Genomic DNA, 72,089 nt, shown 5'->3' on the forward strand with positions numbered 1-72,089 from the left:
TGGATGAAGTACGAGTTGAAGCACTCGCATAAGTTGTTCATGATCAAGTCGCACTTTGGGGTGGTGTCAAAGAAAGCCCTAGCCCAGGTACGGGGGTCAATCTTCTCCAAATAAGCATGGGCAGCTGGACTCAATTTCTTCAGCGCCTCCATTTCCCTTTGATACCCATAAAAATTATATGCAGCAGCTGCTTTCCACAACTTGTCTTTTAGCACCAATCCTTTGTGCCCATCACCCCTAAAGTTTGCATATAAGTGTCGGATACATATGCGATGTGGTGCACTTGGTAGGAGCTCCTCGAAGCTTGGTATCAACCCCTAGGCAAAGAACAACAGAAGACAAATTAAAAATAAATAAAGAGAGATTTGAGTCAATGAAAGTAAATGCACAAGTGAAAATGTATGAAAAGACAATATTTTAATATACCTTCTGTCTGTCAGAAATGAATGTCCACCCAGTACATCCATTTGGACCAAGGTCCCCCACTAGAGTCTCTAGAAACCAGGACCAACTATCCTTGGTTTCAGCTTCAACCACAGCCAGTGCAATCGGATAAATATTGTCGTTTGGATCTCTTCCCACAGTAGCCAACAATTGCCCCCCGAAATGTCCCTTAAGGAAGCAGCCGTCAACACCTATCACGGGCCTACAAGCCCTTTTAAAACCCTCCTTGCATGCTGCCAAAGACATATACAACCTTTGAAAAGTAGGTGGGACGTCTAACGTAGGCCTTTCAACTTTCATCAACAGTGTACTCCCTCTATTCATTTGTCTTACTGTTGCACAATAATCCCATAGCCGCTTGTACTGTTCCTTGTGCTTACCTTCTACCTGTTCTTTCGCCTTAACCCTGGCCCTGTACAGTTGTCTAGGAGTAACATCCACATTCCATTTCCTTTTTACATCATCAAAGAGAGCTACAATTGGATAGTTTGGCTGTGTCCTAAATTTGTGGGTCATTCTGTCTGCAATCCATCTAGACGTTACAATCGAAGACTTGTAACATCGTGTACACTGGTGTTTAGGGTTCAGTGACTTAAGCATAAAAGTTCTCTCACCCCTAACCAGTGAACCATAAACTCTCCAAGGACAACCCTTGGGCCTACTCTTACAAACTCCAATAACCCGATCCCCATCATTTTTTGTGAACACAACATCCTTACCCCTAAACAAATTGTATTCTCTCACAGCTTTCCTGAATTGAGCAGCAGATTCAAATGACATGCCAACATCCAAATGTGGGTCTTCCATGTCCACATTCTGAAACTGGGAAACCCTAGTAACACACTTAGGCCAACTACTCGCCTCATACTCCTCATCACTTTTAGGGGGAGTTACGAGGATATCACTTCTAGCTAAGTTAGAGGATACCTCATCCTCTTCCTCATCATCCAACATAGTAGCCGAACCACTTAAACCACCAACATCAGCTGCCTTTTCATGGCTACCCTCCCCATGACCACCATCCTCCTCATCAGTATCACCCTCATCATCAAAATGAGGACTATAATCATCATCACGTTTTGAACCACCAGCTTCTGGTTCATCAGCCCCATCCCATGCATCGTCATCGTCACTCATCAATGCATGCCAGTATGGATCATTTACAACCTTCAACCTCCTTTCCTCATTACCACTTTCCACAATATCTTCACCCTCACCCTCACCCTCATTTGCCCCTACTTCAGCACCAGCATCTGCAAAAGACACCGTGTACAGTAATACAAGTGTATGGCCTAATAAGACCTCGGCCATTCTGGAGACATCCTCATCAGATGTTAATAAAACCAACCCATCATCTAATTCTCTTCCGGGTATTCGATAGTACACCAGGTCACCTGGTTCGTATCCAAATTTTCCAGCTACTGTTTCGATCTCAAAAAAAGACAAACAATCTAGGTCATACGACTCTTCATACAACCCTATTTGCCCTCCAACATAGGTGCATTTGTATCGCCGATCAAACCGGCCCCCGTAATGAACCCTAAAAATGACATCGTTGTTTGCCATTGTTCAAGTGATAGGATTGATTGATACTGCACATAAAACATACAAACACTGAATTGAGTTTTAAATTTTAAATTTTATTTCGAAAACTTAGAAGTTTATAGGTCATAAACATTTTAACAAAGAGTTTCACGGTCACTTCTGAACAATGAAGTCAAATCAACTAATGCCATGCTATTTCACATCTGCACGTAGTGGGTTTTTTCTACTTTGTTGTATCTTTTTATCTCTATTTCAATTTGGATATTACTTACTTTTTTTAAACTATTCAGTCAAAGCTTACCAAATTTCCCATAATCTCAAATGACAACTAATAATGCTACTAAATACTTAAAGAGAAAAAAATTCCATTATTTTCCTAGTTCCAGATCTCATTTTCTACAAGTTTGGCATATTACTCTATATATGTGGCCAAATATTTTTATCTTTTTTTGTCTGATTTTAATTCAATAGTTCATTCAAAAATTTTAATTTCACATAATTGGGAAGCAGTTTTTATGGAAAACAATTTAAACAATTTAATTTAGTTATATTATACCATATACCGTGTTTGACCAAATACCGTGTTTGATAAGAGGCGAATTTCATAATGTATGTACTGAAGAAACCTTACACCCAACATTCGGGACCACTTCATGGATTGTGATTGTTTGATCTCTAAGGTTTCGTCCAGAATTGATTCCTGGTTGGTTAGGAAGCTCTCTTTTGCTTGAAGGTTACAACTTCTATCTTCAGTTTTATTTAGTCTGCAGAATTTCTGGACTCGGGTGTTTATTCTTCCTAAAAGGATTATCTACCTTTTAGAGCAGAAATTTAACAGATTTCTTTGGAGTGGTGGTGATGTTAAAGCTCATGCTAAGGTATCTTGGGAAAAGATTTGTGTTCCTAAGAAGGAAGGTGGCTTAGGGATTAGAAGAATTGACCTTTGGAATCAAGTTTCAATGTTAAATCACATTTGGAATCTTTTTGCCAAAGCTGGTTCTCTTTGGGTGGCATGGATTGAAGCTAATTGGCTGAAGGGTAGGAGTTTGTGGCAACTCTCTATTCCTAAGTCTTGTTCTTGGAGCTGGAAAAAGATTCTTCAGCTTAGGGATATTGCTAAGTCTTTCATCCGGTTTCAGGTTGGTGATGGGAGTAATATTTTCCTTTGGCATGATCATTGGCACCCTATTGGTTACTTGTGTGATCACTATGGTTTTAGGGTGATATATGATTCAGGTTTCCATACTAACATTAAGCTCTCCTCTATTATTCTTAATGGAGATTGGTTTTGGCAGGGGGTTAGATCAGAGGCTTTGGTGGATATTCAAAGCCAACTGCCAGGGATTAAAATTGGGGGTGTAGATACTCCTATTTGGTTATCAAAAAAGGGAACTTTTTCTTGTGCTGAAACTTGGGATAGGTTGAGGGTTAAGTTCCCGGAAGTCTCTTGGTGGAATTTGGTTTGGTTTTCTTTAGCCATTCCTCGGCATTCATTTATTTGTTGGTTGGCTTGTAGGGATGCTTTAGTCACTAAGCAGAAGATGGTTTGCTGGGGGTATACGGGTGATGTGAATTGTTTATTCTGTCATGGAGGGATGGAGGCTCGGGATCACCTTTTCTTTTCTTGTAGTTTCAGCAGGAGAGTGTGGAGGACAGTATTGGCTGAATGTTTATTTGATAATATTCCTGTTTTTTGGGAGGATGTTATTGAGTGGGGTATTGCTATGCTTAAGGGGAAAAATCTTAAGGCTTGCTTGGGGAAGTTATGCTTTGGGGCTGTGATTTATCATTTGTGGAGACATAGAAATGATCTTCTACATGGGAATACTCCCAAATCTGAAGAGGCTATTGTGGCTTGTATATTGTGGGAAGTTAGGTCTCGGATCTTGGCTAAAGGTAGATTTAAAAATCTATCAAACCAATTACCTCTTGTGCATAGATGGAATTTGCATTTAATGCTGCCTTAGTTGCTGGCTGCTGTTACTGTGGTGCTATTTCTGGATTTTTGGATCTTTCTGATGCTGAGAAGTGGAGGGATTATAGTCTTTGTTCCATTGTGTTGGTTTTTGAATACAGGTTCCAGCTGTTTTGATTACAGAGGAGTTGATTACAGAGGAGGGTTTGATCCCTTTTCTTGTTGGTCTGATTGGATTGAAGGGTAGCTGTGTTTCTGAGCTGGGGTTTTCTTTTGCAATTTAGAGCTCTATTTGATGGTGTTGCAGTCTCCAAATATGGAGTGCCGGATGTACTAGATGAAGTTCCCGGAGGTTTTCTGGTTTTGATATTTGATTCTGGTGTTTGTGGTTGCTGCAGTGTTTGTTTTCTGTTCTGTTGTTTTGGTTGTGTAGTAGCTTGTTGCTTTATTAGTTGTGTTTCGTTGAGGAGTAGTAGGCTGTGTTGTTTGGTATTTGGTATCCTAGCTAGGGGGTTTCTTTGTCCCTATGCAAGAGTGCTTCCAGTCTTCACTGGAGTGTTTGTTGGATGTTGAGATTGTGCTTTATAAAGTTTTTATTCATCGAAAAAAAAAAACCCTAAACAATTTCAAAACACACGCAACAAACAAATGGGGAACAAAGGGGACCACTTCAGGGGAAAATTGGTGAACTTTAACACACAAAGGGGAACAAAGTAACAAAGGGGACCACTTTCGAACAAAAAAAAAAAAAAAGAACCACTGACCGACAAAGGGCCGACCACTGTGGGACCACTTAGGGCAAAGAGGAAACCCTAAACAAATAAAACCAAATCCCAAGTAGCAAATCTATCGGGTACTACCAACAAATAACAACAAAAAGAAATCAACAATAACAAAGCAACAGGTCACTGATCAGAGACAATGAAAACAAACAAATTAAATAAAAAGTACTTACAATTCCGAAAATCTCCAACAAACAGAGTTACTTGTAGCAGATTGGTAGTTGTTATAGGCTGATTTTGATGTTCGAAGATTGCGTGAGGATTGAATGTTGTTCTAGGGTTTTCAGTGTTCAAAGTGAAGTGTGGTTTGAATCCGAAAATAGTGAAGTGTGCGGCGCAGATTAGGGTAGAATGAAACAAAATTCAAGGGCATTTGAGGTATTCCACGCTAAAAAGGGTATTCTCGCCTTTAATCGTACCGGAGGGCATTTTCGGAATAAAAATGGGGTAGACGGCACTTGACATGCACGTGAGCAGTTGACCGTCGGACATAACGGGTCTGACTGACGGAAGGGGGCAAACGGTGTCAAATTGGTAGTTGGATGCTCTATTTTGGTCGAAGGGGTAGTTCGTGGGGGCAAAATGACACTGGCCGGTAGTTCATGGGGGGAAAAGGTAATTACCCCAAAAACAAAAGAAATGGATAATCTGTTACAACTAGTTATAACATATTTAATTATATAATTATATGACAATAATTAATGTGTTAGTGTATATTAACTATGGTATATAATTATATAAAATCATGACATATGGTTAAGTTAATTAACATATTTAATAGTTAGGGGTAATTACCTTTTTCCCCCATGAACTACTGGCCTGTGTCATTTTGCCCCCACAAACTACCATTTCGACCAAAAAAAAGCATCAAACTACCATCGTTACATATTTTGCCATCTTTCGTCAGTCTAATTCATGCAAAGACTTAAATGCCCTAATTCAAATTCAAAAATGACCTAAATACCCTCATCTTAAACAAAAAGAAGAAGAAGAAGAAAAAAAAAAAAAAAAAAAAAAAAAAAAAAAAAAAAGAAAGAAAGAAAAAAGAAAAAAGAAAAAAAAGAAACTGAAGGAAAAGGGGGTGGCGGCAGCCTTGCCGCCACCCCCTGAGGTGGTCGGGTGGCCTGCGAGCCACCTTTGGGGTGGCTCGTGGCCCACCCCGGCCTAAGGGGTGGCCACTCGGCCACCCTAGGTCTTTTCTAGGGTGGCCGCGCGGCCACCCCAGAGGCCGTGGGTGGCCCGCGGGCCACCCCTAAAGGTGGCTCCGGCCACCTCTAGGTGGGCCGCGAGCCACCCGGCCACCTAAGGGGTGGCTACCGCCACCCGTTTTCCTTCAGTTTTTTTTTTAAATATATTAATTTTAATATTTTTTTATTAATTACTGTAGATGGCATTTTGGTCTTTAAATCAAAATTAACAGTAAAAAATAGCATATTCCATCCAAGTTAACGGGATTTCCTGACGGAAGGGGGCAAAGTATGTAAAGATGGTAGTTTGATGCTCTTTTTTGGTCGAAGTGGTAGTTCGTTGGGGCAAAATGACACAGGCCTGTAATTCATGGGGAGAAAAGGTAATTACCCCTAATAGTTACTATATAACTAGCTTAATTTGAAATGAAGGAGATAATTTTGCAAGTTGACTTCAGGATTGCTAGATCTGAAGCAAAAGATTTCATGATTACCAAATAGGTTACATGTAAATTTTTTTTGGCCATCGGAAGTCCTTGAAGAGTTTAAGTTCTACCTCCGAGATGTGCATAAGTTAAGTAAATTAAGCTTTTTTATTTTTCTGTTCAATAAATTGATTAACACCAATATTTAGTGATCTTGATACCTAGCATCTTGTGTAGAACACGCTCCCTCCTAGTAAAGGCCAACGGGTCTCCTAATGGCTTAAGGGAAGTTTGTCCCGCACCAAAAGAAGCAAAAGTCCCCACCTCCTACATCTATAAAAAAGACTTAGGCCTCATTTGGTTTGCGGAATGACTATTTCATTAGGAGAATGAATAACTATTCCTAAGAATAGAAGGTGGCGAAATGGAATGGCTATTCCTATTCTTTAGTTTGGTAAGAACTCATATATTTTAATTGGAATCCAATCAAAATTACTAAAAAAAAAAGCCCACATTTTTAAAAATAAAAATAAAAAGAAAATCAAATTATTTAAATAAATAAAAAAAAAACCCATGTGCAACCACCCCCGGCTCCATATATGGGCTGGCCGGCCAGCCAGTAAAAGGTTTGGCTTTTTTTTTGTTTTTCAGTTTTTTAAAAAAATATATATATAAAATAAATGGTTTTTTTCTAGAAAATATTGTCTTTACCCCAAGAAATAGCTATTCATCTCATTTTTTAGAGGAATAAGTATTCCTCTTCGTAAAGGAATAGGTATTCTAATGGGAATAACTATTCTAAATAATAGACTCCTACCAAACAAAAGAATGACTATTCCATAAGAACAGTCATTCCATTCCAGAGATCTATTCTATGAACCAAACGGGACCTTATCGTGCATATTGTTCAGAGTGTCTCTTGTTGGCTTAAGTTGACTAACGAGGCCAAGTAAAATAACAATTTATAAATATGTCATGGATCTTTTGTCGGCTCAAGCTGACTAATGATAAAGGAAAAAGAAAAAATTATCATCACAGTTTATGAGTTTTAAAGATAAGGAAATTTTATTTTACAGATATGTAAAGAATTATGAATTTTTTAAGTTCAAATCTTTATAATGGTTCGAGTACGACTAGGGGCTCGACTTGTTAATCTAGCCAAATTCAAACATCAAAACTCGGCTCGAGCTTGAGCCGTGTTCGAATTCTTGAGTTTTGTATTAGAGCCGAGTTCGACAGCCTCAAGCTTGGCTCAACTCGGCTCGAATACAAAATAAGGGTTTAGGAATAAACTTAACTCACCAGTTGGCGTATTCCAGTTGTCTAATTATGCTACATGAGCAGATGATGCGTAACCGGTGTAGGCACAAGTTGATGTTAAGAGATTGGCTAGTGGAGTACGGGTCTTATATGGTAGGCTATGATCCCCTTTCTGCGATACGCAAGCCCGAGCTCTTAATGACCAACTGGCCCACAAAGTATGAATCAACCCATGAAGAATATTCAAGTGACAAGATGAGAGTGACAATGAGCCCCACTCCAGCAAAGTGGAAACGTCGCAATGTATCCACAGTAAGGGATTTCCTGCCAATTCCTAGAGCGCACAATCCCTGCCTTAGTATGAAAATGAGGTGTGAGATATCAGCCCACATGTCCTATGTGGTTGACCAGTATGCAGAGCTAAAATGAAATGAGATACGGCTGCTAAAAGCCGAAGCACTTCAGGAGGGAACACATCGCCAGAGGGTAGCTTTTCTTCTAAGCATCGGGGAAGATTACGTACCAATGATCAAGGAGGAACAGGACCCGTCCGAGGACACTACTGAGGACAATGCCAACTGTAATGAGTAATTTTAGAATCCGACGTATAGTAGTTAGGTTTACTAGGTCACACACATGCACCGAATCGATAGGTTGGGTTGCACTTTTGGGTAGTAGCACTCTTTTGTTTTGAAGGGATTTCCAAAGTAAGAAAGAGAATTTAAATTTTTCTAATTCTAACTTCAAGAATTGTTTCTTACCTAAAGTTTATATATATATATATATAAAAATGAACGGACGTTCAATAGATTCAGCAAGGAACATTCAATTTTGGGAGGGTTGACATTGCAAAATATGGAAAAATAGTGACCTAAATTGACACTATTAAAAGTTTAAAAGTATGATTGCAAAAGTAATGAAAGATCAAATGTGATAAATGAAGTTTTCTCATAGTTTTAATTCAAAACTATTTTCTTACCATGCATTTAATTAATGTTTTTGTATTTATTATGGTAACCTTATAATGCTTTGTCCCTACGAGGATATTTGTTGACTTATAGTATACATTAACTTACAAAATTCATTTACTTTTGGTAATCCTTTCTCAAATAATCATGAAGTGGAAATTCCCATAGCTGCAAGACATATGTATATATACACTCAAGAATAGTTGCTTGATATCACAACCATGATGCTGAAAGCAATTTCTTTTCAACTTTAATAACATTATATGTGCAAACAACAATACAGTACAGATGCAATTTACATTCTACTTTTCTTCTTTTTGTACATAGCTTGCATCCTACTACTTTCCAAATGTCATTTTCACTCCAGAATGCCAAACTGAAAAAAAAAACAAATGAAAATTTCTGGAGCGTCACCAAATGCCACATTCCATACACAATTCATTTTAGCAAAAAACTAAATCTCATACATCGGCATCGAAGCTTATAATATAATTTGAACACTGCATTATAACATGCACTGGGAAGAGGCTCTATGTTGTTATTTCACTGAGACACTTTTCTGCTCCGGCTTCCAGAACCAGCAACACTCCTCGTGCTAATGGGTTCATTTGAACTATACATATCCCTGTGACCAAAGGAAGCATTTCCTCGGACACCAGGAGATGCAACTTGACGAGTAGCTCCTGGACTTGATTCACCCCCTTTAGGAGCCTCGGTCTCTAAAGTCTTGGCTTCATTGATCAGTGTTGCTAACTGCTTAAGCAAAAACAGGTCAGCTTGCACATACTTCAAATAGGAAATATCGATGCTAATGTAATAAGCAAATTGAAGAATGATCGATCTATCAGCATGATTCTTCATGGCCTTGTGCAAACACTTGGAGCATATGTTGAAGAAGCAAGTGGACAAGTTTTGATACAATGGATAATAAAAGGACACAACTAGACATAGGACTTGCATGGAGATAAAGATTGAAACTTTGAAATGGCTGAAGCTCAAAACAGTATGCCATATCAATTCTAATCTTATTGACATCGACAAAATATATATCAACAAAGCATCCTTCCTGTCTACAAAATGCATATATTTTTAGTTTTGTTCTATACCCGAATTTCATTTTCTTTTAAGCGGTCCTGGAGTGCATTTATGGCAGGACTTAAACTGCAATAGATTTCAAAGAGTGAGTGCAAACCAAAAGCCAAGCACAAACAATTGAAAAAGAGGTATGCAGTATTTCATTCTAACCAATATTCCATTAATTTGCACATGGAAGCCTGATAGGTTGAGGTGTGGTGTATGAAAGTAAGAGGATGTACTTTCCCATCCCTGTATTAGAATGAATAGCAAATGATTAGCAAGACCAAAATAAAAACATGAAGAAAGTAGAGGTTATAATAACTAGTTGCAGCATATGATTTGACCACCTCATATTTTGCAATATGGCTTGGTTATAAGCGGCCCGCTCCTCTTCATATATCACACGCTGCAAGTCCGCAAATGACATTAAAGGTGAATCAAGCTTAATAAGGGATGACGTTGTCAAAACATGAAGAGGAATTTCTTTCCTGATATACTCTGCACCACTGCAAGAAAACAAAAGCCATTCAACATTTAAGGTGCTTTTAACAACCCCAGATAGAACAAGACCTTAATTAACAGAAAGCAAATGAAAATTAAATAAAACACACTTTTTCTTAGAAGAGTTAAAAAACTTTAAAATAAAGTAGGAAGAAAGAAGAAGAAATTCAAGTAGTGTATTTTAAAAAGAAAAAAGGTAATTACAACAAAAACTTCTAAGCCCTAAATGATCCAAGTTCAACTTGTCATCTCAACTGCCCCTCAATGCATGATACACATTAAAATCTTGCAAGTTAGTAGGAATAATCCATGAAAACAAGAGAGGCATTTGTCTTACAAGTAGATGACAGGCAAAACTATTAATCAAGCATTAGCAACAAATAAAGACCAGCACCAAGCAGGAGAAACATTTTCCCTCGGGGAACACAAACAAACTAACAAAAGAAATATTAAAATCACAATGAGTTTTGACTTCCCATTCCTCTAGTAGCCCCTGGGTACCTGTAATAGTAATTGCAAAGAGCAACATAAAAATACTATCTAAGTACTTTGAAATCTAGGGTGTTTCAGCCATTTCATTTTATAAGTCAGCTAGTCTCTTTTTACTTCTGACTGCAGCAAACAGGGTGAGTAATTCAATTGTCTATATAATGTGATCGCATTCAATGGAGTTGATCCGTAATCTCTAATATTCATGCTTCTGAACAAAGAGACTTATTTGCACTCTAAATCTCTCCATCATTGGAACACTGTTTTTACAGCAAAAGTTCTTGTGTCACTTTCCATTGCAGCTGTTGGTTACATCAGCTAGTTTATGTCCTGATCTTTCTTTTTAATTTCTCGATAACATTATGAGGGAATGGATCAGCAGAAACCTAGGGTTCAGCTATAGGCTAAATCAAAGGATAACGCACCAGGATGCCTGATTCCCACCTTCTACACTTGATTTTCATAGAGGAAATTCAAGGCCTGAAACAGCTAAAATATAGGACCTCAATGGATTACGGCGTAATTGGTGAGGCTAAAACAGGTCTGAAAATTCAAATTCCACAGGTACCATGAGGAGAAAAATAGCACAATATAATGATGAATGGAAAAAATATACTTCTCATCTGACAGGGTTGAATATCAAAAGTCACATGGATGGATATTGTAACAGAATAAAACAATTTTCTACAAATTTAAAGGAAAATTCTGCCAGAATTAAATGGGCACCACTATCTTGCTTGTGATGATGGCAGATATAAACAATAGTACTCTCGATAAAATTTACCAATAGAAATAGGCACATAACAAATATCAGTGACACCCTCCGTAGAACCTTGCCTAATTTCCGTCGGTAATTTATAAAAACTGAAAAGGATACCAAGTGATCAAGTACATATTCATGTTACCTCATGTCCAAATTTGAACGGTGCATTGCTTCTTGCATACTTTCTGACATATCCATGGGGTCTATATCCACAATGATGTTGTCTGAGCTGTCAGTGTGGTTTCCTCCCGTCTTTTCCCTCCCTATATAGTTGGCATCCGCATTAGCAAAGAAAATGCCCAAGTCTGAGGATCTTCCACCACCCTAGTCAATCATAAATAATCACATGTAGCATTTAGTGACAATTATAAAAACTGTGAGGCACAAATACCACGCAGGGGTGATTGAGCTTTTTCAAACCAAGACCACCCATCTGGCTGGTCAGATAGTAAATGAAATCAGTCTAGTCAAAAAATTATTTTCCAATATATTTCAGTCAGTTTCCTCGACAGCATACAAGCATTTTGAGCTAAAAGAACTCAAATCAGAGAGTCCAATTAAAAGCGATCACATATTCTTATAATGAACAATACCAAGCGGGATAATAGGTTGCAAGGCTGCTTTAATCTCATGCAGTGGGACTTGAGTAACTGGACTAGGTGACAATGATCAAGAAAGGAGCCAAAAACTTCACCATTTCCACATTATCTCATATGCTCGCACTTAAAGTGAAAACTTCTCAAATATGAACTTGTATCATTTTTTGTCCTAGACAACAAGCACGTAAGTGGAACATAGTTTGGATAAAAAAGTAATCTCTAGTAGGGAAAAAAAAATCTTTTAGAATCATTTATGCTACAATTTATTTATAGGTGATAAGGAGGAAGGTGAATAGAGATAGTCGCTCTCATTAAAATCAGGTCCAATTGACCAAAAAGAGGAACAGGAACTTTCAGGCTAGATGCACTTTTCTTCCCTGCATGATTTAACCAAAATAGGTGATTGAGTACACATAATAATTTAGAAAGATAAAGTACACTATTTGATTTCAGTAATCCAAAAACCACATGAAGAAATTGTAACTCGATAATTTTCCAAAATTTACTCATGTGAACGTGTGCATGTCTGCCTTTTTAGGAACACATTCTTTATCTTCGTATGCAAAAAGTACCCCAGCTCTCTTGGCCATCAGGTAACCTTATAAATTGATGCAAAACTAAATATTGCCACTAAGCACCAGTTTTGGATAACTGAAGCCATGAGATCTGCATTAGGAATAACTGGATACATAGGCCACTAGGTTTCTGTGCAATGGCATAAAACCCAGCTTTAAACTTAAAATTAAGAGATTTAAACTTATGAGAGATTCAGGAAACTACAACTTATCTATACAATAGACAGCTGAAATAGTCACACAAAAAGAAAGAGAAATATTATGGGTACCAAGTCTTTTACTAAGAGATGGGTAACAAATTGATGTGGAGCTCATTCATTAGCGAGGATCAAAACAATTAATCAAGAGAAATGCTACGGGTACTAATGAATGAGCTCCACATTAGTTTGGTATCCATTTCTTGGTAAAAAATTTGGTACCCATGTCATTTCTCCAAAAAGAATCAAACTCTAACCAATAACCCCCTTTTTCTCCAAATGCTCATCTAATGCGGCACAATGTAAGCATGAAGCAAATCTAAAATCCTCCATCATCTTAAAAATATCTATTGTTTTTCCAAACTTCGTCATATTTAGAGATTCACCTGCCAGATAAAGAAATATTTCAAATTTCAAGCTTGATTAAAAGATATGTATACCTTATTAGCTCCAGCAGTTCTTGAATCTCCAGTGTCTTGTTCCGGGCTCTCCGCCCTTGCAGAGCCAGATCTTACTAATGCATTTTCTGAGGAACTTAAAGATGATTCAACATCTATAATAGAACTTCTATTTACAGGGGACAGAGATATAGGTCTTGACAAGTGACTCTGCTTCCCATCTGAGGACTGGAACGCAATGACTTGGATTCTCCCAACCTACAATTACCCCAAGTAAGAATGAAAAATGAGCAAATTTACAAGGCTACTTCCTGAATACCATGCATTCAACACGTACCTTGTTTACATCTTCACTAAAACAGGAAAATATTAACCCAATAAACCCAGAATCTAGAAGTTGATACATTGCCTGAGTCCGCACATCTGCAAAAATTAGGAAGCAGAACTAGTAATTAATTTCCAGTGACAAACCCTAACAATAGAATGTCTAACAAAAAGAAATTCCACATCTAACCTATAGGCACTGGAATAGATGAAACAGTCGAAAAAAAAAACATTTTTTTTTTTTGATAGGTAATAGCAATTTATTGAAAAGCGCTAAGGGGCGCAACCCTTATACACGGGAAGTATACAAGAGAGCCCTTAAGCGGGTCGAACAGAAAGTAAATTTAAGAAGTCTACAAAAGTAAAGACACTCAAACTACGATATGGCGCTATCCAAGAGTATAAAGTGTTAAGCAACCGCTTCCTTAGCTCCACCATAGGTGTCTCTACATCTTCAAACAAACGAGCATTCCGCTCCCTCCAAATACACCACAACAAGCAAAGAGGAGCTAACCGCCAAACCTCTTTCGCATGCCGACTCCCAATAGCCGCTCCCCAACTAATCAATAACTCCAACACCGAATGTGGCATAACAAAAAAAAAAAAAAAAAAAAAAAACTTTTATATGATGGGTGAATGCAATCTTCGTAAGCAAGGTGTGTTAGAGCCATAGATATTAGAGACAAATGGTGCCACTCATCCTTATATGATGGGTGAATGCAATCTTGACGGGTTAGTATGTGTTGAGTGTAGGCGTGATGGTTCACGTATAGCTCAACAAATAGTGCAGCAGAAAGATGGTTATTTGAAAAGTTGTATATCAAGGTGGTCTTCATTAAGAAACTTTGGGAGGCTAATGCTGCAAAGGAAAGAACAATTGGAGCACCTGCTCTCCACTAATACAAGCATATTGGATATCAGGTGCCTTATCTTTCAGCTTCTTCTTTTTTCATCACTACTTATAGCTGTTTCCTTTTGACTTATACAACCAACTAATGCTGGAATAACAAGTTTCTAGACTGATATTGTGCCAATACCTCTCTTCAACCGCATTCTAGGGTGAGGCTTAAATTAATATTTGTCTTAATATCTATATTAGTTTTTTTTCTTCTTTTAATTAGGTGTTTCTCTTATATACATATTGTGTACTTCGATTGTACATTTTCGCTTTTTAATAATACTTGTGATTACATTAAAAAAAAATATATATTTCTCTTAATATCTCTTTTCACTTTTTCTATCACACTGCATATGCTTCATGCCAGAGCTTTGCCTTCTTTGTAATATTCTAGTCATATCATATATATAAAAGCCAAGTTTCAACTTAGAGTTGGCCTAGAACTATGACATGCGGCATGAACCCATGTTTTTTAAACATTGAACCGGTTATTTAAGTAAAACTGAACCGGTTCATGTATTTCAAGTGAAATAAACAGTGCATCTAATATTCCTAATTAACTTTCTTATGTTGAATAGAAAATAAATAGAAACGTCAAATTTTTTGTTATTAAATTATCTCTGATTTCTACCTCTCTTCCTTTAAACATTGAACCGGTCATTTAAGTAAAAATGAACTGGTTCATGTATTTCAAGTGAAATAAATGGTGCATTTAATATTCCTAATTAACTCTCTTATGTTGAATAGAAAATGAATAAAAAGGTCAAATTTTGTTGTTATTAAATTATCTTTGATATCTACCTCTCTCTCTTCCTTTAAGTAAAAAAACCGATCCATGTATTTCAAGTAAAATAAACGATGCATTTAATATACCTAATTAACTCTCTTATGTTGAATATAAAATGAATAGAAACATGAAATTTTGTTATTAAATTCTCTCTAATTTCTACCTCTCTCTCTCTTTAAATAAAAAACATGTCCTTTAAGTATTGAACCGGTCTTCTAAATAAAATTGAACCGGTCTATTTAATACGTATTAAAACCCATATATACGTTACAATAAACGCATGTCTCTCTTTCTCTCTCTCTCCATTAACGCCTTAAAATTTAGAATCGTTTCAGTTTTTGTATATATATATATATATAAAAGCTAAGTTCTTCCTTAGAATCGCGGGTTATGAGCTAGTATTTTCTAATTCTTAAGTCTTTTAGTATTCTAAAAGTGTTCTCTTCTCCCTCTCGTCGGCGTGTGTCGACACATTTCTCTCATTTGTTTCCTCTAGGTCTTTCCTTTGGGGTTAGAGCTAGTGGAAGATGGGATACGTGAGCTGGTTTTACGTAGAATCTGAAGTGTTTGAGCTATCGGTGCTAGACGGGGGGTTAGTTTTGCGTTGGGTTGAAAGAAGACATGGGTTGTCCCACGTGTTGATGGTTGGAAAATTTAGTATTGCTTGGTTAAAAATAATCGATAGAGAAATTGGTTCGTTTGCCAGAGGACACAAAATTCGTCAATTCATCTAGTGAGGGAAACAGGGCTTTCATTGCTCAGAAAGGCTTTGACAGCGCATGCCGGTATTTGAAGGTGGCGGAGTACGTGGTGGGCGGTTGTTGTGGTCGCATTGTAGTCCCGGAGGGGTGAGAAGGGCGGGGATGGAAGATTTTTTCTGCTAAGTTGGGGAAGGTGGTGGTCCTCTTGGATTCCCCTCTCGACGTGAGCACTATTGTGCTTCCACGTCAACATCCTGGGGACTCAAGTGGCTCTACATCAACGTCAACGTCCACCAACGACGGTAGTGGTAGGGACTGATGGACCTCCCTCTTGTAACTTTTACTCAATCGAATAATCGAGATTCGCATCTTGATCCAAAATTGATAAATTCTTTGTCTCTCCGGCGTGGGAAGCCCTGTTTCCTAGTGTTTCCAAAAGGAGGCTTCCTAGACTTTGTTTGGATCACTTCCTTATCCTCCTTGACTGTGGCGACTTTCTAAGGAGTAGTAGGTCCTTCAAATTTGAAAACATGTGGCTAAAATCTGAAGGTTTTATGGACAAGGTGAAACAATGGTGGGACTCTTATATATTCAACAAAAAAAATGGTGGGACTCTTATCATTACCAAGGCTTGACGAGCTTTGTTTTAGCAAGTAAGCTTAGGCCTTGAAAATTGATTTAAATAAATGGAATGAGAAGGTGTGTGGCAATGTAAAACGGAAGAAGATTCTCTTAAAGAGTGATGATTTTTTGAGGTCCTTAAAGAAGAAAGGGCTTTACGCGTTGAGGAGAAAATGAAGAAGGTAGAAATTCTTAGCAAGTTAGAAAGATGTACTCTCATGGAGGTGATTTGGAGGCAAAAATCTAGGGGGTTGTGGTTACAGGAGGTTGACGAGTGTACTAAGTTTTTTCACACAATGGCTAGCTCCAACAAAAATAGGAATTCCATTGACTCTTTGTTGATTGATGGCACAATTTCTACAAACCGGTTGGAGATTAGCAAGCTGAGTGTCCGGTTTTATAAAAAGTTGTTCACCGAGCAATTCTGCTTGAGGCCTGTGGTGGACGCTCTTTTGCTTTGATTCTATTGATGCAGCTGAGGCTAGTTGGTTGGAGAAAAATTTTGAGGAAAGGGAGGTGTGGGAGGTTGTGAAAGCTATGAATGGTGACAAGGCGCCGGGCCTTAACGGTTACTCATGAAGGACTTTCGTGATTTCCATGCTAGTAGTAAGTTTGAGAGAATTCTTAATGCTACGTTCTTCGCCTTCATTTCGAAGATTCCAAAAGCTATCAACCCCAAGTATTTCTGCTCAATTAGTCTAGTGGGTAACATTTACAAGATTATTGCTAAGATTCTAGTGAAGATGCTTAAGATGGTGTCGGAGAAAATTATTTCTAAGTCACAAAATGCGTTCATCCAGATCCTAGATCCTATTCTTATTTCCAATGAATGCCTTGATAGTAGAATGAGATCTGGAGAACCAGGAGTTATTTGTAAAATGGACTTAGAAAAAGCTTATTATCATGTTAATTAGGATTTTTTGTTGTACATGCTAAGAAGGTGCAGGTTTGGGAGGAAATGGTGCTCATGAATAGCTGTATTTCCTCGGTGTGTTTCTCGGTTTTGGTGAACGGCTCTCCTACAGGCTTCTTTAGCAGTTCTCTTGGCTTGAGGCAAGGAGACCCTCTGTCTCTTTTGCTATTTGTCATAGTGATGGAGGCGTTGGGCATGATGATTTCAGCTGTAGTGAGTGGAGGTTTGCTGTCTAGCTTCTCTGTGGGGATAGTGACTGATATCTCTCATCTTTTATTTGTTAATGATACCTTTTTTTTGTGGGGCCGACCCAAATCATCTACACAATTTATGGAGTTTATTCTTATGTTTTGAAGTTGTGTCAAGTTTGAAAACAAACTTAGCCAAGTCGGAATTGGGTCCAGTGGGAAATATTGATATGTCACTGGCTTGGCTAGGATTCTGGGTTGTGGGGCTGCATCTCTACCCATGAAGTATCTTGGTCTTCGGTTGGGGGCCTCCTATAAGGCCAAGCATATATGGGACGAAGTTATTGAGAAGATAGAACACCAATTGGCTAGTTAGAAAATGTTGTATTTGTCTAAAGGTGGAAGGATTACCCATATCAAGAGCACCTTATCCAACTTACCTACGTACTTCATGTCCCTCTTTCCTCTCCCTACGAGTGTTGCAAACTGTATTGAGAAGCTTCAACGTGATTTCTTACTTGGTGGGCTTTCAAATATCACCTGTTGAGTTGGTCAAAGGTTTGTACGCCGATCCCTGATGGAGGGTTGGGGGTTAGGAACTTGCTAAGGTTCAATCATGCTCTCTTAGGTAAATAGCTTTGGCGCTATGGGCTTAAGAGAGAGTGGCTTGGTGGAGAGTGGTGGTGGGCTTTAAATTTGGAAGTCCATGGGAGAGTGGTGTTCTAATGAGCATGTTGGGGCGTATGGGGTGGGTTTATGAAAGAATATTAGGAGGATTAGGGAAAGTTTTGTAGTCATACCAGATTTATGGTGACAGATGGCTCCAAAGTTAGATTCTGGCATGATCTTTGGTGCGGGGATATGGCCCTTAAGGAAGCCTTTCAAGTTTTATTTGGTACTGCTTGCGCAAAGGATGCTTCTGTTGCAGATCACGTGGAATTTTCTGAAGGTAGTATTTAGTGGAACATGAGCTTTGTTAGAGCGGCTCATAATTGAGAGGTAGATACCTTTGTCTCGTTCTTCAAGGTGTTGTATTTACTAAGAATGAGACGGGAAGGGCAAGACAAGCTGTGGTAGGTCCCATCTAAAAGAAGGTTATTTGGTGTTAATTCCTTTTACAGTGTCATGGGTTGTAATGATGGTTTTCATTTCCCTTGAAAGAGTGTTTGGCAGATTAAGGTCCTGTTGAGGGTGGCCTTTTTTGTTTGGCCGATGGCCCTAGGAAAGATCCTTACCATGGACAATATCCAGAAGCAGTGTGTCATTGTGGTTGGTAGGTGTTATATGTGTAAAAGGGATGGGGAGTCTGTAGACCATCTTCTTCTTCATTGTGAAGTTGCTTGGACCATTTGAAATGTTCTCTTAAGTCATTTTGGGATGTCTTGGGTTATTCCTAGACGAGCAATCGACTTGAATGCTTGTTGGTGGACTGCCAGCAGCACTCGGAGTGTTGTTGTGTGAAAGATTGTGCATTCGTGCCATTTGTGGTATCAATGGAGGGAAATGAATGATAGAAGTTTTGAGGACCTTGTATCTTTGGACAACCGCTTTTCTTTTTCCTTTGATGATTAGTTATCATGATTTTTTTTTAATTTTTTTTGCTCCTACTAGTTAGGTAGCTTCTCTTATATACTTCATGTGTAGCTGGAGGCGCCTTATTTTTTATGAATAATAATAAGTTTTATAGAGAAAAGAGGAAAATCCTCGTACACGAGTATACAAGAAAACAAGAGCACCAAAGAACTAACTGCTATACAATGAGCACCAAGAACTAGGTATTGTTACAATCTAGAAAACAAATCAGATTTACCAAATTCCCTGAAAAGAAGGTAGGAACATGAGCAAGGGCCCAATCCAGGAGAGATCTCAGGAAGGAGGATTTAAGAAGCACACTGGACTCACTATCCTCAAAGATCCGACGGTTTATTTCTCTCCAAATGCTCCACATTAAGAGGGCTGGAAAAACTTTTCAGATAGCTTCTCTAGGATGTCCATGCCCAAGAAATTTTCTACAATGGAGCAGTTGAGGCACGTTACCAGGTGTGACCCAAAGGACCCCAAACTGACAAGCACTAGGTGCCAGATATCTACAGAGAATTCATAATGGAGGAGAAGATGATTAATAGTTTCCTCATCCTTCTTACAAAGGCAACATCGATTAATCAGCTGAAACCCCCACCTTCTGAGATTGTCCACCGTGAGGATTCTACCCAGAGCTGTGGCCCATAAGAAGAAAGCAATGGGCGGAGGGGCCTTCACCTTCCAAATGCTTTTCCAGGGGAATGAACCAGGCTCTTCAATGTTAGGAGAAGATAAAATAGTGTAGTAGCTTTTTACCGCAAAACCATGCCAGCTTGAAGGAGTCCACACCATGCTATCCGTAGCTCTTGAACGTGGGTTCATGGAGTATAAAAGAGTGAGAAAAGAATCTAGATATTCAATTTCCCAATCATGAACATCTCGCATGAAATTAAAATTCCAAAGGGTGTGCGGGCTGGAGCGATCCATGTACTCTGAAACCAAAGCCTCCTTGTTACGAGCTAAGGCAAAGAATTCAGGAAAAGAACACTTTAGAGCACTATCACCGCACCAATTATCATGCAAGAAATGGATGCGAAGGCCATCCCCAACTTTAAAGGAAATATAATTCAAAAAAGCTCCACAATTTTTCCTAATATACCTCTAGAGACTAACCCCATAAGAACCTCGTGCTTCCTCAGAGCACCACCCCCCTCTCTGGATCCCGTACTTCAAAGCAATCACCTGCTTCCATAAATAATCGTGTTCATTCCTGAACCTCCAAAGCCATTTACCGAGCAGAGCTTTGTTAAACAGAGCAAGGTTTTTGACGCCTAAGCCCCCTCTCACAATTGGGGAGCAAACAGTCTTCTAGTTTACCGAATGTAAATTGTGTTCCCCACCTAGACTGTCCCACAAAAAATCTCTTTGAAAACGCTCAAGTCTTTTAGCTATGCCAGCTAGTAGAGGGAAGAGAGAAAGAAAATAAGTGGGAATACTAGAAAGCGTACTCTTGATGAGAGTAAGGCGTCCTCCCTTGGACAAGTAAATCTTCTGCTAACTCGCCAACCTTTTTTTCATTTCTCAATTACCCTATCCCAAATGGCTAAAGATTTGAAGGGAGCACCAAGAGGAAGACCCAAGTAACGCAACGGAAGAGAAGAGATATTACAACCGAGGATGTTTGCCAGCCCCTCAATGAATGGGACCTCTCCCACTGCAACTAACTAGGGATTTTGAAGGTTAACCTTTAAACCCAAGATGGCCTCAAAGCACAGAAGACTGTGGTCCAAATTATGAATTTGATCCACGTCAACATCACACATAATAAGAGTATCATTTGCGAACAACAGATGTGAAATCTCTAAGGGGGAGTTGTTGCGATTGTCAACTCGGAAGCCAGAAAGAAAGCCCCCCTCCATTGCTCTAAAAAGCATCCTACTGAAGGCATCTATGACTAAAACAAAGAGAAGCGGAGATAAAGGATACCCTTGGCGAAGACCCCTTGAGCTACCGAAGAAGCCATGCGGACTGCCGTTGATCAGGATCAAGAAGCGAGCCGTGGAAATACATGCTAAAATCCACTTCCTCCATTTAGGGCCAAAGCCCATACGCCTCAGAATATAGAAAAGGAAGCCCCAATTAACATGATCAAAAGCTTTTTTCAGGTCAAGTTTGCATAAAACCCCAGGAATTCTTGATCTCAATCTGCTGTCCAGACATTCATTGGCTATAAGAACAGAGTCTAGAATCTAACGCCCCCCAATGAAAGCATTCTAACTGTTGGAAATAAGGTTTCTCACTATAGGCAGCAATCTATTTGCTAGAACTTTAGCCAGGATCTTGTAAACACTCCCTATCAGATTGATAGGTCCGAAGTCCCTTGCCTCCAATTGACCAAGCTTCTTTGGAATGAGGGAAATGAAAGTAGCATTAAGACTCTTCACAAACCTCTCATGCTCATGGAAATTATGAAAGAAATTCATAAGATCAGCCTTCACAATGGACCAACAAGAACGAAAGAAAGCAATGGTGAAGCCATCTGGACCTAGTGCTTTGTCTACCTCCATACTCAGCAAGGTTTAATAAATCTCCTCCTCTTGAAATGATCTCTCCAGCCAAACCGCTTCGGAAGAATCTAAACAAGGGAACGCCAAACCATCTAAAGAAGGACGCCAAGTAGCTGATTCAGTTAGGAGGCCCCTTATACTTTTAATGATATCTCGATTACTTACAAAAAAAAAAAAAAAAAAAAAAAAAAAAAAAAAAAAAAAAAAAAAAAAAAAAAAAAACCTATTCTAAAAGTGCAGTACTTCAATACACCTTAATACATTTTTTTGTTATATAAATGTGCATTAATAAAGGTTGTTAAAATAATGTCATGCATTTCATTAGAAATAGTTAATAAGTTGAAGAAATCTAAATTATACTAGAATACTAGGGCAAAGACATGAAAAAGTGATAGCCATAAAAAAGGGAAAAAATTTCCATGATTATGTGAAGCCCCTCTAGCCTGGTAGTTAAATATATGCAGAGGTATCAAGAGCACGCTAGATTCTAGGTTCTATCCTAGGTGGTGGTTCAACATGCCTATAATAGTCACAAGTACTCATCTAAGACAAAACCTAAGGTAATGCAAAAGCCAACTAGTGATCCATGTTTCACATTTGTCTCAAACCTATTTACACGTCTTAAAATATTTCTGAACCCTATGTCCCTTTTCTATTCTACTACTAAAGGAAATAAACCAAAACCAACGCAACTACTACCTATAGTCGGAAAGCCCGTTTCACCCTGTAGTTGGGAGTCATGTAAATAGCTTTCAAACACGATATACACTCTATGCACATTTTTATTCATTTTTCTGTCATTCAAATAGAACTTTTTGGGAACCCGCATAAGCTGAAAAACTACTCACATAAGCCTCAATTTGACGCTTTTGCGGAACACAGTTATTCATCTCATGCGGAATATCATTTCCCAAACCATATACTTTTGATGTTATTCCCAATGTGCCTGTATAAATGAAACCCTAACTGCCCATATCTTCTTCTATCTCTGCCAAAGCACCAAAAGAAGTGACCACATAGCCATTGCTTATCCACCATTTTCCACAACTGATCGAGCTATACCTGCAACGTTGACAGCAATCTGTCCATGTGAGTGCCTCTCCAACCACCATAATCTTTTAATATCTAAAAGGTTGAACCTTTGCTTGTCAAACATAAGAGTTCTTAAGCATATGATCCATTCTCTGATCTAAGTGTGTCTTTGCCTCATTTGGGTTGATGGACTCTCATAGCTGGCGTATAAGTTATTAGTGTTTGTTTTTTGTTGGTGCTTCAGTCGCCTCATTTGAGATTTTTGTTACCGTGATATACATGCCTTTTGGGACTGAGTTCTCTAAACTCTTAACTGTTGTTTTTCATCAAAGTTTGAGTTTGTTTTTATTGGTTTTTGTGCTATAATTTCTCTAAAAAAAACAACTTTGCCGTGGAACAAATGTTTTTGTTCCTGGAGTATAATACTACAGATAGCATCAATGAGGATTTTGAAAATGTTGAAAACAACAAAAACTTGGCATATTTCAAGGAATTGTTACTGTGCAAAATAAACTTAAAAAACAAAAAAGAATAATTCCCAAGTTATAGCAATGAAAACACTTCATCAAGCATAAATATATTGAACCTCTTCAGAATTATTGGATTAGTATCCTGACAGTTAGCTGCTTTATTGTATATCAGATCCAATTTGAGGTAATGTCTCCCCCCACCCCCTTCCCATCTTTTCCCTTCCTTTTGATAAAACATTCTCATTGAGTTTTGAAGACAATAAGTGTGTATTACCTAGCATTTAGTTATGAGTCCATCACTCTGTATCGAGGCTGCTTTAGCCAAACAAGTGTTTAAGATGCACCTAAGCAAATGGCTCTCAGATTTATTAATAGGTGCATGAGCTTCTTCGCCTTTTCTTTTTGGTTCAATGATGTGTTGATAATAGTTTTGATAATAGGGGCTGTAGAACGCTTCTATCTTTTCCTTAGTTACTTGCACTCAAGTTCATTGCTAGGCACATTTACTTCTTTGTTACATTTTAGGTTCATTAGTGGTTCTGTTCGCACCAATGTACAAACATATGGATTTGTACACTGATAGGTTTCTTGATGGCTGTTTGGGAATTTGACTAGTCATTATTGGATTGACTCCTTTAGATACAAGTCATCCACCAGTAACTGAAGATAAGAGACAAGACCAAGTCAAAGATTCTATGAGATAATCTTATCTCATAATCTCGAAGATAAAAGACAATTGTCATAACTTGTAATTTCGTTTTTTTATTCAATAACTTATTTGCTTTACCATTTATGTTTTATTGCTTTTGAGCAGTCAGAGTACTAGGACGAGAGGATTATTAACGACCTTGTGAAAAAGCTCTCCTAGTTAATTAGCCATGCAACATCTACCTTTTGATTGGGAAAACAACTGACGAGGAAAATTGAGGAACCAGTGATCTTGATGCAAGGGCTAGCATTTTAGAGGACCTCAGAAGTCCAACTATATTGTTTTAGTTATTTCTGTACAAAATCATCAAGAATAGAGATACGTGACTTAGCATTTTTTGCATATCTGCAAACTTAAGTGTTATGTAGCCACTCACCATGTAGGTTGCCAATATCCAATGTGGCCATGTGACCAATGTCCATCAATGTTTACAGATATTTCAATATTAATAATAGAAATAATTGCTCATAAGTATCTTTGGCATATAAACAATAGGAAAACAAATTCTCACAAATATCTTTGGCATATTTCATAGTTTTACAATTAAAATAAAAAAGAAAAATGAATGAACAAAAATAGGATGGAACAAAAGAAAACACAGGAAAAAAGAAGGCTATCATGTTAATGTAAGAAATTATGATGTCAAGACTAATAATGGGAAAAAATCTTGATGACATATTAGAATAAAGCACCGAAAGAATGAAAAAAATATATATATACATACATACATACATATATATATATATATATAAAGAACATACAGTAATAAAGCCCTAAAAGAAATTATCTTTATCAATTGGTAAAACAAAATTCAAACATCAAAAAAAATTTCACATCGGACGCAACAAGATTGAAACATCCTAAAGAAAATAAACTTAAGAATACAGTAGTAGATAGTCAACACTTACCAACATGGGAAGGAAGAACTGTAATATGAGGATGTGAATGATACCACCCAATTACTCTTGTCGTTCTTCCAGTCAATGTGGTCATTCTGTGTTCTAAAGTTAATTGCTCAACATCACATGAAATATGAAGGACACTTACTTAATTGAACCTATCTTCTAAAAAAGCTCTACATTCTTTAGCAAATCACATTTGTTTGATTGACAATGAAATTTTGATTTGCTAAAGAAAAAATGACCGAAGAACAGAAGCTAAGCTGAGTTGGGGAAATACAATGACAATTTCATTATATATCATTAATTTAATGTCATAATACCATTATCATTTTTCTGATAAATAATAATTTATTGAAAAGAAACTTAGCACAACCCTCGTACAAGAAATGTGCAAAGTATATATGTCCAAAATATCATTATCATGGCAAAAGCAACAGTAGTTTCATTGATCAAGATCAATTTTAAAAACCGCTGAGTATATATGTCAAGGCTAAGAAATAAATAATTCCAAGTAGGTAGATTAAGCACGTGAAGAAGAACTAAGGATATCTCAGCCTGAGCTGATGCAGCAGCCAATTGTTCAGGATTAGTCTCCACACGGTCCTTTCGCCGATCTGATCGAGTTTGAGGTGATGCTCCCCAAATTAGTGCAGTTACACTCCCATTCTTTGAGTACTGAAATTCCAAACATCAGAATTAACATCATCATAAACATAAAAACACAAAATGAAGCTAGACAAAGAAACAAAACAAATAAAAAGCAAAACATAGCTTAACAAAAACATTTTACAAGAAATAAATCTCTAACTTACAAGCGTCTCACTTCCTGCCAAATAAAAATTTCAAAGAACCAGATCCATCAACCAAGTGTCATACATTCTTCAATGGACAAAAGTCTCATATTTTAACACAGACACTGTACCGGACACAAAATTCAAAAGTAACACTTGATTGATGGAATTGCAGCGGGAAACCTGTGTCTGGCCTATTTCAAGAACCAAAATCAAATAGTTGGGGATCCATCCAAGTTATCAGGCCCAAGCACTGGGGAAGGTCCACTAACGATTTTCTCCAAACTTAATGCACCACAATGGAATGAATTGCACAATGTACACAAAACCTGGGGAAGGTCTAACAGGTGAGGCACGTAATCACTAGAGGCTGATATCTAGAATATTGAGATGAAACTGGTGGTGCAAGCCTAAGGCTGGCAAGACAAGATGGCACTACAGGATACCCAACAATGGAATGGATTGCACAATGTACACATAACCTAGGATCCCACCCCACTGGTCTAAAAGATATGTAAGTCCCAAAACATGCACATAATCAATGAGCTACAGGAATTTGGAATCTAAATATAGAATTGGAATTGAAAAATGTATTGGATCTCTTATTTGACTAACCTGAAGGCAAATCAGTATTCTATTTTATTCTCAATCACAGGTCCCAAGTGCTTCAAAAGTGGACAAAGCATGTTATGCATATCGCATAACTATAGAAAAGTGAGCCAAAACATCGTTAGTTAGCATGAAGCTGCATTCACCTTCCTTTATATATAATGTTTGTCCTCCTACTATGGAGAAAGATCTACATAGAGATTTTAGAAAAGATCCCACATTTCGTTAAAGGCTTCAGATAACATCTTAATCCTAAAAGCAATAGAAAATAACCAACCGAAAACCTTACTAGAAAAAAAAAAAAAAAAAAAAAAAAAAAAAAAAAAAAAAAAAAAAAAAATGTAGGTCAAAATTTTAAATTTTGGTTCTGCACATAATTTCTATTTACAGCCGAAGTTCCAAAAGCACAATTTTCATTTCCAGATTCATAAAATCAGCATGTAGTAAGAATAAACAAGAGAGAGAGCTAAGATTCAGAAAGGAAGCTTTATGGGAGAAAAGAAGAAAAGTATGCATGTATCTGGGGGGTGGGGGTGGAAGGAATTGGCAGAATTTTGAGCTAGACTTTGGAGAACCAAATAATCCAAATTTCTTTCCTCTCCATTTACAGTAATGTTCTCAAGTATAACAAAAATTGTTCTGTTCTTTGTTCTTGATGAAAAATAATTGCTGTTTTTCCGACTTAAAAATAACAAACCCACATTTCTCATTAAAATTCAGAAAACACCCATCTACAAGCAGTTCAAGTAGAACCATATAAATCAATATATTAAAGAACCCGAGTCATTGTTTTTAAAGAAGAGCAATTCCCAACGGTCCAATTTAACACTAAACCACAGAGAACAGAACACGACTAGAATTTCATAAAACCCATTTCAGAAAACAACCCAAATCCCACAAATACCCAACTATTTCAGCTCTAATTCCAGTACAACCCTCAAACCCACAAAGCAATCTTAACTCTCAACAGATTTAAAAAGAAAAAAATAAATAAATAAAAAAATAAAAAATAAAGAACATTACAAATTGGAAATGGGCAACAAAGAGTGAACCTCAATATCACCGAGAATAAGCCCCATGATCTCTTCGGTCTCTGTGGACAATGCATGCGTCAGACATGTTAACCACACATCTTCCGACATTTTCACACACGTTAGAGACATCCTCTCTCTCTCTCTCGAAAATTTTATCTGTCTCTTTCTCTTCCTCTCTCCCAATTTTCTCGGTCTAGAAAAGTTTGGAGGAAGGTTGAGATGGTAGAGATGGGAGGGATTTCATAAAAGCTTCGAGGTTTGAAGCACGCCTGCGTGGAGCTTTGGGGGCAATGGATCCCTGGGCCTTGAGTTTCTAATACGGTGCGGATGGTTGTAACTTAATTGCAATGGTTACTTCCTTCAGTCTAGTCGGTCAAATTCTCTACAGACGATACTTCGTAGAATCGCCGATGTTTACTGGCATGGTAATTTTATTTTTTTATTTTTTATTTTTTTTTACATATCCACACAAGAGGGGAAAGAGGGATTCGAACTAGTGACCTTCGCTTCCTGAGACGTGGTTCCCAGCCGATTAAACTACCCCTTGGAGACACTAACATGGTAATTGGACTGCCTACAGTTATAGGAATGTTACATATATTTAAATTTTTATAAATAAATTAAAGTCTTATTAATTGATATAAAGCTTATTCATTAAAGATGATTAAAATAATTAATAAAAAAAATGTTACTAATACTAATGAATAAACTTCATATCATCTTAGTAAGATTCATTTTATAAAAATTTAAATACATGTAACATTTTTCATACAGTAATACCCTTTTTTTGGGAAAAAGAAAAAAAAAGTATACATTTATCCCTCAAACTACCATTCAATTATCAATGTATCTTTCAAACTATCAATTGTGTCAATGTCTCTCTTCAAACTACCAAAATATGTCAATATCTCCCTAAGACAAACAAAAAGACAAAAATGACCGTAAATTTTTTTTAATAAGACAAATGTCTTTATAAACTCGGAAAAAAAAAATAAGTAAAAAATAAAAAGTAAAAAAAATAACTTTTTAAAAATAAAGGAAAAACGAACCCAAAAAATAAAAAATAAATAAAAATAAAAAAACGAAAAAATAAGTGAAAATTATTAAATAATAATAATAATAATAATAACAATTAATTAAATAACTAAAAATGTTTTTATTTTTATTTTTTTTGTTTTTAGTTTTTTTTTTCTATAATTTTTTGTTATTTAGATTTTTTTTTAATAATTGTTTTTTTTTTAATTTTAATAATTTTATAAAGGGTATTTTTGTCATTAGGGGAGACATCGACATTTTTCGTTAGTTTATGGGGGGGAGATTGAAACAATTGATAGTTTGGAGGAGACATTGACAATGAGGTGGTAATTTGAGGAGGTTATGTGTACTTTTCTCTAAAAATAATAATAATAATAATAATAATAATAACAATAATACAACAATTAAGTGAGAACAATACCTGAGAACACATGCATAAATTAAATACAAACTAATTTAATAAATCGTCAAGTATCTCTTAGCATGTGAGAAGTTCATGTTTTTTTAATAGCATTGATAATAACGCATGTGTTTCTCACGTGCTTTAGGAGCACATATGATTTTAATATATTGGTTTGTAGGAATTAACTACAAACCAGTTTATAATTAATTTATGTCATGAGAACACTGTGTACATGTGCTTACACAAGAGCACAAAATCAATGGACTCTCATGTTAGCAATAACCACTAACCGCTAATAATTGGAAACCGCATAATCGCCTAGGCTGGTTGAGGTTAGCGATTTTAGGGATAGATAAAAGTGGTTAATAACCGTTAACCGGTTTATAATATATAGGATTGCTAATATCACGTCATGCAACCACATCTACCTCGAGATCTTTCTTGCTTACATTCTAATGATGGCTTCCCGGTAAAAAAAAATATATATGTTTTAAAGGTGGAAACAATAAAAGTGGTAAGTTATTTCAAAAAAAAAAAAAAAAAAAAAAAGTGGTAAGTCCACGACTTAATGAGTATAATCTCACGTGAAACACAGTTTTTTAGTGAACCTAATCATTAAGGTTTCCTACCAAATGGAGCTCGGTCGACTAAACTGGGTACCTTGGTCAACCGATATAGGTCGATGACATGGCAATTGCACGTGGCGAAAACTAGGTCCCAAAGTTATGTGCCACATGTCTTGGTCGACCAAGGACACGTGGGGATTGATTGAGATGGCTGGCATTTGGATAACTCTGATGCTAATGAACAATAGACAATTGGCGAGTTTTTACCAGGCCAACACATAAATTGGCTCAGTCGACCGAGATATTAAGCTCGGTCGATCAAGAAAGGACATTTTATAAATAGACCGAGTTTTCAACCATTTTATCACACCAAAGTTCTCAAATCTCTCTCTAGTTTCAGTTTTAAGTGTTCTTGGGTGTGAGGAAGATGTTATTGAGTAGGAGAGCACTGCAGAAGTGGTTTCTTGGTCTAGAAGTTCAAAGTTATCATTTAGAGCGAAGTTTTTGAAGTATATTTCTTAAAACTCTAGCTTTTGTTCAGTTTAAATTTTGAGTAGTACCATTGTAATGCCCGTATAAAGTTTATGTGGGTTAAGTTATTAATGTGTTTTATAGTGCAGTTATAAAGTCCATATAGAAAATGCACAGTGGTTAATATTATTATAATGCTATAATAATACCCATATGAATTTAAACGTGAAAATGCTACATTGTCGCTATAATGCTTGTATAGCGTTATAATATTTACAACATATGGTTATTCCATATTTTATAAATATAATGTTAATATTGTGATAACCACAAAAGTGATTGTACCATTAAGTTGTGATAGGATAACCTTTTAAATGTTATTTTTGTAAAACTATATAAAAGCTCGACTATGTAGTCAATAGTTAGGTTTCTTCGGAAAGCCGGGGTGTTACATTACACATTTTTTATAACACAAATATTAATTGCTCCCTTGTTTTTGGGTTGAGCATTTTTAATTTAGTTTGGAGGAAATCTTTGTCCATTACAAATAACATCATAGAGAATTTTCAGGTATGTGAGATATATTATTTATTCAATTTATTTATTTTTTCTTTTTTAAAATGTAGTTATGATAATTTATCAGTGAGAAAGATCTTTTTTCATAATAGGATTCAAGATGTCTTTCTGCCCGTGCATAAGGTTGTAGGAATATATTCTCCATTCTTGAGATGAGCAATGACCATATCAGAGGTGCTCAAGAAGGTAAAAACCAATATGGGTGAAAAATTAATCATTTCAACCAAAGGATATGCAGCAAAATTATTTGATTATCCAAAGTTAGACTTTTGCAAGAAGCTGACTGACTTAATAGTTGACCTGGCCAATGAGTCCATTGGATCAATACATTTTTTAAGAAGTGGATCATCCCAATTCAAAAGATCATGCATATCATCAGAGACAATGATTACTGAGTTCATTGCCCTTACTAAAAGAACTTGGAGAGCAATCCTCAAAACGTTGAGCGCTAGCTCCTTCCATGTCCTTTCTGTTTAAAGCTTCAATTGCAGGAATTACTGTATGTTCTATAATTGCTTTATTTGGCAGCTAGCACCACCTCAAATCCCTACATATTAAATATAGAGGGAAAAAAAAAACAAATGAACGATGATTACTCACATTTCTCGAAAAAGGATTGTACATAATGAAATATAATTTCTTATTGCAACAAAAAATATATTAATAAGTCTGCTCTTTCTCAGTTCCAAACATCTTTTAGAATAGCTCCAAGAAGCTCATATGGAATTTTAACTAGGAGACCCATAAAAGGAAGAATAATAATGAAATTGCAACTATGAAGTTAAGTTCCAAGCGAAAACAAAAACAAAAAATGAAAAATTTATTTTGCAGACATGTAAGATAGAGGTTAAAGCATGTTCTTAAGCAGGATAAAAATAAAAATAACAGGAAACAGAATGGTGAGGCTGCATTGACAAACAAGTTAGATCCTTCCATAAATTTAGTTTAATCATTTTTCATCTTTACTTCTAATCGATGAATGAAGTTAATAACTTCATCCCAACACTTCGATAGTGTTCAATGCCACCAGGCACAACACTTTACATAATACACTAAGGAAACTCCATCCTAGACTCCGTAAATTTATTGCAACTATTAGCACCTTAGAAGTTGAGAGGAAAAAGAACTATGAAACTTGTAGCTATTACATTCGTCTTCTGCTTGCCACTTACTTTGTAATGTATTAATTAGACTTAGAGCTCCTGCACATTAGTACCTAAGATCTTCATACAGCAGCGCCTCAAATTAATGATCTAGGATAAGAAATAACATATCCTTAAGGCAACTTAATTCTTAGATTATAGAGTTATGCATGAAAAGACCTACACAGATAACCTAGTGGTGACTTCAAACTCACATGGCATCAATAAAATGCAAACCAATATTTTTTTTATAACAAATATTGCAAGGCGCTCATCATAAAATGCAAACTAATGTTTTTTTTATAACAAATCTTGCAAGGCATCAGAAAATGCAAAACAATATATTTTTTTTTTAATGATAAATCTTGCAAAATTGAAGTGAAACGAATTCTTATTATTGAGGAAGGAAAAGCAGCAAACTGGCTTTACAAAATTTTGCAACATGCACAAGATGATGACTTTTAAAGCATCCTCACTTAAATCCACAACTAAAAGAACAAAAAAAAATGAGGGAGGGAGTTAATGTAGGCAATTCCGTCAAAGCTTACAATGGTAATATTCTTCTTCATAAAATTAGTATAAGAAAAGAATAATGCAACTTTGTGAAAGAAATATATGTCTTTCTCTGTCAACTTTTTTTTTTTTTTTTTTTTCTTTTTGTCTTTCAACTTGTTATCGAAGCCAGGTTGTGGTTGGTTTTGGTTTCTTTGGGTTATTGTTGGTTTTGTGGCTGTTGTGTTGGCAGACTCACGATCAGTCTACACTAGTGACCACAAAAGACCCACGTTCGAGATTTTTGAGAGAGCAAGCATTTCAAGTGAGTCTATGCCACCAGCGTCACCAGCAAACCTTTGCCGATCAAAACTTCTCATCCTTGATTGGCACAGGTTGCACGAAAGGGTATTATATGTGGCTGAGGGGGCTAAGCGGTTCAATCTAAGTTCATCTCTGTCACATGCCTATGTGTAGGTGGTTTACGTGGCAAGCAATAGCAACAAGTACTTATGAGCTGCTGAATTGGTTAAGGGCTGCAGTTGTGGGCTGTTAGAGTGAGCTGTTATTCAGTTTAGTAGTTAGGTGGATTGTCTATAAATAGCCCAAAGCCTTTGTAAATGTTTATTGAAGAAGAATTGTTGTTTTAGTTCTTAGTTTAGTTTAGTTGATAATTGGGAGGCCAATATTCCTCGAATTAGATCAGTTTAGCTTGTAAACAAATCCTTTCTTCACCGTCAATGCAATTCAATGTTTCTGTTGAATTTCATTGTTGATTCTTTTACAAGTTTTATCAAGAAAATACCTTAGAAGTTACAGGTGTGTAACAAATTGGTATCAGAGCACTTTCTTTGGTGACGAAGATGTAAGAAATCAGTTACAATTTTCAAGATGATCGAAAAGCAAGATTCCAATACCAAGAAGACTGAATTTCATTATCAGCAAAGCAGGAAATTCTTTCCAAGAAGACCATTTTTGGGGTATTACCAAACCAGGCTTCAAAATCCAGAATTCAGGCAATACCCAAAACCCAGAATGGACGGATTCTACCTCCCAGAACCCAGGATGGAAGGATTTCACAGATATCAAGAATTCAAGCAGTACCCAAAACCCATAATGAATCGATTCCACCGCCTAGAACCCAGGATGGAAGAATTTCACCGTTATCAGTCCAAAATTGATACGAGTCATCAGCAGGGAGAATTCTTTCCAAGAAGACAATTTCTTGGAGAGTACCATGCTGACTTTCAACAACAGCATCATCTAGATACCAGAAATGGGAGATTTCAGTATCATCCTTCCAGACATGATGGCTGGCAGCAAGCTGCTCATCTCGGAGTTGCGAAGGATAAAGGTCCAATCCAGCAAGATGAATCTTTTATTGGCCGAGTTGATCAAAGGAAAAAGATTGGACCATTGTGTCAAGAGAAATCTATGGTTGGCAAAGTTGATCAAAGGTAGCAGTATGAATATTTTCATTCAAGAATGCTGCATCCTAAAGAGCTCAACAATATATTTCACAATTATGAAGATTTTTCTTCACAAAGGCAATCTGATGAAGAACACTGGAGAACGGAGGAATTGCGTGAGGATGGCCGTGAGAGCTACCAGCAGATGATTTGCGCCATTGACAATTGTCTTGCGATTTTGCACGATATGGCACAAGAAGAGGCAATCGAAATACCTAACTCACTTAAGATTTGTCAAGAAATCAAACAAGAGGAAGCAATTAAAGAGTTAGAGGTAGTTTCTCTAGAGATAAAGAGCCAAAAAACTCTTGTGGAGAAGCCACTTCCAGCTCGTGCGGAGCCGATTCAAATTTGGCGGGTGTTGGGTGTCGAAAATCAAGAAATCATGAAATCCAGAATGGCGAAATGTAACCAGCAAAATAAAGATATAAAGAACAACGAATTGTTAGAGCAAAATTTCGGGAAATTTTTTTCAAACAAGGAGGAACATTCTGGTATTGCAAAGAATGTGTTTGATATACAGGTCAAACAAAATTTGGAGGAGGGTGTCCTATTTCAGTGGTGCGGCAGGTGGTGTTTTGATCCAGGAAAGAAACCTTTCTTTCTTCAAGAAACCTTCTCCACTCTCATGTCCAAGAAGATCAAGTACATGGAGCTTGAGATGCTACAACTGGCTTCCGAGAATGCAAGGAACAAGGCTCTGAAGGTAATCGTGATGAGCAAGAGCAAGAAGGCCGGCATAGTGGTATTATCATTCCAATCCAGTTTGGAGCTACAAGAACGCCTTTATGTCAAAGTCATTGGGTCTGTACATGCCATTTGGGTTTTTGATCCAGGAGGAGAAAAGGCATTACGAGAAAGGGGAAGGGGACGAAGCATTCTAGTCCAATCTGGGTCTTTCCATGCGATGGTTGATCTTAGAAGTGTTGATTCCATAGCTTTAGGGAAGAGAGCTGGCATGGGAATCTTCAAGAAGATGGATTGGTGCGTGACAGATGTGTTGTACAGCTTGCTGGCAGTGTGTGCATGTGGAACATCATCAAGTGAACACATGAATGGCTTTTTGCATTGGAAATGGAAGAGGAGAGTTTCCAAGCCAAATAGTGCAATTATTGTCCTGAGTGTGGAAAAGTCAGATTTTTGTTTTGAAAGTTAAATTTGTGTCTTGATAACTGGACAAGTTAACCACTAGCAAGATTCACGGGCCTGTATAACCAAATTGGCTGATCTGTTGAATTACAGCAAATGGTTTTTTCTTTCTTTAAACAGCACTTTGTGGGCAAGGAGCCTTTGAAGAGGTGAGTACTGTCACATGCCTATGTGTAGGTGGTTTACGTGGCAAGTAATATCTACAAGTACTTATGGGCTGCTGAGTTGGTTAAAGGTCGCAGTTGTGGGCTGTTAGAGTGAGCTGTTATTTAGTTTAGTAGTTGGGTTGGATTATCTATAAATAGCCCAAAGCCTCTGTAAATGTTCATTGAAGAAGAATTGTTGTTTTAGTTCTTAGTTTAGTTTAGTTAATAATTAGGAGGCCAATCTTCCTCGAATTAGATCAGTTTAGCTTGTAAACAAATTATTTCTTCATCATCAATGCAATTCAGTGTTTTTGTTGAATTTCATTTTTAATTCTTTTACAAGTTTTATCAAGAAAATACCTTAGAAGTTACAGGTGTGTAACAATCTCCAAAGAAATTGTGACATTTTGATCAGGCGATGCATTTCTCCGACGGCTTTGGGGCAACGATGGTGGAAGAAATACAAAACAAAGTTGTTTAGGCATGGAGAAAGGACATGTCGTTTAGTTCAAACACAAACGACAGGTTGAGAACTTGAGATGGAGGCATGTGACGGTAAGTCTAACTAAACGACATGTCGTTTAGAGCAGGCAAAAAAAAAGAAAAAAAGGAGAAGAAGAAAAAGATGATGATGCTCTGTTTTTGATTACCTGATATGTGTTGCGTAGTGTAGTTTAAATATTTTTTATGAGCCCAGTTATGTAATGGAACATTTTCGGTTGGATGTTTGATATAAAAATGTCGAGATAAATCATACCTCAGAAATTTACAAGGAGTAGAGAGTCAGGTGACATCTCGTAGTGAAAATCCAACCCTCCAAATCACAATCGTTAAGTTAAACAGGCTCAATTATCTTGCTTGGTCACAATCTGCTCTTTTGTACAGTAAGAGTAGAGAGAAAATAAGATACTTGAAGTGGCAAAATTCAAGAACTAAGTAGACCCTACTTATGAAAAATGAGAAGCAGAAGATTCTACCATTTTGTTGTGGTTGTTGCATTCGGCCAGAGATTTAGTCAGGGATATTTGTTGCTCAGTACAACAAAAAAGTTTGGATGCAACGGCTCAAACTAGGGATGTAAACGAACCAAAGTTACCCGTGAGCTCGCTCGGGCTTGGCTCAATAAGGCTTGGCTTGTGCGCAATTCGGTTCTTAAATGAGCCATTCGTAGACATGAAACTATATTCGATTATTAAACGATACATACTCACAAACATACTTGTAAAAAGGCTCGGTTCGCTTATTAGCGCGGCTTGTATATATATATATATATATATATATATATATATATATATATATATATATATATATATATATATAATGCTATAACTATAAATTATAGTCATATAATGTCACATAATTTATAAATTTTAACTCATAAGTATATAATTCATAGTAATGTAAATTATAAAGATTAGGAATTAGTGGTAACTAGATAACTTCAACACAAAAGATTGATATTTCTTTTTTCAAGCCGAGTTGAACTTAATTTTTAAAACTTATCATGAGCTCGAGCTCGTGATAAAAAGCTCGGCTCAAACTTGAGCTCGTGATAAATTTAAATGAGCCAAGCTTGGACATGCACTACCCGACCGAGCTCGACTCATTGACATCCCTAGCTCAAACCTATTTCAAAATGGGGAATGCAGTACAAATCTACAAATTGAAACGTCGGATTCATGGAACAACTCAAGGAGAGTGGTATGTTGAAACCTATTTTCATCGGCTCCATGCACTGTACGTGGCAGGAACGACGGAGGGTTTCCAGTTCTTCTTGGTCGCCCTACTCGGGGTAGAGGACGTCATTTTCCGGTGGAAGGGTTACGAGTTTATTCCTGAAGCCCAAAGAATAAGACTATTCTTCAGCCTCTCAACTAAAAGTTGACTCCCGACTCAGGTAATCCTATGCCCACTTTAGACACATCAATACCAGCCTGCAATTAATGACATTGATCTTCAAATTAAGGAATCAGATCTCGTACTCAATATTCCATATCTACTTTTGTTTCTTATAACAATCTTTCATTACCCTATCTTATTTTTCTCTCGAAACAGTCATCTGTGTCCATTCCCTAAAATGTACAAGAAGCACTTGAAGACTCAAAAGTATAAGGAAGCAATGCAGGAAGAGATGAAAAGTACTCTATATAAAAATAACAGATGGGATATAGTTGAATTGCCTAGAGAAAAGAAGGTGGTAAGATGGAAATAGGTGTTTACGGTGAAACATAAAGTTGATGGTTCAGTCGAAAGATAAAAGGCCAGATTAGTTGCAAAAGGCTTCACACAGACTTTTGGGATAGACTCCAGTGGCAAAGATGAACTCTATCAAGGTCTTACTTTTGTTGGTAGTAAACTTAGATTGGTCACTTCAGCAGTTTGATGTAAAAAACTCATTTCATCATGGAGACCTAGGGGAAGAAGTATACATGGAGACTTCTCTTGGACTTCAAGATTCTTCGGTGAATCGCAAAGTCTGCAAACTGACAAAGGTATTGTATGGGTTAAAAAAATCTCCTAGGGCATGGTTTGAAAGATTTGCTTGGGCTAAGTAGAAGTGTAATTACAAGCAAAGCCAAGATGATCACACATTGTTCATTAAACAGTCTTTAAAAGGAAAGGTAACTGCTTTAATCATTTATGTGGATGGCATAATACTAACCGGGAATGGATATTGTACTACAGCAACAAAAGAAAGACTGTGTCCTTACTTAGTCTGTTTACTTTCGACCTTTTACTGAGCAGGGGTTTAACCCACTGAAAGACCGTTCCCTACTAATTGAGGAGACCCTTTCTTTCTTGCTCGGTCTGATGGCAATTGCATGTTGGAAGGCGGGATTGATGACTGTCGAGCTGATGAGTTACTATTAAGATGACTTTTCGATCCTAGATCCTTAGCCTTGTGTTACTGACCAAAGCAGAGAAGTTGGTTTGGCAATCCACAGAAGTAGAGCCTCAAGGTAGCTAGATCAAGACATGGGATACTCGTCCCTCAACGAAAATATGTACCTGATATACTCAACGAAACAAAGATGCTTGGATGCAAGGCAGTTGACAATTCAGTAGAGCAAAACAATAAGTTAGGGTAGAGTGATGAAAGTTCTACAGTGGATAAAGGCAGGTATTTATGATTAGCTGGCAAATTAATTATTTGTCATATGCTCGTCCAGATACTGACTATGTGATCAGTATAGTGAGCCAATTTATGAAACTCACCTCGGGAATCTCATATGGAAGCGATTTACCGAACTGTTGGAACAAGTGGCTCATATTCTCTTTGGCATAAAGAGTAATACAAGAATATCAATATAGTGGCCAGTTGGCAAAGCATTGTGATAGAACAATCTTACATTCCACTAATCTAAGTTTAGACAGCAAACATGGGCACACCTGGATGTGCTATGGAAATTGAATCATCTCAGGGAGTTGATTCTATTATTCACCATATTAAAAGGAATGAAAAGAAAAAAAAAAAAAAATCAGCCATCTTCGATGGGGACAAAAAGAAAATGTATTCATTAACAGCAATTAGGTAAAATAGTGAGACAACAGTACTCGTGAAAACTTAATACCAGGTCCTGCACATGGAACGTAGTGGTTCATTTTAGATGCTATGATTGATAAAATGGATTAATATTAGTTTATATTTAACAATTGATACTTCATTTGCATGATAATTATAATGTAATGTCTTCGTCATAATACCAAAATATAAGAGGAATCTAAATATCCTTGCTTTAGTGGGGATTTATAAAGATCAAGGCAACAAGACAATAAATTCATTGGAAGAACTGGAAAGCCTAAGCTCAGTCAAATTCTTTTAGTGCCAGGAAGAGGTGTGCAATTGAGGAAGTGCTTGATCAAAGAAAGTGCTCTGGCGCGCTGATAGCTCGGCACTTGGTGCCCTGCGTCTCTCACTGTCGCCAATGTAAGGTCTCCCTCAGATAATTCTGTGTACCCACCAACCTGTAACACAAGGGCAATATTGAAGAAATACAGGAGGTTAATTTTCATCGTTTTTGCACTTATTACTTCAAATTTTAAAAACTCTTAATGCCGGGTATTCAATTATAAAAAGTTTGCAATGTCACTGACTCACCCATATGTTAGAATTTTCTTTTAAATCATAACAGATAGCGTGAAAATTCCCAAAATACTCATTTTTTTTCTTAAAAAAATAAATTGAATATGCTCAATCACTTACCCACGGCCTAGAACCCACATCAAGCTTGGTCATCCATTCAAATTACCACTTCATTCTTAATGTCCTTCATAAACTACCAATTGTGTCAATATCGTCCATAAATTACTAAAAAAAAAGGGCAATGTCTCAGCAAAGAGAAAAAAGAAAAAAAAAAAAAAAAAAAGTACCGTTAAAAAATTTCAATAAGACAAAAATATCATTATAAATTTGAAAAAAATAAAACTAAAAATAAAAGAAAATTTAAAAAAACCAAGGGGTAGCTCGGTTTTTCATTTTTTTTTTCTCAATTACATTTTTTTAAATAGTTTTTTATTATTATTTTTTTTTTCTATATATAATTTTAAGATTTTCTTTAAAAAAAATTATGAAGGATATTTTTGGTATTGGGGGCGCATTTACATTTTTTAGTTGTTCATGGGGAACATAGACACAATTGGTAACTTAGGAAGGACATTGACCATATGTTGGTAGTTTGAGGGGGTATGTATACTTTTCCCAAAGAAAATATTTTTAATCATTTAAATAGGGAAATTTTGTAATTCTAAAATTTAACAATGGTAAATTTTACCCATTTATCATCTGATTTAACTTCAAACCGTAACGGTAGGGATAACATTGCAAATATTTTAGACTTGAATACAGTTGAGGCCCTGATTTGCACACAAGACTGTTAAAGAACCAGCATGAGTTGCAGAATATTGTTGAAATCTTTGACGAGCATGGTAAATGGTTATAAATTCATTTTACTTTTCATTATTATTAATTCATTTTAGCGATTTATTCATTTAACTCATTCTCCTTTTCTTTTTCCTTTTTCTTCTATTGTAATTATAGATGATTGCGAGCAGAAGTTGCACAGCTGCAAAAAGCCAGAAACCGGACCATGCTTGGATATGTTTAATATGTTTATGAACTTTTGAGTTTAAACTTTTTTACTATGTTTATGAACTTTTGATTGTTGGATTGTTTAAAAATAGTGGTTGAATTTTAGTAGACTTGCTCTTAATGCTATACATGTATGCTATTTTTAATTTTTTTACATATCTAATATTTCTGACCCTATGGTTTAAAAAGTTCACTGGAGGTCCTCGTGATATGCAATAATTACAAATCGATCCCTGGCGTCAAATTCTGTTAAAATTTTTAACAGATTCCGTCAAATGCCACGTCAGCGCCACGTGTCGCCAATAAGATGGCGACACGTGTCTATCGTAATAAAAAATATAAATTTATTAAAAAATAAATAAAAATACTTATTTTTTTATAAAAAAAATTCAAAAAAAAAAACAAAAAAAAAAAGAAGCTGAAGGGGTGGCCCAGCCACCCCTTTGGGGGTGGCCTGGCCGCCCCCAGCCACTGGGGGTGGCCGCGCGCCACCCCCAGTGGCTGCAGGGGGTGGCGCGCGGCCACCCCCAGTGGCCGGGGGTGGCGCGCGGCCACCCCCAAGGCCCAGGGGGTGGCCTTCGGGCCACCCCTAGATCTACTAAGGGTGGCCCGATGGCCACCCCCGGCCACTGGGGGTGGCCGCGCGCCACCCCAGGTGGCCTCTGGGGGTGGTGCGCGGCCACTCCCAGTGGCCGGGGGTGGCCATCGGGCCACCCTTAGAAGATCTAGGGGTGGCCCGAAGGCCACCCCCTGGGCCTTGGGGGTGGCCGCGCGCCACCCCCGGCCACTGGGGGTGGCCGCGCGCCACCCCCGGCGGCCTCTGGGGGTGGCGCGCGGCCACCCCCATGGGCTGTTGGTGGCCTGGCCACCCCTTTCCCATTTTTGTTTTTTTTTTTTTTTTTTTTTTTTTTTTTTGTTTTTTTTTTAAAAAAAAATAAGTATTTTTTATTTATTTTTTAATAAATTTATATTATTTTATTAAAATTAGACATGTCAGCGCCACGTGTCACCAATAAGATGACGACACGTGGCGCTGACGTGGCATTTGACGGAATCTGTTAAAAATTTTAACAGAATTTGACGCCAGGGATCGATTTGTAATTATTGCATATCACGAGGACCTCCAGTGAACTTTTTAAACCATAGGGAGTGAAAAATAATTATGGTATACCACAGGGACCTCCGGTGCAATTATCCCTTAAATAAAGCCCAAAAAATACCACCCGGTCTGGATAACCGGTTTCACCCGAGGTAACCAGGTAACCCCTAGTTAACCGGGGTACCCGGTTCCGGTTACTGAATTTCAATAACCGGGGACCCCAGAGCCTGTTCCCGATTTTGACCAATAACTAGGAACCAGGGACCCTGGAGCCTGTTTTCAGTTTTGACCAATAACCGGGAATCAGCTCCTAGTTTACACTCCTAGATAATTATAATGTAATGTCTTTGTCATAATACCAAAATATAAGAGGAATCTAAATATCCTTGCTTTAGTGGGGATTTATACAGATCAAGGCAACATGACAACAAATTCAATGGAAGATTTAGGGGCAGTGAGATCAGTTTTCGGATACTCAGATGGATTGTGGTGGATTGCACCACAGAAGGTTCCTTGAATCTAGAAATTTTCTCAAGGGGAAATTGTGGCTCGACAGAGTAGATAACATATATAAAGAACTAGGAGAATGATGCATACAAAATATATATATATATATATTATTAGGAAAAGGCATCACCAGGCATGCAAGAAATTAACAATAGGCCAAAGGCCTAAAAATGAACTAAGAAAAAAAAAAGAGATTCTTAAATAAGAAATTCATATTTTGAACAAAGTAAGGTCTTAAGGACTTGAACTTGATAAAATTCCAGTTCCTTCATTAACCAAACAAATTGTTCAAATGAACCAAGATCATCAAAGTTATCAGCAAATTGATAATAGGTCCTGTCAAAATCCTAATAAATCATATTTTCAAAGAGTTTCACGAAAAAAAAAAAAAAAAAATTGAGCTCAATTCAGCTGATACTTATAATGAGCTTATGTCAATTGAAATGTAAAGTCCAATGCCCTCTATCCAAATTCTACTCTCCTCTGTTCTTTAGTCCAATAATGTTTTATTATCCTAGTATGCAATAAAACATGCACTCACCAAATATAGCTGAGCAAGAAAAACAAAAGCAGACATGAGCCACGCAATGAATTTACCTCATTCATTATGTAGTTTCTCCTGATAAAATCCTGCTGTTAAAGTTGCATTAGTCGCAAGTACTCCAATCCGCAAATGAATCCCAACTTCAAGTGGCTTCAACTTTGCTTCCTTGAGCTCCCTGGCAACAGACTCACCCATGCATATGGAGGAAAGGAACAGAACATCCTTTAGAAACCTCATCATGCCATGAATGTGAAATGTTACAGGGCATTACTATGCAATGAGCTCCTGAATTCTCTAGGAAAACCTTTTTACTCCACAATTGGGGTAGGGTCTGAATCATGAGTACATTCCCTTTTACTCCTGAGGGAAGGAAAATAAGTCTCATGTGATAAAAGCTCCTTATATAACACAGAATCAGAGTGAAGTATAAAAGGAAGGGAACTTTCTCCATCTTTTGAACTCCACTTGACTAGCTTTCTCAAAAAATTCAGTGAAGAAACCACGGACACCCCTCCAATAATACCTAGGTAAAGAACCAGTAGAGTCACTGCTTCTTGAAGGTGTATTTGAAACAGGACCCTTCTTAGATGCAGGAAATTTACCACTTTCATCAGCATGTAAGAGAATCGATGATGAAGGAACAGCTAGAGCTGGACTAAACCTTGTCTCATAAAGGTTCCTGTTCATATCTACTTAACTCAAGATATGGGATGCATAATTCATCGTGTGGAAAGACATTGTGCCAAAAATCAATAACTGAAGACCAATATTATTTCTGTTCTGTTTTCTGAATTTTACTGTACCGAAAAACTTGTATTTTAGCTCATCACAACTAAAACCCGCATCTGAAAAGTAATCACCTATCTCAATTTCCAACTTTCACAACTAAAAACTCGTAAAAGTTCAGAACTTTTCAATTCCCAGCCATAAAAATGCCAACTTTCATCCGGGTTTTCAAAACAATAAACCCAAGAAACAAAAACCCACAACTAGAATATACCCCCCAAAGACACAACCTGGTCTAGCAATTAGCAAATCCATCGATTATCTCTCTCAGACTAGAAAGCAAAAGCCAGCAACGAAACCCAAAAAGTCTCTAGTTCTCCATAATTCAAGGAACGAAAAGAAAAGGAGAACCCAAGCTAAAGATCAAAATCTACAACGTATAAAGGTAGATGATAAAAGGCAAGCGAGTACAGTACGCAAATACAAACCTCCAGAGTTCGAGGATTTTCATGAGCATCAATCATTCACAAGATGGACCGGCACTCACAGCATGTGAGAGGAATCTCATGTTTTTTTATGGTGTCTCCTACCACATTTCACATTGTTTCATGGCTCTACCAAACTAATCTTAAAAAAAAAAAAAAAAGTTATTTACTAATAATACTATTAGTCATCGCTTTACTTAATAGATTATAAATTCGTCTTTTTTAGCTCCAATTCGCTCCCACTTATAATAGTCTAAAAATGTTGACATGACATTACTGTGTTTGCATTCACCTAGTTAAAATAATAAAAAAAAAATTGAGAAATTAAAAAAATAAAAATAAAAGAACTAAAATTGAGAAGGTCAACAGAGCCACCACTCCATCCCAAATGGGCCGCCACACCTTATAAAGGGATCTGCAAAACACTCTCAAATTGAAAGTGGCTCATACGACTATCTTTTATTAAAAGGGTGGCTTGTGCGGCCATCTCTAGCATAGGAGTTGCTCACTCACTCCTCCATTTATGAAGGTAGATTGTACCTCTCAATTTTTTATTTTTTTAAATTTTAAAGTTTGTAATAAAGTAAAAATTTACTTTTTTAACAAATGTGGCAACCATTATGACTAGGGGTGTAAACGAGCTGAGCTACTCGTGAGCTTACTCGAGATCGGCTCGAATAAACTCGACTCGTGCTCGAATCGATTATTAAATGAGCTACTCGTGAACACGAAAATCAAACTCGATTATTAAACGATGCAAACTCGTATAAACTCGGATCGACTCGACTAAAGCTCGTGAACCCGCTCGTATAAGGATCGACTCGTTTATTAAGGCTCGACTCGTGTGTGTATATATATATATATATATATATATATATATATATTAATGAATAATATACTATGTGTATTATGTAAGCATAAATTAAATAACAAATAACAATAGTTATTAATCAATATATATTAATTGGTCATATGTATATAAAATAGTAAAAGTGAATAATATCAATAATTAATTGTTAGTCATATGACTCATATAATATAATGACAATCCATATATTTAATCAAATTATTTATGTAATACAATAGGATTATAATTTATAAGACTATATGATCATATAATAATATAACATTGTACCATACTACCTTATGACATGTAAATATAAAATATGCAATCACTTTATTATATGTTATAAGTATTATCATTAAATATTTAATAATCATTACATACGGATTGTTAGATTATGTTAATATGTTAAATATACTATCATATGATAATACTTAGATTATATGATCATATAATATTAGTATTATTAGTAGGTAATTATGAATTATGATAAATTTGATAATTATGATTTATGATTTATAAATTTATAATGATCATACTTAATTACTTATTATAGATTCATAGATAATCACATAAATAAAGTGATATGATATGATTCATAATTCATAATTCATAATTCATAATCATAAATATATATATACTTATTACTAACATATATAATTATAGCTACATAGTGTCATATATGATACAGACTATAGTATACAAATTCATACTAATATAATGATTTAGTATTTAGATACTTAATTAGATACACTCATACACTTAATAAGTATGATTTATGATTTTAAGTATTTAATAATTATTAGTAATATTTAGATATAATGACTATGTATATAGATTACATACGTACGTTACAGTAAGTATGAATTCACATTATTCATATGATATAATGACACTTATGAAACTTAATCATAATATTCATATATAATAATAATGTGATTCATACAATCCCAAATTAAATTATTAGGATTGGAATTACTTATATATTAATTATAATCACAATTCACAAGTTATGAATTATCATTATAATTTAGATCATATGATTTAACATCGTGCTATATAATCGTTAGTCATTTGATATGATTTAATTAGTATTATCAATCGACTGTAAAGAAAGTATTATCATTATAAAAAATGAATAAAGAAATAAATAAAGTTAAAAATAGATAATCAGATGTATGGTGCTTCTAAAAATTATTAGTTAAACTAGATAAAGTGATATTTAATTAGCTATTTAAAATTGAGATTTAGTTAGCTATTCTATATAAAAATTTATATAAGACTTTGAAAATGCTCTTAGTCATTTAGACAAGTCCTACCTATTCATAATTTTATATTTAACTTAACTTAAGACTTAGTTTGTTAAGACTTTTTTTTTTTTTTTTTTTTTTAAAGGAGCTTTATATTAGGAAAATGATAAAAAAAAAAACCACTCAATTATGGACCATGCACATACCACCCCTTCAAACACTCCCCTTTATATTAATATCTCCTTTTTTTTTGACTTGTTTGACTCAAGGCCAGTCTTTCAACCAATATATATAAAAACAAGAAAATAATACACATCCGAACTCTTGATTTAAAGGAAAAGCATTTCTCCCATTTTTTTTTTTTTTTCTTGGATGGTAAAAAGCTTTGTCCTTTATTAAGTCAAATGGGTTGTTTTGGCTTTGACACAATCGTCCGCGAGTCAGGAAAAAACGTGAAGAAATGTTTTGAGCAGTGCGCCTATCACTTGCAATAATGACGCCTATTCGCCTAACGTAAACATTTCCCTCCAAAAAATATCAACCACTTTTATTTCAAATTTATCCTCAACAAATCTCGCCTCTTCTCTCTGCTGACTCTTCACATTTACCCTTCAAGAAAAATTTTTATCATGGTTAACACTGTCTCGTCTTTCCTTCAAGTTTAAGGTGCATCTTCTTCAACGTCCTTTACTTGATTTTTTTGCTTTCAAGTTTTAACGGTTTGACGAAATCACCTGAAAAACTAACAAAATCTCGGTATGAGTCATGAATTTCAGCCACAACAATCCACAACTTTGAAAAAGGACTTGCTCCAAACAGGGCTGACTCGATATATTGTGGGGCCTAAGGCGACAATGTTAGACGTGGCCTTTATATATATATATATATATATATATATATATATATATATATATATATATATATATTATTTATCTTGCTTTTAAGATTTCATATTTTAATGCTAGTAATAAATTTGTCTGCATATTTTTTTTAGATTCAATTATAACTTTTTTCTTATTCTTCCATGTTTAAAGCTTTTCATAAATAATGTATATTTCTAGCATATATTTATAATTAACAATATTATAAATAAAAAAGTGACATAAAAGAATAATAAACTAGAATCTGATTTATCAAAGACATTTTACTCTATAATAAAATAATGTAACATTTTAAACCTGCATAAGACATTTTTTTTAATAATTAGTAATTAATTTATACAGACAAAATAATAAACTGGCATTTTTTCGTAATTCCAAATGCCTAATATTAGATTATTAATATAATTTTTTGTTAAAAAAAAATGGAATACTATTTTATAAGTGAAGTCATTACAAAAAACAAAAAAAAAAAAGTGAAGTAGTTCCTTTTCGGCTTTTCTTTATTGTGTTTTTTTTTTTAAAAAAAAAAAAAAAAACTGAAGACATTAAAAAATGACCGAAAAACGAAAAAGAAAAAGAAAAAAGATGTGGCTGTGAATCAGCCACACCCTCTTCATCTTATCTTTGAATCCTGACAACACGTTTTCTTTGAAATGATTGTAGGCATTTAATGACTATCAAAAAAGATTAAGTTTTGTACAAAAGATCTAGCCCTGTTTGCCAACGCCCACTGCAGACATGAGTAGTGGGCGTTGGGTCCCATGCAGTACTTCGACTGCAAGCTTTGCAGTTTTTTCAACAGGGGACACGTGATTTTTTGCTTCTTTTGAGGGCAGCTGCAACAGGCAATGAGCATAATAATTGAAATTACCATTTTGCCCTCACTTCTTTCCAAAGAAAGTCAAGCTTTCCACTTCCATTTCAGTAAATTACAATTGACGCCTAAGCCACAATTTTCGCAGAGAAAATTCCACTTACAGTCGAAGTACTGCATGGGACCCAACGCCCACTACTCACGTCTGCAGTGGGCGTTGGCAAACAGGGCCCTAAAACAAAGGAACGAACTCTTAAAAAAAAGAAAAAGAAAAAAATAGCAGAGATAAGCCTCACTTTAACCGGGTACGAGATTGCCGAATGGAGTGGAGGAGTCAAGGAGAGAGGCCGGTTAGCTGGAGGTCAAGCGGGCTGCGCCTCCTAGCTCCTACTTCTTGGCTACCAGAGGAAACTTTTGGTAATTTGCTAAGAGAAATTGTTTTGTATTTTTTTTGAAACAAAGAAAAAGTGTTATTTGCTTCTTTTATTGATTCTTCTATACGGGAGTTATAGAGTCTCAAATGGAGAGATAATGCAATGTATCTGACGACCGCCTAGTGGAAGAGCCCGACCTGGCTCCAAAATCATTTCTTTCCAAGCTTTCAAGATTGAGAATGGTGCTTCTGGCTTTAGCTCCGTTTCATCTGGTTTGTTTTCTACTTTCCTGTCCTTTGCTTTTCTGGATTTTATGTATGAGATTTGTTGGTTGATTTTTTTTTTTTTTTTTTTTTTTTTATTTTTTTTTTAAGTCGGATTTGTTGGTTGATTGGTTCTGATTTTAGGGTTCTCAATCTACTTGTTTGTGCTAGGATTTTTTTCACTCTAGTCGAGCTCGAGCCGAGTACTTGAGCTCGGAATCGACAAAAATGATCGAGCTCGAGCTCGAGCTCGATCAGTAATTCTTTCTTAACGAGCCGATCTCGCACACCAAAATTAGGCTCGTGTCGAGCTCGAGCTCGAGCTCGAGCTTCACTGTTACATAAACGAGCCGATCCCGAACAGCCAATACTCGCTCAGGATCGGCTCGTTTACACCCCTAATTATGACATGGCACTAACCCTGGTTAAAGTCACATAAGCATTTTTAGACCATTTTGAATGGGAAAATGTAAAATAAAAAAATTTCAAAAAACTTAAAGAGTTGGAAGTTGATTTAGAAATCCATTGAGTAATTGCCGCAATTACTCTATAAGTAAATTTATATTTACCCCCCCCCCCCCAAAAAAAAAAGAGGTAATATTCTGAATTATCTTCAATTTAATTAAAAATATAGATCTTTCTGGTTTTCTCTAAAGTACACTTTAATTTATGTCAGATATCCGATAATAGAAAATTAAGATTATGCTTCATTTGAAAAAAAAAAAAAAAAATTTAATTAAAACAAATGCATATGGTAGAAGAAGCATATGTCCTCAAGAGGTGGCTCAATCGGTTAGGGACCACGCTTCTACTTAGTTTAAATCCCTCTTTTCCCTCTTGTGTGGAAATGTCAAAAAACTAAAAAATAAAAAAGCATATTTGATATTTTTTTTAGTAGAGGAAAGATTAGTAGAAATTTATAATAGCAAAATTATAGATATTTTAGGCATCCCACATCATTTTAATAGTATTATTAATATTTTTGTGATAAACAATAATAAATTAAACTAAAATACATGTCATATAAAATATATAAAAGATCTGAATAATTTTTTTAGAAAAATACGAGTCACAATCCTACTTTTTTCTGTTTTTCAAAAGAGTCCTTCAATTTTTTTCAATAATGGTCTGGAGTTTTAATCCCTTTTCAATTAGGTCCTTTTATCATCTACATCATGTGTCATGAAATTTGATACAGAAGTGTTGACACAATTAAAGCTGACAATTTTTTATATTAGTCGTGAACTCGACATGAATCCAATACAAAATTAGCGGGTTCGAGTCAATACTGAGTCAACCCACTTGACTTGTTTAATAAACTAGTCAATTTCGGGTCAACTTGCTTAACCCATAGGTGACCCATTTACGAAATCATTTTTTTTATAAAAAAAAATAGAAGATACCACTGAATTTTTCTTGCAAACAAGGATGAACTTTTTCAGCTGCTCAATTGTTGCGTCAAAGCCTGAGACTCAAGAAGGAATAATTATATGTTTTCGAGCTGAAGCTTAATGATATTGTATTGGGAAATTAATTTATTTTGCTTGAATCTTTTGGTTTCTCCCTGTACTCTTGATCACCATTTTTCTCATATCTGAATCGTATTTCTCGCTTATTACAAGAAAGCAAAACAATTTCGCTCCTTTGCACGATGGTTGTAGAATTGATCTGCATAAGCAACCACATTAGGATTATATCCAACAACGATTTTCCAACCAACTAGAGGAGTTGTGTGTGATGTGCTCCCCCCAAATCCAGTGGTATCTTCTATCAAAAGATATTCAATGCTAACCATTATCATATGATAAATTGAGCAACGCCTATAGTAGGTAACTAGAAGTTTATGCTCGCTTTAGTGTGAGTTAGTCGGTTTTCATTTTCTTGTTAAACAACATCACAAATAGAGAGAGAGAGAGTTACAATCCTTAGGTTGACCAATTTTAAGTTTATCAAATAATGGGTCAAACGGGTTGTGTTTGAGTAAACCCATACGACCTGTTTATTAAATGGTTTATGTGGATCAAATCGTGTCGGGTCACTCCTACACGACTTGTTTATGAAAGGGGTCAAATTGATTGTGTTGTGTCTAGGGGTGAGCATGGGGCGAGGGGGGGCGGGGATTGGTTTTTTTTGCCCCCGCCCCGTAGGCGTGCGGGTTCCCCAAAGGGAACCCGCGCCTCGCGGAAAATTCCTAGCAACCGTGCGGGGCGGGGATGAACGAGGCGAGGATCCCCGCGGGGATGAACAAGGCACATCACTTTCTTCAGAAGATTCACAACAAAATCCCCAGCAGCATTATAAATAACCCAAATCTCAATAACAAAGGCTACTCGAGCTGCAAATTTCCATGCTAGCAAGGCACTACCAGTACCAATATGATGTTTCAGAAAAGGCAAAATACAAAAATTTTAAATTCTCACAAAATGATTTGTCAATTGTCATTCACTAACAAATTGTCAAACCAATAAGCTAAATACAAGCTAAATACAAGAAGAGAAGAAGGAAAGAAGACAAGAGGTGACCGAGAGAAGTAGAGAATGTACTGTGGGCGTGGGGTGCGGGCTGTGCGGCGTTGTGGGCGATGGCCGGTGGGATTGGGCAGCTGGACGTGGGCGTCGTGGGCAGCTCCGCAGCTAGGCGCCGTTCACTGAAGACCGAAGAGAGAAATGAGAACTGGAGATTTAGGATTCATTCTAGGGTAACTTGTCTTTCTTTTCCCCTTTTCTTTTCTTTTCTTTTCTTTTCTTTTTTTTTTAAAAAATGGGCGGGGTGGGGCGGGGACCCGAGAAATTTTCAAGGGCTCCCCCGCAACCCGCCCTGCACCATGCAGGGGCCCAAAAAAAGGCCCCTAAACCCGCACCATGGGTGTGGGTTTTAGACTTCGCGGGGCAGGGCGGGGCGGGGATTTGCTCACCCCTAGTTGTGTCATCCGCTATTTTAAATTGGTTATGTCAATGTTGACCTTTAACAGGTTGGTGGGTCAAGCAAGTGGACACGAACCTGTAATACTCCGATCTTTAATTAGGGTCAAGTATGTTCTAATTATATCCTAAGGACGCAAATGTTGGTTATAAGTGGAAGAAAATGAGATTTTTTTACTTTACAGTTTTTTGCATTGATCAAACGATCAAGGTGGGATTGAACGTTCAATGCTAAATAAACCTTAGTGAACGTTTGAATTAGGATCAAACGTTCGATGATAGCCTGCATGCAATAAAATTTCTTCACCTCGGCCCTTATGTGCGTGTATAGGAGGCCTTTTTAAGCATCTTTAAATCCCTTCCCACCCACTTGGACGCCCCCTTACCTTATAAACCCTAGAGATAGAGTAAGTTGGAGAGAGAGAGAGAGAGAGAGAGAGGTGGATTCTTGAAGTTTTACCTTCAAGAGAGGTAGCTCCTTACCTTAATGATAGATCTAATGATGAATTAGATATTTAATGATTATGGATGAACTTTAATGCGTATGGAAATAATATTCATGGAAAAATGATGGATTTACAACACTACCACAACAATTATACAACACCCCCTCACATGGGGGTGGAGTCCACTCTCATGTTCTCATGTGAGGGGGTGTTGTGTAATTGTTGTACCCGTGAAGTGTAGGAATCAAACTCCTTTGCTTAAAATGGGTTGCAACTAGTGACCAAACGTCCGATGCAATTATCAAACGATCGATGGCGATGTTTGATGCTCAGACAACATGCATATTTTGAACAATTTAGGGCTAGGACTTCCTTGAACTTAAGATTAGAGACTAAAATAAACCATATCACAGATTTTGAGGTTGGAGAGTACCAAAGAGATTACTTCGAGGATTTTTACAACCAATGTGATCGAGTATAACTTACATGAATACTTGTTATTTTAAATTCCTTTATATTATGATTATTTAATATTTTAAACGTGTATGCCTACAACTCATATAAAATACATTTTAGAGCAATGTGAACTATATTTTTGTGTAAGCAAGTGATCAACCAATAAGAATTTTCTATCTTTCTTCACAATCCATTGAGAAAGGGATGAAAGTATTTTTCACTACCATTGGAGATAAAATAATAATTAAAAAAAAAAAAGTAAAAATAGGTTGGAAAAATTCGGATATTTGACAAAATGACTCACAAAGGTTTTGCTTCCAAATGAGTCCATGAATGTTTTGTGTTTCTCTTACCTATGTAGCTTCGAACTAGCTTTCTAACATCCCTTCTTATGGATAAGAAGGCAGAAAGGAGAGCTACTGACATTGTTGGGTAAATATCAATGGGTTTCATTGGATTTGTGTCACTAGATTTTCTAGTAGTGGCTTCCTTCACAAGGCCCCATAGGATAAGCAGTGTTGCAATGAGGCTCATTCTGCTTCTTTTTATCACACCCAAAATTGCTCCAGCAATGGATAAGTAACACCCTGCAAGAACCTGATGCAATCGAAAGTGAGTAAGATTTTTTTTTTTTTTTTTTTTTGAGGGAAACACAATTAAATATTAATTAAATGATTAAATTTACTATTTTTAATAAGTTTAAGCTTTTGGAATAAGTTGTGAGTTAACATAATATTAGAGCAAAGGTTTTGAGTTCAAACTTGTCTTTGTCTTTTCTATAAACTTTAAGCTTTTAGGATAAGTGATGATATATAGGCTCCTATTAGATGGGTGAAGGCATAAAAAATAAAAAAATTATCAGAAGTGTCAAAAATTCTCAGGAAAAATTTCTCTCTTATATTTCGTTTGTTTCGACGTAAATTGTTTTCCGTCGTAAAATATTTTCAACGAAATTATTTTTCTTTAAAAAATGATTTTCTTGAAAATATTTTTTAGCGTTTGGCTCGTACGAAAAAATCACCAACAGCGTAAAACCGAATCCGGCGACGTCCGGCCGTCGTCTCCAAATTCCGGCTGTACTAGTAACTGGCCAGAATCTAGTCCGCCAAAATCCGGCGATTCCGATGGTGGTTGTCGAAATGAAGAGTTTAAATCTAGAAAACAATTTACGATTTTGAAAACCTTAAATCATTTTCTAAAAATTAAAGAGGCTTTTACAGTCAAACTGAAAATGATTTTCGTTGATCATTATTTGCAAAACTGGCAAGAATCTAGCCCATGCTGTTGAATTCCGGCCACCATCGCCAGAATCTCGTTATTTGTGATTTTTCGCCGTTAGTGAATTATTTTGTTGAAAATATTTTACGTTGAAACAAACGGAGGATAGTGCTTTTGTAATAATGAATGTACTTAATTCTTTTGGTTTCACTTTTTGATATATTATTTTGATAACTATGAAATTACGGGAAAAACTTCTTGCACAACAAGTTGTGCACAATCTATTGTTCATGGATGAGTTCCCATGAAATTATTGGTTTCATAGGGATTTACTTCTTATGACACCTTACTTCAAATTTTCATATTGCCAGTCAATAAAAACATACACACACACACAAACAAAAACAAACAAACATACAAACTTAAAACTTAAGTAATGCCATGTAGTAATAATTTTAGTTCTAAACTTGCTTGTTTACAGGAGCATATATATATATATATAAAAAAAAAAAAAAGAAAAAATTGTTATTTAATTACCTACTCTCGAGGAAAATGTTTGAATATACAACGTACTAACCTCTATGCGCTGAAGATCAGATGTTGCAGCAGGAGGTGTCGTCAGATTGGTGAAGTGATATAAGTTGAGCAAGTTGTTGTAGTTTGGGATGCTTCTATTCTTAAACAAAGCATTTGCAATGGCCCCTGGATACAGGAGAGCCTTCACCACAACTGTAGGAAACACTTCACTCGCAATCAATTGTGAGCATGTCACTTGTATGGGTGTTCTACATAAACCGCTTATACAAGGCACTCTGTAAATCAAACAAATATGTTAACGTACTGATATAGTTATTGTAATCAGCTCTTATATCGACCATTATTAACAAAAAAAAAAAAATTAAAGGTTGATTGATACTGTCACATTAATATAGAATGAGATAATGGTGTGATGAAAGTGTGATTTCTAGTATTACTCGTTCAACTTTTCTTCCTTCCGCGTGCATGAGAAGAAACTCGACCTCTACAATCATCTTTAGGTATGATAAGGGAAAGAAAATACAGTATTAATTTCAAAATTTGCACCCTCCATATAGTGAAGCAAATAAATAAATGAGCCATCGTATTTCTTTAAAGAATAACAATAATAATAATGGGGTATTTAATAGATATATACTAAAAGTTTTTTTCTTCTATGTATTCATCAAACAAATGTTAGAGCATCTCTAGCAATGATTTTCATTTTAGCTATTCAAAATACCATTTTTTCTATTTGAGCTACTAATTTTTTATTACAAATTTTGGTAGTTCACTCTTTACTTTTTTTAAATATTATTTTTTAACCATTTTCTTTTATTTTTTTCATTTCTCTCTCCGGTCCCCCCAACCCCAACCCATCTCCCCAATCCCAACAGAGCCGATGCCGAACAATTACTGGGAATCGCCGAGAACCTCCGGCACAACCCAGATCACAAGGAAGCTGGAGCACTCGAACTCCCTCACTCTCTTCCCCTCCACTGTCTCTTCCTTTCTATCTCTGTCTCTCTTCTCTTAAACCCCACATTCACACGCAATCACAGTCCTAAAGAATCCCAACAAAACCTCTTCTTCCAAAGCTTAAACCCCACCGCCATGGACTCCCTCCAAGCAACATACAGATGAATAGAAAAAAAAGTTAAAAGGACTATTCTACTGGAGAGAAAAAAAAAAGGCTAATAATAGTCAAATTTAACTATTTTGAAGGTTTTAATGACTCTGCTGGAGATGCTCTTAGATTGATCCAAATTGAAACAAAAGTTTTTCATGTCATTTTGTTTTTCATCCATGATTCTGATGATGAGTTAAAGATAATTGGAAAAGCAATGCAGTTTACCTGAAAAGTGGAATTTGAAAGATAATGACATGGAAATATATGCAAGAAGCAACAGAAGATATGATCCATGCCCATTTCCTTGAAGAAGCCATTGTAGGGAATTATTGAACATGGAATTTTCAGAGCACGACCTCAAGGGGAGAAGGCGGAGAATTAATGGATGGAAGTTGTTGGTACACAATTCCTTGATTTTCTCATCATAATTGTCACACATTTTGAATAAGTCTTCTCCTATTCTTACCATTTTTAGCAAGGTAATTTTTCTTTTTTGCTTTTTTCCAGTTTTAGTTTCGAGATATGATATGTTTACCATCTTTATACAACTCTTGTAAAATCAACTATTGAATATGTTGAACCTACGTGTAAAAAAAACAAATCCAATAATTAGTTTTTTTTTAAAAAAAAAAAAAAAAAAAGGTTGTACAAGAGTTTTCTATTACATTTTCCTTAATATATGCTCCCAATCTTATCAAAGGAAAAACGTTGCAATTCATATTTGGAAATTACTAGAAATATATAGTTTTTCCTACCAAAAAGATAACTAAAGGACAAAGGTTTCCTGTAATTAGGCTGCCTTAAACATATTGAAATTTGAGTAATTCTTTTTTTTTTTTTTTTTTTTTTTAAAAAAAAAAAAATGAAATTTCGCTTAAGTTTGAACTAACTTAAAAGAAAGGATTGCAATTCATAGTGAAGTAGATAATTACCGCAATCAATGCCGTACAAATAATCTTTTACTTGCAAAAATAAAAAAGTGAGGCAACCAGATCAGGATTCACATGGCCAGATAAGTTGTTGGGTAACTCAATTTTTATTTGGTCAGGTGGGTCTCATGACCATAAGTGATCTCTCACAATCACTTGCTTGAATTTTCTCAGATTCGAACAAATAATTGTACTTAGAGGATCCTTATCCAGGCAAACCGGCCCCTTTCTTTCTATTATTGGAAAAGAACAAATTGGCAGACTTTTTGAATTTGTTGCCTTGTAGCCAAAACTCCCCAACTATAGTTACAGAAAAATTTAGAAACCAAGACATGTGACAGTACGAAAAATGTATGTTCCAAAAACGAAAGAGAATTTCAGATCTTGAAGTATAAAATAAACAGAATTTGATGAAGCATATGACGAAAGTAAGATGAATAGATCCTATGTAATAAATAATAATTGTAGTTATTTTATCTCTTAGACTATCAACATTGTCATTTTGACCATTACTAATTCATTAATTAGAAACCTAGAAGAGTGCGTAAAAAAAATAAGAGATAAATGCAAAATTCGTCCACGTTGTTTTGGAGGTTTGACAAATAAGGCCACGACGTTTAAAAGATGATAAAACACTCTCTTAAAAATAAAAATAAAGTCCCTACCATTAAAAAAGTTGACGGAATTTATTAACGTGGCACATCAGCAATAATCGTAATGTGACACATGTTACTTACAATAAAAAAAATTAAAATAAATAATAATAATAGTAAAGCACAGACATCGATACTATTGTTTTTCATCTTCACCATAGTCATGCCACCACCGGAGCACCACCCCACCAATGGAGCCCAACCATGACAGTGATGACACTACCGACTACCCCTTGCCCAGACACCGAGAGAGAGAGAGAGAGAGAGAGAGAGAGAGAGAGATAGCGAAGGAGTTTAAAGATCCCATTTTGTATATTTCGTCAATTTGTCGGCTACCTAATCTGGTGGGTTGCGGAGGTACGAGAGAGATGGTTGGTTATAGATTAGAAGAGAAGCTTCAAAAACAAATCAATGAAAACAATGAACAATTGAAACGAAAAAAAAAGAAAGAAAAAAATCAATCGATTTCCGTTGTGAAGTGCAGATCAGTTATAGTGCACAATGTGCACTTGAACTTGTTATTGACCGTTTTTCGTGTCGCGTTTTTATTAGGCCTGACATGGTAATTAAACAAATTTTGTTAAGTTGTAGACAGAAATTAATTGACTCTAGGAAGTAAATTTTCATTTTCACCTACTATAGGGACCTTTAAATTATTTTTGATATCACAGGTAGTAATTTGTAAATTAAGTCAACTACAAGGAACCAATTTTGCATTTTTTCTTTTCTTTTTTTTAATAGATATATATTTTTTAATATAAGTAACACGTGTCACAATATGATCGGTGTTGATGTGGTACATTAACGAATTTTGCTAACAGTAGAGACCTTTTTTTTTTTTTTTTAATACTTACCTCAGGAGGGTTTTTAGAGTGCGTTTGACATTACGATTTCATAAACAAAAAATATGATTTTAAACCAAATCGTAGAAAAATAATATTTTGAAATTTCATTTATAAAAAATTACTATTTGAAAACACAAAAAATCTGTCTTTTCAAATTGCAGGCAAGTGGTATGTTTTTGAAAATACACAATTTAAAAGCTGAAATGCAATTTTAAGGGTCAAAACTGCGATTTTGTCAAACGCTTAAATATATTTTTAAAAATCACTATTTTAAAATTAAACTTTTTAAAATCGCAAACACAAACAGAACCTTAAACCCGAAAAAGCTTTTTCTCAAAATCCCAAACCAAATGAACCAATTTTGTATTTATATCCCTTATTGTTATTTACTCTTTATATCTTTCTAATGAATTACTGACGGTCAAAATGACAATTTAGGATGTATTTATAGATTAGATTTCTCTCTCTCTTGCGTCAATGGCACATCTCTCTTTCTATTTCTCCCGCAAAGCGTTAATGGTGAATGATCGATCACATCCCATCCATTTCAACCGATAATAATTAGTGATAATTACGAAAGCGTCAATGGAACACCCGGAATTATTCGATCTCAACCTTTTGTTCCTTAAATTATGTTTGAGGAGTTGATTTTGGTTGTTTCTTTTGGCTTCGTGGATTGAAAAACGAGTGAAATGGGAAGGGCGAATAAGAAATGAGGGCCGGGATTTTTTTTTTACTCCCTAGAAAAAATAATAATTTCCCCAACTTTTGTTGCGGGGGAGCGCCGGCCCTCCGTCCCCCGCCATTAGGACTCAACCAAAAGGCTATCACACAATATATCGAACATGTATTTATAAATTATAGGATTTTTATACTTGTTGAGACTATGGAGACATATATCCGCCTGTGAAATCGTGGATATAATTGAGATAACTAACCTTTATACAGATCTTGTCGAAGAAGAGATTGATATAGATCCATATGCTTGTTTAAGTATCTACTTTTGAAAATTTATTATAGGTATTCCACTGCTTATTACAAGGTAATTGTATGTAGTAGTGCCATGTGAAAAATGAGATATTTTCACTTACGACTTGTTAAAGTTGGGGTGTTACAACATCAAATCGCAAAGCATTTCATGACAATACAAAGATGCACGTTTATAACAAAAAAATATGCATGTTTGAAAATTATATTTTTATAGTTTCACGTAAGTTTATTCACTTTGATTATAAAAGTCGTCCACAAATTCTCCCTCAAAAGCTCTGAATTCTTCGGTTTGTGAAACATTATATATATCATTAGTCAGGTTTCTTAAGATGTAACCCTAATCTAATACTTAAACTTGAGTTTTTTTCTGCATCATGTCTAATACCATTAGAGCAGTACCTCAGTACTATTTGAACGACAGGCACCATTATGGCGATACCTGAACAGTGTTCAAACGGTCAACATTGTCTAAACGGTATTGACCATCGTTCGAACAGTATCATTTTAACAGCTCGAATAACGTTAGAACAATACATTGTTTATCATCTTTTACCTCTAAAAATTCACATTTTTACTTCCTATATAGGCTCCAGAGGCTCTAAAACCTTAAAAAGACTCACAATTTCCTTCGTTTAGCACCATTTAAGGTCTACAGTCGAGATCCTTTGATAATCTAGCCATAAATTTCCTACTTTTCATTCCTACCATTTTAATTTCTTTCATTAAAAAAGTCTACAAGACTGCCTTGATCTACACCGCAGAGCCTAAGGCTCGACCTTGGTCCCATTTAGTTAGGATAGAACATCTCATACCAAAAGGCTAGGGTTTTTTTTTTTTTTTTTTTTTTTTTTTTTTTTTTTTTTTTTTTTTTTTTTTAATTTTTGTGTGTGTGTGTGAAAAGGTTAGGGATGTTACCTCTTTGTTGCCCTGGACTCCAGAAATACCAAGAAAGCCTCTCCATTCCTTCTTCTCTTCTTCCTTCACTCTTCGGTGGCTCTAGATGACCAAATGATCTCTAGGGTTTGTTAATGTTGTTACCATGGACAATAATGATTAATAAAAAATCAAAAAAGAGAGAACAAGAGAAAATAGATATACAGATTTACGTGGTTCAGCAATGTGTCTATTTCCACCAGAGAATGCGGTTATATTTCACTATTTTTAACATTTATGGTTACAACATAACATAATTATATGAAAACCCTAATTGTATGGACGTATTTCGAAAAACCCTAAAATATGAGTCACTTTGCTTACGCTCCGCTCCAACAACTGGCCGACTATACTAGTATTTCAGTATTACTCTCTATGCCTGAGAGAATATGAGTCACTTGTTCCAACAGTTAAGATGGCTTATATAAATCTTCTCATTTTTGCAACTTTTGAACTTATTTAAATCGTATGTAGTCCGTTATCGTTAGAACGATGTTTACGCCATTCGAATGATAGGGTTTTTCAATAATCTATCATGTGTTGCTTCGTACCATACCGTTCAAACGGTTACTTTATATGGGCCGGACGATAGTTTTTCTTTTGCAACCCACGTGGCTCCCAACCTAACCATTCGAATGCTATTGTCTATTGTTCGAACAGTAGGCTTTTGTTAAACCCCATGTGGCATGTTGTTCAAACGGTATTTCCCCACCATTTGAATGATCCTAGGCGGATTTTCACCAAGTGTTTCTTGGGCTGTTATCCTAATCTACATCTCAACTAATGTCTCTTATTTAAGTCTTAACCCTTGTTAAGTGTTCTTATCCAAGTTTATAATGAGATATTATATAAAGGCTAGGGTTGTGTGGCGTGTTTCGAAGTGAGTAGTTGAAAGCAATTTAATAAGACAGAAAAGAAGAGAAGGGGTCAAGTTTGGAGCTTGAATCGTGGGAATTTTATTTTATTTTTTTTCTTTGTTCTTTTCTTTCTTTCTTTTTTTTGTTTTTTTTTTTTTTGGGGGGGGGGGGGGGTGCGGGGTTTAAATTGAATGCTAATTTCTTAAGTCTTGGAGGCCTTAGCTACCTCGAATTAGCAAAGAAAGCTACCTTATATATTAATTTGATAGCTTTGTAATTAGTTTTGCTTAATTGTAATCCGTTTCTTTAATCAAAATCCAACATCCATTTACCCATTCTGCAAATCTTTTATCATACATTTCCATTCCATCTTTCCTTTTATATTCAATCATATATCGAGAATTGTTTTTAAAAAAAAAAAACCAAAATACTTAAGAGATATATATATATATATATATATATTTTCTATACATTTTTTATACATCTCATTTTTAAGGAAAATAACTCTTATTCAACAGTTGCACAACTGTTCTGCACCAATCACTCTTCCATTTTTAAATCTTCTTTTAAATTTATGAGATCCACATTGGGCCCTATAAAGTTAATAGTTAATTTGAAATTTGGTTGCAAATAAACAGATGTACAAAAAATATATATATAAGAAATATTAGTGTATAATTTCTCGTGTACACGTTAAGGCAATTTCATTTTGAGCATGTACCCCTCTTTTTTGTTTGTAGTATTAATTTTCTACGGCAATTTTGGAGAGAAAAAATGAAATAAAATAATGAAAAATAGAGGACTTTTTTGCTTTCAATTCAACAAAACATAGCTAGTGTTTTTAGAAAAAAAAAAAGGGTTAAAAATATGATTGCGCAAAGAACACCTATTTCTCGGTCTCAAAAATTCAGAACATTATCTCTAATAGGTTTTTAGTTATTTTGATGAGGCAATTTGATGAAAACACACAAATATTACTCTTATCAGCCGCATTATAACTAAAAAAATTTGATGAGTGAACAGTACTCACCAATAATAATAAGTACTGTTCACTCATCAAGTCATTAAAAAACTATAAAAATTTAGTCATTTTTCTCTCTTCGTTTTTTCATTTCTTTCTTTCTCATGCACAGTTCTGTTAGACTAAAATTGTAATTATTTTTATTTTTTAAACTACAATATTTCCATACTTTAGACATCTAGTGCTTTACAAATTTATTGTTCACATATTCCAACAAGTTTTGTGGAATTGAAGGGGCATATTTGGGTAGAATTTTATTTTTGATTGTTTTTTAAAAACATGTTTGGGTAGGTTTCTCTTTTTAAATTCAAATTCTACTCAAGTTTTATCAAACTTTTTACAATTTTGTATTGGGTTGTCTAAACCATTCAAAATAATTTTAAAAAATAAATTTTTTCGGTATTCACAATTTTAAATATAGTGAAAAATAATAAATATTAAAAATATGACATTTAAAAAAAATAAACATTCAAAAAAATTAAATAGAGAAAGAATAAATAAATCTTAAAAAAAAAATTATTTAAATGAAATAGTAAATAGTTAAATTGGTAATGCTATTGGGAGTACATTAAAAAAAAAAATGATTCAAAAGAATAGAGAAAAATAATTTTTAATTATTTTAGCTAATAAAATTTAATAAAACTATTAAAAATGCACTAACCTCTGTATAAATCAAATTAAGCTGTCATTGTAACGTTCTACTTTGAACATTTCGTCGGCCACGGAACTCCCCATTCCTATTTCCAAGGGTTGGCCACCTGACTTCAAAACTTATAAAACTTTAACGGCATTATATGATTGGTGCTTTTCTTTTCTTTTCTTTTTTATTTTTATTTTTTAATTTTTTGATGAATATGATTGGTGCTTTTCAGTAATAGTTTTCAAAGCTTGTTTTTTCAGAAAATCAAACAAAAATTATAAATAACTATTATCATGTGGTTTTTTTTTTTTTTCTTCTGAACTGGGAATATGAAATAAAAATATATAATATTTTGATATTCTATGAAAATATGTTGTTTCTAGAAAAAAAAAAAAAAAAAAAAAAGTGTTTTTATGTTGTTTTATATTTGGACATAAATTTTCTTTGATCCAGTTTGTAAAATTATAATGTGTCCCATAACAGTGATAAACACTTAATTTTTCAAGTAATATGTGTGAAGTGCATTTTTTTTAATAAAATTTTTAAAAAAACATGTGTTTTTCACATGCTTCCTCAACCCAATTTAAAATAAATTTATGTCCTTTCTATTTTATAAATATATAAATTAAAAACCATATTTGAAAACTCCACACTCTACAAGTGCTTTATTCACAAGGGGCCAACCTAATATGATATAAATTTCTTACAAATTGAATTCCAGAAGTTTTTATAATTCAATTAGGATGTAGGAGTTTCTACAATTTAGCCACTAAAAAGTGAAATGTGTTGTTTAAACATACGAAAAACACATTTTCTTATTACTGCTATAAAAAAAAAAATGGAAATAGGAAAAGGAAAAGGGTTTTCCCACTTGAACCATCCTTTATAATTATGAATCAGAATTATGATGATTTCGTAAAGTAAATGATAAAAGGAAACAATTTTTTTTTATAAAAAAGAAAAAAAAAAAAAAAAAAAAAAAAAGAAAAAAAGAAACGAAAGTACAGGGTCACATGTGAGTGAGATGAATAAAATAAAATGGGCTCATGTGGGTCACACATTTCAAAGCTAATAAAGATACCCCTTCCAATAATTCACCCCCACAATAATTGCAACTCTCACCAGGGACCACCAACGGCGTCGTATATATCGTCCCCCTGCCGTTCAAACATTTCTCCGTCTCCGATACTACTATGTGGAGCGACCTTCCCTTGGATCTCCTCGCCACCATCTTCTCCTACCTCTCCCCAGACTCCTTGGCTTGCGCCAGGTCGGCTTGCCGGCATTGGCATAAATCTGCCAAGGCTTATCTCTTCAGCACAACCTCTTCGGTGCCCCGGCCCGACCCACCATGGTTCGTCGCCATGTCGACGCGCAGCCACAGAGGAGTGTGCTGTTACACTCACAACCCAATTCTCAACAACTGGCATGCTCTCTCTCTCGACTTTCTTCCACACCCAGTTCGTCTTGTTAGTTCCATTGGAAGCCTTATTCTTCTAAGACCCACAAATTCTACGTTCCTCCAATTGTCCATTTGCAATCCATTTTCAAGGCAATTCAGGCACCTCCCTCTGTTAAACATCACACGGACTAACCCAGCCGTCGGCGTTCTTGTTCGGTTTCCTTACTTTATTGTATACGTCGCAGGTGGGATGTCCGACGCACCGCGTGGCGGCGGCGCAACATACGAACCCACGTTGGAAATATACGACTCGCGACATGACAGGTGGCGAATTGTCGGGTCCATGCCGGTGGAATTTGCCGTGAGGTTAACTGTCTGGACACCCAGTGAGAGCGTGTTCTCCAAGGGGGTCCTATATTGGATCACCTCTGCCCGGGCTTACACTGTAATGGGCTTTGACATTTGCACAAACACTTGGAGGGAACTGAATGTCCCGATGGCAGACCGGCTTGATTTCGCTACGCTAGTGCGGCGGAATGGGGTGCTGACGCTCGTCGGTGGCGCGTGCGGCGAGAACGCTTGTATATGGGAGCTGGGTGAGGGGGATAATTGGCGGCTGGCCGAGAAGATGCCGGTTGAATTTGAGATGAGACTTTCAGGTGGCAAAGGAAGTACTAAGTGTGTGGGAAGTGATGGAGCGATTTACTTGTATAGAGAGCTTGGTTCAGGAATGGTAGTTTGGAGGGAAGTTGTAGAAAAGGGTGTGTGGGAATGGTTTTGGGTTGATGGGTGCCGTTCCATTGGAGGAAAACAAGTGCATAGTTTCCCAATAAAAGGAGTGCTTCTTCACCCAACTCTTGCTCCCTCATGCATAAATTCTAACTAAAAAAATGGTGCTTTTTACTCTGCTTTTCCCTTACAAATTTTTGTTTTCTATGTAACTTTGCATTCAAATTGTTTCGGCTGTGTTTGTCTCTACAAGAGATGTGTGATCACCGGGAAGTTACGGCGACATAATTTATGCCAAAAGCAAAATATATTGACCAAAATGTTCTTACTCTGTTCAGGTTTGATTCAGCCAAACACACTTAACAAAATTGATGAAAATAGGCTTATTGGGTTTGCTGGTGTTACAAATATAATATTAATACACAGATAAAAAAAAAGTAAAATATAAATAAATAAATAAATGCTAGCCCTAATGCATCTCTCTATATGTGTTTTTATTATGTTCGTATCGATAAATAGACTGTGACCACCATACACGCCTGCAAAAAAAGGTTGGGAGTACGTGGAAGCACCATACCAAATCTTTGTAAGGATCACCATAGAAATATCCCTATAAGTGTTTCATTATGTCCAAACGCATTTGGTTACATCAGATTAAGCTTTTGTACTCACAGTTATGTCACAAACTATTCAAGAAAAAACACAACTTGTTGGCCGTGAGTACAAACACAATACATGTGTGTTACAACAAAGTCTCTTCACCCTCATGTCAGCTAGTTTTCAGTCCAATCGTTATCCTATTAATGCCTTTTTAGACCGTATCATACGTTCATTGGTCATAGACAACATTTTAAAGTAACAAACGTACAACTTCATGACAAAATCAAATGTCACATAGGGCATAAATAAGGTCATTAACAATTAATTACCTATAGCAAGGGTCGATTCACTCACCTCTTCTGTTGGTCGCATAAGCACATAGAGTATAAAATGCATGCTACATTGGAGTTCTCTTTCCAACTAACTCTATGTGATAGATAAAAAAAATTAGGAGACACAATGCTCTCTATTCGTTACCTAAGCGCCAGAGACGGATGCTCGTGTGAGTGAGCCAATCTAAGCTTGTCGACATTTTTTTTTTTTCTTTTTTGAATTCATTTGGGGCAAGCAATTAGGACTATGTCCCTAAAGACAATTACAATAGGCTGGCCATTACCTCTAATGGTTTGTCCATATCGCATCATCACTAATTCCTTCCGTTGAAGCGAAATAAACCATGCTTATTGTTTACCCTCTAATGAAATTCTAAATGTGAACTCCCATGAGGAAAAGCACAATAGAAACAAATAACATCAAATTGTACTAGTCATTTTGACCACAGAGTGCAAAAGTATGCTCTATTTCATTAAGAGAAATGATACATAGGGGACGTTCATCCGTCCCCTCTCCTCCTTTTAATGTTAAAAAAAGCAAATTCAAAACTAAAAGTACACTTTTCTTTGTTTTTGTTTTTCTTTTTGATTGAATTTGTTTTTTTTAATATTAAAAAGAGAAGAGGGGACGGATGAACGTCCCCTCCGTAGCATTTCTCTTTCATTAATAGTCTGAAGGTTTTGAATAAATGCTACTAGAAACCATTCCTCTTTGATCAATTTCATAAGACTTGAAGTTCGAACTAAATTTAAAAAAAATTGTGTCCATTATCTTATAATAAGGACAACCATTCCTTAGACAATTATCGATCCAAGATAATTAGATTGTATGCAACAATTGTTCCCTTAACAAAAAGGATACTTTTAAAAGATTATTGATGGCATTCAAAGAACCCATTTATAATAAAATCGTTAATAATAACGACTGGTATATTGGGTATCTTTCTATAGAAGATATCAGATTATCAATCTCAGCAGGTAGGCAACAAGTTTATTTCCTTAGCATTTCATATGTATCATATGTAATACAAATTGTCTACGTACACAGAATAGAAACAGGAATGCGTTAAGACAATTGTCCCAGAATTTTGTTCAATTTAGTGGCTTAGCTGATATGATATGCAACATTATTATTTGTAATATATATATATATATATATATATATATATATATATATATATATATATATATATATATATATATATATATATATATATAAAATATATTATAAAACCGGTTATTGGTTATCTGGTTATATATTAATCGCTTTTTTCAATCCCTAAAATTGCTAACCGCAACCGGCCTAGGCGGTTATCCAACGATTACTTGCGATTATTTGGTTAGCGGTTATTAACATTTAATAACCGTCTCACTTGTACACTCCTATTTGAGGATATGTTTGTTAATTATTTTGACCCAAAAAAAAAATGTTTTAATTCGAAAAAGATTTTGTCATAAATAATATAAAGTTGAATATTTTTTGTAAATCAATATTTTGGGAAGAGATATATTACATGTCATTTTACCATCCATCTATTGTGCATCTCTTTTACAAATTCGGTTGATTTGAAAAAAGAAATAAAGAATAAAAAAAAATTGTAAGAAAATGTACTGCAAATGATAAGCAAAATGATTTTTATTTTTTATTTTTATTTTTTTTTAACATTCACAATGGTTTATGTAAATTTATGCAAAATGGCTAACCAAAATTCATTTTTGTTAACTTAGCTAACCACCTTTCAAGACCTTAGTCCAACAACTTATCTAATCTCCTTCTCTATTTTCTCAATCCAAACTGAAAAGCTCTGTAAAAAAGTTATATTTTGTTTGATGAAATAAACTAGCAGTACATTATCTTTATATACAGGAGATGAACCACTCCATTTTCCCTTGCAGTACATTGTATTTTTTTTTATTTTTTTTTATACGGTCATATTTTACAATGGTCGTGTCGTTAAACTATCATTATATTTTACTACTATTCTGCACCCTGGTATATAAAGAATTGCAATCTTTGAACTGTTTATATTGTAGTAACAAAATTCGATTAAAACTAATATTATCAATAAAATTGAAAAAAGTTATAAATGCCAATAAGAGTTTCTTTCTGTTTGTGAAGAAGTAAAAAATAACTACTAATTAATTATAATTACAAGCAACCATGAGAAAAGAAGGAAAAGAAAGGGAAAAAGAAGAGGGGGGCGGGGGAAAAGAGAGAATGAGAGAGGCCCAAGAGAAATATTAAAAATATATATGCATTTGTGAATAGTGTAACTCCACGGAGTTACACTATTCACAAATCTAGGACATATTTATTTTGCATTTTTAGTAGATAGTAGGATGGAATTTTTTTTAGAAAAATTACAATTTAGCCCTTTAAACTACCGGTCATTCTATGGATGGCCCCCCGAACTACCAAGACTTAGACTCTGGCCTTCCAAACTACCAACTCCTTTGAAAATGACCACTCCATTAGGTCTCCCCGTCATTTTGGGTGGAAAACACACGTGCCGTGCACATGACTTAACATGACAAAAACTTTCGAAAATGCCCTTAGGGAAAATTACAATTTAGCTCCACAAACTGCCAGCCATTTTATGGATAGTCCCCCGAACTATCAATACTTGGACTTTAGCCCACCAAACTACCAAAAAGTTTCAAAAAGGTTCAATTTATCGAAATATGTCTATAATACCCCTGTCATGTGTCATTTTTCAATTAAAAAATAATAAAAATTAAATTTCAAAAATTAAAAAACTAAAATTTTATTTTTTAAATTGAGAATAATCTTAGTTGATTAAAATTTTATGCTTTTTTTTTTTAATCTTTTCTCGAAATAAAAATATGAACTCTTTTTTTAAAAAAGAAAAAAGAAAAATTATACTTAATCATTTTAAAACATCACTCTTTTTGTACATTAAAATATTAATGGAATTTTTTTCATATTAGCGAGTCAACAAATCACTTTCTAAAACAAATTTTATTTAATAAATATTGCATATTGAATTTATCAACTAATTTTAATAAAATCTTTATCCAAAATTTGCGATCCAAATTATGTTTTCATTCGATTTATTCAAGGTTTTTATAAAATAGACTAAAAGAGTTATGCTTTTATATATCTAAAATGGTAGGGAAAAAAAAAAAAACTACATATTATAGTTGATATATACACTAGATTATGACAAAATTATATCATAAACATGGGGCATTACATTTTTTGGATTTATTAACCGATAAATTACTACTGGTTTATAACCTTATCAATCCAACGACCTAAAACAAAACTGTGAAGGTGGATGGCCAAGATCTATCCACAATAGCGGCTCTGAAAAATTAAAAAAATTAAAAAATAAATAAATAAATTGGTGTTTGGGGGTGGCCTGCACCAGCCACCCCTAGAGGTGCCTGGCACCACCTCTGGGTGGCTCGCGACCACCCCCTAAGGCCAGGAAATTGTATTAGCCCAGCAACAGCCTCTCAAGTAAACAAGCATGGGGGCGGGCCAGTTCCCTGCTGACATGTTGTTCGACATCTTTTCTCAACTACCCATCAAATCGCTCATACGCTTCCGGTGCATCTCTCCGACGTGGCGTAGCATAATCGACGACTCATGCCTTGCGTACATGTACTGACTCCGATGCGATCCTCCCAAGCACGAACCAGCAGAACCGATGTTGAGAGAAGACAAGGTGTTCTTCAAGTATGCTCCACCAACAGACAATACCACGATTCCAAACCAAGTCACAGCAGGTACTTTTATTCACTATCATCTGAATATATTCAGATGCAAAGAAAAAAAGATGAGCAAATAATAGTAAGTTTCCGGCGTCACTTTCTCTAATAATCATCTAAACCAACGGAGCATTGGCATGGCAAAGAACTTCATTTGTCCAAGGCTGCAATGAATCCCATTGTGTTAAATCTAATATTTTTTTTTTTTTTTAAAAAAAAATGAGTTCATATTTTTATTTCGAGAAAAGATAAAAAAAAAAAAAAAAAAAGAAGTAAAATAAATTTGTAATCAACTGAGATTATTCTCAATTTTAAAAATAAAATTTTAGTTTTTTTAATTTATTATTTTTTAATTGAAAAATGACATGTGACAGGGATATTATAGGTATATTTCGACAAATTGAGCCTTTTTGAAACTTTTTGGTAGTTTGGGGGGCCAGAGTCCAAGCATTGGTAGTTCGAAGGATTATCCATAAAATGGCTGGCAGTTTGGAGGGCTAAATTGTAATTTTTCCTAAGGGCATTTTCGAGAGCTCGTGTCCTGTTAAGTCACGTGCACGGCACTTGGTGTGTTTTCCATCCAAAATGACGGGGAGACCTAACAGAGTGACATTTTTCAAAGGAGTTGGTAGTTTGGGGGGCCATAGTCCAAGCATTAGTAGTTCGAGGGGCCAGGCTTGGACTTTGGCCTCCTAAACTACCAAAACCTTTGAAAATATGCCACTTTTAGCGAAATATCCTCATAATACCCTGTCACGTGTCATTTTTCTATTAAAAAAAATTAAAAAAATAAATAAACTAAAATTTATTTCTTATTTGTTATTTTATTATTATTTTTTTTAATAAAAGATGGGTGTTTGGGGTGGCGTTATTTTCCAACCGCGACCCAATCTTCCCGACACTCCTCCGGTCACCGTCCGTTTGTAACGCCGTAATGACCGATTTTATAGTCTGGCTCGGCAAGTTCCGATTCGCAATCATCAACTCGCTGGTTTCGGCCAGGCTCAAGCTTGCCCCGCTCTAGAAAATATCATCCACCTGAGAGAAAAACTTGTGATCCTTGAGCCCCAGGTAGCTATTGGCCAACGTTTTGAATGCCAAAAAATCACAGAGAGAAAAATGGATATGAACATCGATGAACAAGCTTACGGCCGTTGATTTCTTCATCAGAAACCGATCGAGGTCTTCCACAACAATGATAGACTTGTTCGTCGTTTGTAATAAAACAAAATTTTGATTGGAATCGTTTATAACCTTCTAAAGATCAATATCATAAACATCGAATGATAGGAAATTAGCCATGTCCGCATTCGGAGAGACGAGGACGAGTTTGCCAAGCTACAGGTGTGCATCGTGCCCAACGACGATGCTGGAAAGAAACAATATGTTCTCGGGTCAATCGTAATATTTTTTTTTTTTTAGTTTTTAATTTTTTTTTTAATTTTTTGAATATTTTAATTGAAAAATGACACGTGGCAATGGTATTATGGGATGAGAATACTTCGTTAAAATAAGCATTTTTCAAAAGTTTTGGTAGTTTGGGGGCTAGAGTCCAAGCCTTGATAGTTCGAGAAACTATTCAGAGAATGATTGATAGTTTAGAGGGTTAAATTGTTTTTTTTTTTTTTTTTTTTTTTTTTTTTAATGATTTTAGTTGGCTATTCTAGTTGAAAAATGAGAGATGCATAATTGCTCAACTTCATTAACACTTCGTTTGGAGTGAGTTGAAATAGACATTTCAAAATAAGTTTTCTACCATCTTATTAGCACGGCTTCTCACGTGCCAATATCATTCACAGTCAATGCTGCCACTTTGACATTGCCATTTTTAAGCTACCTTCTGTTGACTAGTGTGAGACGCCTTTTCTGTTTCCAAGTCTGCTGCCATTCGATTTTAATCAAATAGACAAAGAAAATGATTTTCAAAGCTGCAGTTTTTCCATTTACACAGCTTTCTGAGTTTCCCTCCAGGCCTTCAAGGTAAGGCAATCTTTCTTTAGCTTTTGCGTTACATTTTAATGCATGTTTAGTTCTCATTTTCTTCTTGAACGTAGAAAGTTTTTCAATTTCTTGCTCTGGTTGCTGGGTTTGGATCGTTTCGAAATATGATTGACGAACTATTTTAATGAACTGGGTTTTGGTTTTAATTGATGGTTTTGCAGATTAAGAGCTCAATGATCTCCTTATGGATGGTTTGATTGCTTATATGAATGGATTTTAAAGAACTGCGTTTTGATTTTTAATGGATGGTTGTGGATATCGATAGTTTTAAAGCATTTTGAAGACTTGCGTTTGATTGTTGTGGGTTCTGTTCTGGAGATTTATGGTTGTTGATGGGTGGTGATCTTTGCAAAATGGGATAATTGATTGGAGATTTCAAGTTTCTGGGTGAGTACATGTCTTCTCAATTTTGGTAGAGCATTGCAATCCACAACTAATCATCATGTCATATATGTTTCACATTGGATCAATTAGTGTGGCCATCAAGGTTTCTTGGGATCACTTTGATCATTGTTTTGAGAACATTTATTTGATTAGTGAAAATATGGAAAAATGGGTAGCATTTTGGTTCTTATAGCAATGGATACTTTACAAGTTGTTTCTTCAGCAACACAAATAGTGTCAAGTATGGTAGGGGCAGTTGTTGCACTAGAACAAGCCTCTAGGGATCTTGATGAAGCTCCAAAGAGAATCAAAAGCCTAGAGGAGTTTGTGTCTGGTCTCGAGAAATTGATACGCGGAGTCAAGCAAAAGCATGTCTACAAGCTTCATAACCCTCAATTTGATTATCAAATTCAAAGCTTAAATGCCCTGGTAGAACGGCTTCATCCAAAGATCATGAAGGCAAGAAGGATTGTGTCAAGGAGTAAGTTTAAGAACTTCGCTAAGATAGTATGGAGTTCTATGGCTGGGGACCCTCTCGGGAAACTAGTAAATAATATCAGGGGTGACTTAAACTGGTGGCTGGAATCCCAAAGATTTGTGCAAAATGTTGAGAATGTAATAGAATCCACTGCACAAGACATTCCAGCTCGATTAAAGATAACTACTGAACAAGGGCACCCTATATCTAGTAAATGTAACTTCATAAGGAATTTACTAGAACAAGAGGGTTCGCAACGGGTCATTCTTATTGTCGGATTATCTGGTATTGGAAAATCATGTATGGCTCGTCATGTGGCTTCTGATCCGCCTGCTAAATTTGTGGGTGGAGCAGTTGAACTTGGCTTTGGGCAATGGTGTAGTAGAGCTGCCTGTGATGGAAACAAGGATGAATACCAGAAGCGTTTAGCAAGAAAAATTTGTAAATTTCTGGTGCAGATTGGATTTTGGAAGAAGATTAAGGATGAGAACACTGGGGATCTTGAATATATATGTTGCTTGCTTCAAGAAGCCTTGTACGGGAAAAGCATTTTGATCCTTCTTGATGATGTGTGGGAGCAGGACATAGTTATGCGATTTGCAAAGCTGTATGATAATGATTGCAAATACTTGGTAACAACGAGAAATGAAGCTGTCTACGAAATTACAGAAGCTGAGAAAATAGAGTTAGGCAAAGATGACATAAAGGAAATAAGCAAGGGGATCCTTGTGTACTACAGCCTCCTTAGTGAGGAGGAGTTGCCGGTATGAGATGAATCTCTCTCCCTCTTTTTTTTTTTTTTCTTATATTGCAAGATTTTGTTTTGGATTTTTTTTTTTTTTTGGAAAAGGAATATTTTGTTTTGGATTGCTCCCATCAGATTTTATATAGGTCTTCTTCAGACATAAAGTGGATATTCATTGGCTCCATTTTGTATTAAACAGCCTTTCAGGAGAGAAAAAAACCATGGTAAGAATGAAGCCATTAAAGAAAACATGAGCAAACCATTGGCATCAGAATGTAGTTCAGACACCTTCATATGTTTTACATCATTAGCAGTCTACAACTTTTTGTGATGATCCCAAGCACAAGCACGGATTTCTATTTTGTTATTGTTATGTAGAACATATTTGAGTCATTTAATTATTATCAAACTTCCACAAATTTTTTTTTATAAGTAGAATTAATCAACAATGAAAAAATACAGATGCAAAGGGGCATTACCCAGCCAAAGCAACCAGGTAGACACTAAATGATGGCAACAAATACAGTAAAAACGAAACACTAAACCAAGCCACTAGCATACACACTAGAGAAACTGCTTGAAGTCTTGAAGATATCTTCAGCAATCTTCCAA

General features: G+C 35.6%; 5 protein-coding genes across 5 annotated transcripts in view; 2 read left to right on the plus strand and 3 right to left on the minus strand.

Annotated features, from left to right (window-relative positions):
• Positions 1-8,751: 8,751 nt before the first annotated feature.
• Positions 8,752-27,520, minus strand: LOC133865019 (uncharacterized). The gene is made up of 10 exons (XM_062301483.1): positions 27,211-27,520; positions 25,307-25,433; positions 24,765-24,851; positions 13,463-13,548; positions 13,168-13,383; positions 11,499-11,680; positions 9,951-10,109; positions 9,772-9,852; positions 9,633-9,687; positions 8,752-9,279 (listed from the first exon to the last, which is right to left on the minus strand). The coding sequence occupies exons 1-10, from the start codon at positions 27,319-27,321 to the stop codon at positions 9,070-9,072; spliced, it is 1,314 nt and encodes a 437-aa protein (XP_062157467.1). The 5' UTR covers positions 27,322-27,520; the 3' UTR covers positions 8,752-9,069.
• A 2,974-nt stretch (positions 27,521-30,494) lies between these two features.
• On the minus strand, positions 30,495-43,168 carry LOC133863284 (uncharacterized). The gene is given in 6 exon segments (XM_062299236.1): positions 30,495-30,686; positions 30,688-30,771; positions 41,923-42,075; positions 42,077-42,191; positions 42,193-42,408; positions 42,410-43,168. Coding segments are annotated over 6 exon segments (969 nt in total). The 5' UTR covers positions 42,619-43,168.
• Positions 43,169-51,640: 8,472 nt separating this feature from the next.
• On the minus strand, positions 51,641-54,520 carry LOC133863285 (uncharacterized). Its single transcript, XM_062299237.1, has 4 exons — positions 54,429-54,520; positions 53,096-53,370; positions 52,366-52,494; positions 51,641-51,927 (listed from the first exon to the last, which is right to left on the minus strand). The coding sequence occupies exons 1-4, from the start codon at positions 54,518-54,520 to the stop codon at positions 51,641-51,643; spliced, it is 783 nt and encodes a 260-aa protein (XP_062155221.1).
• A 7,664-nt stretch (positions 54,521-62,184) lies between these two features.
• On the plus strand, positions 62,185-63,530 carry LOC133862281 (F-box only protein 6-like). Its single transcript, XM_062298047.1, has one exon. The coding sequence runs from the start codon at positions 62,265-62,267 to the stop codon at positions 63,357-63,359; it is 1,095 nt and encodes a 364-aa protein (XP_062154031.1). The 5' UTR covers positions 62,185-62,264; the 3' UTR covers positions 63,360-63,530.
• Positions 63,531-69,707: 6,177 nt separating this feature from the next.
• LOC133864563 (uncharacterized) overlaps positions 69,708-72,089 on the plus strand; it is a 6,285-nt gene continuing 3,903 nt past the window's right edge. Inside the window, exons 1-2 of the mRNA XM_062300937.1 lie at positions 69,708-69,849; positions 70,032-71,496. Coding sequence (XP_062156921.1) covers positions 70,423-71,496 — 1,074 coding nt within the window. The 5' untranslated portion in view covers positions 69,708-69,849; positions 70,032-70,422. The remainder of the gene's footprint in view (positions 69,850-70,031; positions 71,497-72,089) is intronic.

This window comes from Alnus glutinosa, chromosome 3, assembly GCF_958979055.1.
Source record: "Alnus glutinosa chromosome 3, dhAlnGlut1.1, whole genome shotgun sequence".
In the NCBI taxonomy this organism is placed as follows: domain Eukaryota; kingdom Viridiplantae; phylum Streptophyta; class Magnoliopsida; order Fagales; family Betulaceae; genus Alnus; species Alnus glutinosa.

What these genes read in the sequence shown, in the direction of transcription:
- LOC133865019 (XM_062301483.1), bottom strand. Translation starts at nt 27,321, where the DNA reads ATGTCTCTAACGTGTGTGAAAATGTCGGAAGATGTGTGGTTAACATGT. An exon ending in TTAGTGAAGATGTAAACAAG is followed by an intron (nt 13,384 to 13,462) that starts GTACGTGTTGAA and finishes GGGTAATTGTAG; the next exon opens with GTTGGGAGAATCCAAGTCAT. An exon ending in GAACTGCTGGAGCTAATAAG is followed by an intron (nt 11,681 to 13,167) that starts GTATACATATCT and finishes ATGATTGACTAG; the next exon opens with GGTGGTGGAAGATCCTCAGA.
- LOC133863285 (XM_062299237.1), bottom strand. Translation starts at nt 54,520, where the DNA reads ATGGCTTCTTCAAGGAAATGGGCATGGATCATATCTTCTGTTGCTTCT. An exon ending in TTTCAAATTCCACTTTTCAG is followed by an intron (nt 53,371 to 54,428) that starts GTAAACTGCATT and finishes TTTGATTTACAG; the next exon opens with AGTGCCTTGTATAAGCGGTT. An exon ending in AACATTTTCCTCGAGAGTAG is followed by an intron (nt 52,495 to 53,095) that starts GTAATTAAATAA and finishes ATTGTTTTCTAG; the next exon opens with ATTTAAACTCTTCATTTCGA.
- LOC133862281 (XM_062298047.1), top strand. Translation starts at nt 62,265, where the DNA reads ATGTGGAGCGACCTTCCCTTGGATCTCCTCGCCACCATCTTCTCCTAC.